The sequence below is a fragment of the Polyodon spathula genome, chromosome 6 (assembly GCF_017654505.1).
Source record: "Polyodon spathula isolate WHYD16114869_AA chromosome 6, ASM1765450v1, whole genome shotgun sequence".
In the NCBI taxonomy this organism is placed as follows: Eukaryota; Metazoa; Chordata; class Actinopteri; order Acipenseriformes; family Polyodontidae; genus Polyodon; species Polyodon spathula.
The window spans coordinates 66,741,993-66,814,081 of record NC_054539.1 but is presented as its reverse complement, the minus strand read 5'-3'; positions in this window follow the sequence as shown (position 1 = coordinate 66,814,081).

The window sequence follows — 72,089 nt, the reverse complement described above, 5'->3', positions numbered from 1 at the left end:
AAGCCTTAAGCCGTTGGCATCTTGAGACATGGCATCCAGATTGCGTTGGGAAAGGAAACAAGTTTTTCCATAAGAAAGCTGTTCGGTTAGCTAAACAGCAAGTTGTTCTTAAAAAATCAGCCTCCAGTGCTGTAGAACGGTATATTAGAACTGCTCAAGGCATATCTATTGCCCAACTAGCCGTGAGCCAATAGCTGGGGGGTTGAATATATTTTATTCATTTATTTAGTTTATTCTTGCACTGGAGTTGGTGGATCTGCTTGGTCTTGACTTTTTTTGCGGTGAAAGACGTAGCTTCATCACGGTCCACCCTGTGATCCTGACATTGTCAGATCAGTTCCTCTTTCAGGGGCCGGTGGCTTCTTCTCCCCTTAACAGATGCAACCAGTGGCCAAATTGTCCATAATCACCAATCTCACCATACCCATACAAGCAGTCATGATCCCGACATTGAATAATCAGTAACTCAATAGCCAACATGTGATTTTCATTTAATTAAAAAGACCTGGGCTGTCTAAAATGTAACTAATGGCCTAAGTATTTTTCTTTAAGAATAATTTTCAATTTCAGGTTTGTCAAAGCCAGAGATAATCCTGTCTCCCATTGGTGGCATATATAACCACCCAGAGGCTACCCTTGACATTTTGAAATTGTATTTCAATAGGGGTCAAAGCTTAATATGATCCTGCCCTTTGGATAGGAATTGTCCTCTGCTACGCTACTTTATTAGCCCTCGTAAGTTATTTCTATTGATCAACCAGCAGCTTGAAACTGGCCTCCAACTGGATTGAAAGATTGTTTTGTATGTGGTATTTCTGAAATGTGATGCTTTTTTAATGAACATGAGGCCTGAGTCAGCATGGATTTATGTAGGAATGAGTAAACAACATTGCACTATCAGAGCCCACACACATTTATTTTAAACATTGTGCTGTCTTGCCTGCTGAGCCAGCTGGAGAACAATATTCCACAGGGAAGTCAAGAGCATCAGCACTTTGGAAGTGTACTGCCTGGATCTAACAATGCATTATTTAAAACACAAAACAGGCCTGTACTGTTTAGATAATCCCTTTACACTTAAACACTTTGCAAATGATAAATTATCTTGCCAAAAGTTGGACTTCCTATAAGTTTTTGATTTATTATGTTATTAAACCACAGATCAAAAACTGTTCAGATGGAAAACAAAGCAAAGTCACTTTACATTTTTTTTTTGTATGATTCTGGTGGAATTGTTTTATAATAGTTTTATTTCCTTGGGGGCATTTCTGTTTTCATTCCCTTTGTGTAGTGCTAAGCATGTTTACGTATGCAATAAAGCTAAAAGCAAACCATACCATATATATATATATATATATATCTGTGCATATTGATATGTGAGATTGATTCTATGCACTATGCGATCATGACAAGTTTAAGTTATGGGGGTGAAGCCGCAGTCAACCTTATTCACTACCGCTTGCAGACAAGCCACACTGAAACAGTGACATTTAGAATACAAAGTTATTATGTGTTTGTTTCTGTGCACAGGTGTCCAGCACCTTATTCTTTTGTGGGCCACATTTACCTCATTTGTGGTACTATGCTTATTACATGAGAAAATAATACCAAACTTACTGTTCACTTGTTTAGGGAAATATATGTGTAAACTTTTTGTTAAACCTGGCATTTGACCAAATTAACTACTGTACATATTTTAGGCAGTGGGCCAGATCATTAAGATTGTTTTCACTAGTTTAGATTAAATGCATGCCTTAAAGGAATGACTGTAGAATATGTACATCAATGTAATGTTTTAGGACGATCTTTCGTACACAAATAATGGTGAATGTTGAAATAATAGTATTAAGTGCATGTTCTAATAAAGGAATTGCAACAAAAGCTTTTTTTTTTGTAATAGAACTAGATTATTTGATCATTCATAAAGATTAATTATTGCATTGCAAATGGATTGAAAACCAACTTAGGTTGAAATGTTTTATAAGAGCGCTTAAATATTACTTTTTCCATCATAACAAGCCATCTAGGCAAATTACATTCTTAAATGTAGTTGCTTCAAATAATTATGAGAAAGGTAACAGTTTGTTAAAAAAAAAAAAAAAACTGCCCTTTGTTTCTATCTAACCCTGCCCTATTTACTTTGCAGTATGTCCTATAACTAAGAAATAACTAGTCAGCTGCCATTAATATGAATTTCAACTGACCAGCAAATCAGTAATTACTGTAAGCCCAATTGCTTACTGTCAGTTTTTATTAAAATTACCATTACACTGAACTCAATTTTAAATTGGAATACAATGAAAGGTATTATACATTTAAAAGTACTGTGCATTTTGTTAAAAATACAGTTGTAAGTGAACTTTTAAAAAGTATACATTGCAAATGAACTGCACTTGTAATCTGCTTGTCCTACTTTTATCACAGGCATTCTTAAACCACAAAGACAAGGCGCCCTCAGCATCAGAGTATGGAGCAGATCGGAAACGCTGACGATTTGCATTCGGTTTGCTGTTGAGGGGCCTGTATTGTTACACCCCAGTTTTTCAGAATGGTGGACAAAATGTTTGTAGCAACATCCTTCTATTTCCTGGACAGTGGTGCATTGTCCACTGCTTTCAACACCTCCACTTTTGTCAGCAAGGATAATGCAAATTTTTTGCACTGCTTCATGTAATTAATGGCATTGATGCATGAGCACAATGGCAACTCAAAATGCATCATAGGATCAGTAGTCCCAAAAAATGCACGAAAATACAGAACAGAGTTGCTAATCTAGATTGCAGTTAAAATATTGCCCAATATCCTTTACACTCAGCTGTTTGAACTAGAGCGATTCATTTTATTCAAATTCTTCTTCCCTGGGGGCTCCAATATATTTCACAAACAGGAAATTTGTGTTAAGTGAATTGGTACTATAAGAAGTAATTTACAATCAGCGACTGCTAAATTTGTCCGGAACCATGTAAAAAATTCAGTATTTTCATTTAATCCAAGTTTATTTTAATGGGAATTAACTGTATATAGTTCTCAAGTACTATAGACAATGTTTTGAACAATACCTTTATCAGTGTTTACAATACTGTTTAAAATATCTCAGTGAGGAGCAAATACACTGGCTATCACTTTTTCAAAAACTGCAAAACACCTTCATTTTATACAGCATCTGGTCTGGTAGGTCCAGCAGAAAGGGTTTTACAACAAAGTACAACAATAAGTAGACTCAAAATTAAAATAAGCAGCTGAGCTCCAACCAACAATAATACAACACCCTCAGAAAAACCCTTGACTGGGTTTGGAATACCAAAAAGGTTATGCATAACCATTTTTTTCTTTCACCTAGTGGAGAATGGTACATTGAAATGTACCACAATAGTTGAAATACAACATCAAGCATATTACTGCAGATGCATAATACAGCTGCTTAAACAATAGTCTTGCCTCAGACGGCATCCTAAAATGTACTTTAAAAAAATGAAGTGCTTCAGAAGACCCTTGTAGGTCAAAAAAGAAAGTTAATAAAGTCTTCAGGGGACTCCGAGATTAGCATGTGACCATGTCCTGCTTATTTTTCAGGTCATCTATTACACTGACAGCCTTTGACAGGAGCTGCGTTCTAGTCATCTAAACTCATTAACTTTTACAGGATAACGTACAATGCTCAGAAATCGTGTATAAAATTAAATTGCTGGAAGTATCCCAAGGTACCTTACCATTACTGTTTTTATAGAGGGTGTTAAGGGTACATTTCTGCATTGTTTGTACAAAGCCAAGAGGTGGTCTTATGCATTCCACAGATTTACATTATTCTTAATTTGACCAACTGAACGGCATTCTAGCAGTGACACATTAGTATGATGACAAAAGATGAGCCACACCATTTTGTTTTTATATGTTTTTGAAAAAGCTGTAAGAAAAGCCTTGATAAATGTTTACCATCAATTAAAAAAAAAAAAAACATAACTGTTCCCCACGACTGAGCAATAATATTACCCCTTTCAGGACCAAGCATTTTTTAGTGGGATGCTCCCCCAAAACCAGCTATTTTTTTGGCTGTAGTTGACTCTCTTCCAATAAAAATTCACACACACACACACACACACACACACACACACACACACACACACATATATATATATATATATATATATATATATATATATATATATATATATAGTTTTTTTTTTTTTAAGTTAAGTATTTTTTTATTATGTATTCTGCTTAGAGATACATGTATAAAAATTATTCTATGACCCGAGGGACCTTACAATACTTCCTGAAAGTTTTGTTGAAAAATATTGATGTTTGTTTGGGCAGATTACAAAACATTGTTTCACCTGAGTGAATGCAATCTTATAATACACGTTTATTCTTAGGGTCTTTATACCCAATAATGAACACTATCCTGGAATTATTTTTTCACAACAAATATTTATAAATAAAATAATAGTTATTTATTTAATTATTGTCAGTAATAAGGAAAAAACGTATCTAATACATTTAGTTCATGAAATAGTATATGCTTATATCCACTCATTTCTTGATATTTATAAATGTTGTAAAAACATATATATTAAAACACATATATGTGTTTTATATATAAAAAACGCATTTAAACATATTTGGAGCCGATTTGCTTTCTTAATCAAACATTAATTACCAAAGGAAGTTGTTTTTTTTTACCCTCATATCTTGATTGAATTAACAAACGATGCGCATTGATCTCGCCTGATTCTATTTGAACCTGCATTTCGTTCTGGCTCTAATCACCGAATTAAGCTTATTAATTTCCAATATGTTAGTTTCAAGTAGCGCATTGCTAATTTAAACAATTTAAACAATCTGGTATTCAGTTATGACTTAACAATTATTAATATTAATTATTATTAATTATTATTTAAAGGGAGGGAGAGAGATAGAAATAAAAAACCGAAAACTGGAAGCCCTACTTATAACCTAAATACAATACATTTTCGTATGTAAATTTGAGTTTGCACAGCACGATGAACAGTGTGGAGCTAGTTACATTATCAATTATGCCCTAGGATTTTACATACCATCACCCTTTAAATTTAAAATTGAAACACATTTTTGAAAATGTGTACTGAAAGCCTCAAATGAACTTGGTTTTAATATGCATATTTATCAAATTTCACAATGCTAACGTTATGGTAACATGGAAATCTATCACAGGTTAAGCGCCAATGGTTATGATGGGACAAAGAAAACAACTAGTCGAGACAAGCATTTTAAAAGACATTCTCTTGCTACATGGATTTCGGAAGAAATAAAAAGCTCTCAGTTCAGTTGCTTCCTAAGCTGTTTATTTTTTTATTTATTATTTAAATGCTGATAAACTAATAAAACAAATCAGATTTCATTATGGTTTCAATTGCTCTGGATACCATTTTTTGTTACATAATCTCAAATTGATAAACAAAAATTGTGACGGCTTCTTTGGATCTCGTATCTCTGTTGCAATCATAGAGACACAGCTGGCTCTCGGCCCTGTTCAACTTACCAGACATGGGTTTAAAAAAATCTGGTTTGTTGGAATTTGCTTTTCTAAGAAAAAGAACTGATTTATTTGTAATTTTTTTCTGTGGAGGAAGACATTTAATACAATTAGAAATGACATGAAAATAAATAAACTCATTTAATACTTACACAACCCTGTTGTATTTAATTATTTGCACTCAGTTAAGAACAACAAGCTTACAACAAAACCATACAGTATTTAATTTTGCTCCAGCAGCTTTCTTATCTTTTCTCAATAACAAAGCCAGTTGGCAAGAATTCAGTTTATACTGCCAAACGCGGCTCAAATGTTGAACTTCAGACTGACGATCCATTAAACTAAATCAGTATGGGATTAAAACACTTTTATGAACTTGAGGAAGCAAAGTTCGCAGCAAATCTGTAGGCAGAGCGTATGTATTTGTATGTGTGAAGAGTCAGAAAACTTCTGTAGCATCAATATGGAAGTAGCCTGTTTCTTTAGTTATTACAACACAGACAATTATATACATTATATATGTATTTTTACAATAAATATACTATAAGCCATGACAGAAATATACATCTCATCTTATTAGATCTTTAGGTAGCTTAAACATTATGATCCAACCAACTACATGTTTTACTGTAGGTACAAGGTTTCGTCATTGAAGGCCCATTTTAGCTCCAAGCATACTGTTGTCCATTTTTGGGAAAAGATTTATTTTAGCATCGTTAGATCAGAGAATTTTGTTAAAGAATGCTTCAGTTTCCTGCTCTTGGCACATTCTAGATGTTTTGTTTTATGAATGTTCTTTAAAAGTGGTCACAGTGAGGCCTACATGAATACAACTCTTCTGTGTTTAGGTGCCTTTGTGCAGTTCTTTCTTGCATTATAATGTCTCATGCTTCTAAATCTTTTAAGTCCTTGGCTGTTAATTTTATTTCCTGCTGAGAGGATTCTCCCAGCTGCTGTACCCATAATTTTCTTTGGACATCCACTTTTCAAGCCTTTCAGTTTAATTTGCTCTGTGGTACCTTGATTTCATGAAGCAGCAGCCAGGCCTGCATAAGGAACTATTAGAATAAAGACAAAGTGCTTGTGACTTAGCAACAGAATAGGGGTTTCCCCTTGACTACTCGGAGAACTGCCCTTGCTGAGGTGAGGCTGAACCGATCAACCTTCATGGCTGGGAAGCAAGGACTTCCTCTAATGGGAAACTAAGGAAGGATAGGAGGACAAACCAAGGTCTCCCTGGCTTACTGAGTCATCTAATCGAGAGAGGTCAGACTCAGCTGACGCTCCAAGGCCACATGGATAGCCTCACGATCTCCGTAGAGAGAACAAGAGTGCTGGAAAAGACATTAAGAAATAAAGAGGGCCAGGGGGCCAGGGTGCCAGGGCCCCCGTCCCCCTGTACCCCAGCTATAAGAGCCACCTTCAATAAGTTGAGTCAAATGACAAGTTCAAAAGCTGGGAGCAGCTTGCTCACCACAGGAGAATGGAAAACAAAATAGAGTTAAAGTTATTTGTCCGGAGGTCTCCTTTGGCCAGTGGGAAATTTCCTTGGTCCAAGATTTTGGTCCAATGACAGAAGAGTGCAAATATAAATTTAGTTGAAAACCGGTTCGCTGAATGGAGGAATGGGTAGAGGGAAAGGTTGAGCTGAGGGAGCCAGATGTCTCTGTAAACTAGAAAGAGTGTCACCAGTGTTATTAGAGATACCTGAAAGTTGTAGGGCTTTTCAAAATAAAATTTTCAAATAAAATCTCTGTAAAAAAAAAAGTTGCACTGGAGAACCACCCTGAGGTCTAATGCATTTAGAGTAGCGAAGAGGACTGGCAGTGGGCACAGCTGTATAAGCAGAGGTTGAAGCAGCATCATTGTCAAATGGAGTAGAAATGGGACGGGCAGATTTCTTTGAAAGTTTTTCCGGTGGATTATTTGCTGACGGAAGACAGCCAGGAGAGACAAAATCTACATCTGAGTCAGATGAAAACAAAAGTTCTCGGGTGAGAGGGCATTTTTAAACAGATTGAAAACAAAGTTTGTTTTAAGATCGGCAAGTCTGCATGGTAACTGCAAATTGAAAAGCAAGGTGAAAATTAAGAAGCTGGCTATGGTTTAAATAGGGTGACTGACAAATAATTTGACAGATAGATATTTTAGCAGGATGACTCAGAGGAGGAGTCCTGGCTCCAGCCCCCGAATTACATTAAGGTTCTACTATTGCTTTGATTGTGGATTTTGATATTTTTTATTTCTTTGATACGTTTTTGTAGCCATTTCCTTTGTTGTAGTTTGCTTTTCTGAAATGTGAATCCAACCGCTTTGCCGTGACCATCATCTGCTGTGTTGCCAAAATGTTTTTCTTCAGCAGATGTTGGAAATAATGACTTCTTTTTCTGGCTATTGACTTTATAATGCAGCTTAATTGCTGTGTAATGATTTTCAATCAATTAATATATATTTTGTATTTGTTCTGTTAGATTTGTACACACTTTTAATGTAAAGGTTGCAAGGTCACAAACAAATATTTGAAATTACAAGTGCTTTTGTTTTTCTTATAAAGACTGTTTGTCAAACTACCAGAAATTGTGAATTTTGGTCTGTGTCATATTCCTTAGTGGCTAATGTTCACTAAATGCTTGTATTTAACATTTTTTCTTGAATGATATTACATTAAGTGAGCATCCCATATTTTTGTCTTTGACTGCATATTTGGAATTCTGACTCCATTTCTCATTTTATTGCATTTACTGAACAGTTTAGCTTAAACAATAAAACAAACAACATTAGAAAACGATTCTGTATCATCAGCCAATCAGCTTCCAGTTATAGCAGGCATCTAGTAAACAGCAAATGCCAGCTGGGACATCATCGCATCACCTGTGAATCAAATTTAAAATCAATCCACTCGTTTTGATTTGCTGTATTGAAATCTCAGTTCACATCTATTGGAAAGCAAATACTAAACAAAGAAAGCGAATCGTCTCAATATGTTTAAAGGGACATCACGTGATCAAAACAAAACCCTGAAAACTTATACTTATGCATATTCTCCTCTGGTTGTTGTAATGTATCTCCCTCCTAACGGATAAGTAAACAATAAGACCAGTACTTACCTCTCAACTAAAGATCTTGGCTTATTTCGTACAAACTAAAAACCATACAACAATCTGATATAAGATTATAAGTACTACTAGATGTAATTAACTATGTATTAAGATCATTTGGGATTTGGCCAATGATCGCTTTATAAATAGTTATGTACCAGTGTATCAATGTTCACAAAGACATAGAAGTCAGACCAGCCAGTCTATACAAATTACAATGATCAACAGAATAAGCCAGGTTGGTTATGAACCTGAATACAGAATTATACAAAGGATCCAGTTTATTTATGGACTCGTTAGTAGGTACTCAATGTTACCATAGTCAATCAGTTCCAAAAAAGTACTCAAAATCAATTGTCTTCTACCCAATTAAAAAAAAAATGTAGAGAGCATATTGACATGTGTTGTAAAATTAAAATTCCTAGCTAACCATACTCACAAATATTTTTAGCTATGTACTGCAATGCAGTAACCTTTCAAAGTCTTCAATTTAAAGTTTCACATCAAGAAATACATATTTTTGTAAAAACTGTTGATTTGGTTTTTTGGAGTTTAAGACAAGTTTAAAATCCAACACATTTTGCTGCAAGTTTTTATTTGTCTGATCAAGGGAAAAGCCAGTAGAATATAATACAATATGTTAAGTAACACATTAAATAAAACTAGAATTGTTCAAAAACACAATTAACAACAAGAATCTAATTTGTGTATTTGAAGGGCTCACTCTTTACGCACTGAAATTAACAGATAAATTAATTTTAGTTTGTGAGTAACATCGGTGGCACATATCTGAACACAAGACCCATGGAAATCAAAATGGCTTTGGGCTTGGTCTCTCGGGACCAATTTTTCATACAGTTTGAAAAGGAATGCCGCGGTATTGAGTATGGACTCATCTGGAGTTGATGCAATCACTAGAGAGACGGGGCGTGATTCTAAACAGGTGGTAGATGACGTCTTGGGGGATCCTGACCCATTCTTCAGTCAGTGCAAGACTAAGCTCTCTGATGTCCAGTGGAGAGTTACATTAGGTTCCAGAAAAGAGAATTACAGTCCAGACTTGCTGGCCAGTCCATAACCCTTAAAGTATTATCTTTCATCAGAACAAACTCAAGGTCAATTGCACTAGCAAATAGTTTTGCTACAGGGTCTAAGATGATGTACTGTAGAGCTGTAAATCTAACGCTTGGGCACACAATAAGATCCATAAGACCTCTAATGCATATGTTAAGTTGAGCAAATTATTCTCCTCAGGCTCTCCGTACTTTACATGTTTGTTTTGTTAAGTGTCTTTGGTGTTCTGGTGTCAACTACGTTGTAACTGGTCTTGACTTGAAACCAGACTCATGAAATCTGTTTCTCACAGATTGTGAATGTATGTATGTTTTTTTCTTTTAATGTTTGCTCATTTATTTATTTATTTGTTTGTTTTTTGGGTAGTGCATAAGGCTGCAATTCAGTCTTAGGGTTCTGATGACACTGCTAGCACTGTTAAATATAACATGAGGTCTCCCCAAGCAGAATTCCAGATGGCTTTCTTAGGCTTTATAATGGCTTCAGGCCAGAGGGTTATTCTCATCGCAAAATGCCACCTAAAATCAGTGTCCAGAACAGCATTATTACATGCAGAAGCCAAAAAACAACCCCAAGGGTTTAGTGAGCAATGACTGAAATGTCCTCTTTGCAGTGAAAGAATTTGAATGACTTAGAGCTGGTGAGATTTCAGCTTTGATAAATTATCAATGAATGAACCCCATGCAGATGGTTTGAGTCGTCAATCCTGCAGAAACTGTAGGGATCAAATCTGTAGGGATCAAAGCCTTCCACATAATGTCATGTTTGTTTGTGTGGTATTTGTTGTTTAACATTTATTTGTTGTTAGCGTCATTTCACTAAAACATTTACTATGCTATCAGTTTGCAAGCGATTTACTCCAGGAACATTCACTTTTTGAATAGCGTCTGTAGTAAAAAAAAAAAAAAGATTAATTTTTCAATTAACAATGACTTTAGGATTAAAATAAGGTAAAGGTTTGAAGTAAAATTGTCGTTAAGGATTTGGTTATGTGTCAATGCGCATTTGGCTGAGAACGAAACAACAACATGCAATAAGATTTATAATTCATCCATGACCGGCAGCCACTATTTACTGCTGCTGCTGCAGACAGACTGCCCTAATTAGATTAGTTTATGTTTTCCACTTTTACATGTGACCTAAGATGGCTGCTATTTTGGTGTCATGTGACTTTTTGGTTTCAGTCTGATAAAGACCTATCTCCTAACAGGAGATATTGACTTCAAACTTGGAACCCAGTTGTATTTTGTGATTCTCTTTTTCTTCTTCTTTTCTTCTTTTTTAACTATTTTGTTTCAGTGGGTAAAAAGGACAAAATAGACCCGTTTCACAAATCTATTTCACTGCTTGTTTGCAAACAATTTAATCTGATATGGTTGCTTTATTTGTCTTCAATCCAATGTTCTCCATTGAGTCTGTGTTCTCTAACTTGTATAATTACAGGCTCTGAAATGAACTAAAAATACTCAACCTCAATGTCCTATAGCACTTGTCAGAAGACAGAAATACCTAAGGCATTTCCACTGAAACAAGACTTAAGGTGACTCTTATGTTGTGACTTTAACACATGAGGCCCTTTGAGACAAATGTGACAAAATTGGTTTTCAAACATTTTTAGAAGTCATCGCTAACAGATATACGTGTTGCTATTTAATGCCAATGTATTCTTACTTGTGAATAGGCAAATTAGTAAAATATATGGAGATATTATTGTTATTATTAGTTGTAGTAGTAGTTGTAGTAGTGGTCGTAGTAGTATTAGTATTATTACATGCAGAGAGTGGAACTTGATTGCTGGGTTTATTGTAGATACAGGCTAATACAATGGAATCAGTGGCAATGTTTGCAGTGGTTTTCAGCACCCAGAATGCTACATTCTTTTTCTAGAATGTTGATATTACCATAACGCCATTGTACTAAACTTTTCTAGATGTTCTAGATGTTCCTAATGTGGACTGATTTATTCCCTAAATAATCTCAAAACACTTTAATCTGTTTATACTGTACATTTTATTTGTATAATAAAAATTACAAATACAGTATGAAAATATACACAGCAAGCAGTACTGTCTGTGTGGTTTAACCAATAAAGCCTTAGCTTCTGGTTTAAAATCATAGCACCGAATCCCACTGCTGGGAAATATTTCAGTATAACAGCTCTCTCTTATAATAATTATAGCCCTTATATTGAATTGTTTTGGAGTCAAGAATCATATATATATATATATATAGATATATATATATATATATATATATATATATCATTGACTAGACATTTTACAGTGAAGCTATTGCTCAGTGAAGAGGGGTAACCACATAAAAGACATATTAATAGTATGTAGTTTGAAAAATAAACTTCAGTGTAATTAGTAATAACACTACCTTTAACAGAACATTAACACAACTTGTTTGTACTTCGAGGGAATTCTAAGGGAAACATTGAACAAATAATTAATTTAAACCATCCTAGGGCATAAAAGGGCTTGTATCCTAGCGGGCTAACTCAATATCTGTTAATTAGATACACTGCATTTAAACGTAGCATTGCAAGATGGTTATAGGTTAGGCATTCGTACTTGGTGTCATGCTTGCATAACACCCGCTCAGAGCATTATACAATAACGGGGCTTTGAAACACAGGGAGTTATTTTTAATATGCAGCCCGACTACGCTGCTTCAGTGCGATAAAGCACAGAACAAAATATTAGATAATTGATCAGGTTTTTTTTTATTCGGATACAGATCTAAAATAGCGTCACCAAGGAAGACACTCAATAGATGCATATGAAATCAATGAGAATGTTTTTATTTGACAACATGTTTAAAAGGAGCAGCAACACATTGTTCAATATCCTTATATAGGACCAGGAAGTGATCAATTACAGATGTTCCATTAACAGGTCATCATAATTAAGATTTGTCGAAATAGTCATTTTAATCATTAAAGACTTTACAAAGAGCTTAGTGTGTATAATGAGGGTACGGTTCTTTAACCAAGCGTATTACAGGATATTACTATGACTACGACGACGACTACAACAACTAATAATAATAATAATAATAATAATAATAATAATAATAATAATAATAATAAACAAACAGAAACACTGACCATGGTAAAATCAAAGCAAATAACATGTTGTCTGTGTAGGGGAGGGAATATCAGAGCGAGAACAAATAATTAGTATCACAATATCTGAATTTACTTTCCATACCATAGGCTTTAATAAGCTATGACAGGCTAAAAACTCTTGATTCACCCACACTCACTGTTTAAACAGGCATAGTGTACATCAGCCGAATTCTTATCGTCAGGAGAATCCATTTACAGGCCTGTTTCACACCCCTCTGTTACTCTCCATTCCAAACACTAAAATCACATTCCCACTCTTGCACAAACAAAACCACAAACAAACAGACAGGCACAAACCACCAGGATGGCCATCAAGTTTGCAAGAGATGTGGACTATTTATATTAAGGTGCGTTAAACTATCAGTAATTCAATTAGTCAGTACCCAATAAGGCAAGTGAACTGAATACACTATACAAAGTGTATATATAAATTGTGCACTAATCAAATCAAAGTGTAATATTATAAAAAATAAAACAAACAAGTGATAAATAAATACGTGAAAGATAACAGGGGCATTGTTGACCCTGTTACATTTGGTTAATAATGAGATTCATGTGCTCTTAGCAAATACTGACAGGTGGACCAGTTCTTTTGTCTTATCTGTCACCTATGATCTGATGAATGTAATGCTGCACGTAACTCAATCCTCCCTTAAGAGCTCTATACAAAGGCTAACACTGTTCCATCCTTTCTGTAATTGATAGATGAGCTGACAATCAAGAGAAGAGCGTAAGGTGTCATCTTTTGATTTACTACCGTCCCTCTTAAATACACATATCCATAACTTACCTTGGGAGAAATCTAGAAATGCTATCAGTAAAACAGTGAAAATCCAGAGTTATTATCACAGCAAAAATGCACTAGGCCTTGAACTGCTTTTTGGTTATGACTACATTTACTCAGTTTACAGTTTATTAAATTGTAGAGCTAAGAATTCTGGAGATCATATACACATTTTTTTGGTTGCTTTTTTATTTTATTTATACTTTAACAGCAACATTACAGCCAGGGGAAAACCTGACTGCATAACTCACCCTGCATACCTCTCAGTCAAGGTTGTCAGAGCGCTGTGCTTTGCTGGACAGCCACTGTTTATTGCAGAAAGAGGTATACATTGATGACTTTGTGCAACAGTACTGTCTATCCATCAGCTAAAACACTACCTAATGCTGACAATCTTAAATTGTAAATATTTGACAGAAATGGTGATGCTTTAGATGGTATATGGAACGCATTGATGGAAATGTCCAGTGTGATTTTTAGACATGTCTCCCGATGGCTTGAAACACCCAGTTCTGTCAATTTTCTTTTCTTTTTATGATTTTTATGAAGAAACCTGGCTTGTTTTTTGCTGATGTCATGTCCAGACCTTCTATAGAAACTATTTCCGTCAGCACAGCGATTCCCCAAACGTTCGCAAAGTTCCAGCTAACGTGGGAAAACGTGGCTTCGACTTGCACAGATTATGCTCATCGTACATGCTAGGGACATTATTAATTAGAAACCAAAACTGCAAAAATAAAAACATTTTTTTACAGTTTTTATCCCTATTTTAATATAAGTAAAATAAACTCCAAAAAATTCCAGATACTCTGTGAATGCAGCCCCTTTTTTCTGTATGTTCCTGTATTAGGCCTTTTGTGCTCAATCTATGGAGAACACAGCATAAAAACAATGTGTCCTTCAAAAAATCAGCTACTTAGTTGTGATTTGTAAACTCCCAAAGTGGCTTAATGTTTTCAGGTGCATTGTCCAGTCCTCCTAAGTAAAAGTTAAATTATGGTTGCCTTCAGCATATCTTCTGGATAGAAAGGTGAAAGTGACATTGGGTCAATGTTCCCAAAGAGAGAGGTGGCAGCATGCCTGACTGCACCCTCCATGGCCTTCAATCTGTGCATGCTGAACTGGGCTGCAAACCGACAAGTCTTTATAACCAAATGAGCAGGTAAATTGATGTTATTTGAAGGATGTATAAATTAAGGTTTTAACCTCTTACGTCTCCCTGTCTCGCTGGCGGAACATGGTACTGCAATTACACATTATATATCATAAATCATCTGTAATATTATTACAAAAGCAAAATAGCAAAAAAAGCTGACTAAATATCAAAAACGTTGTTTTCCTTTTTGTCAAACAGCGAAGGAATTTTCCGAATTCGCCATTTCATCGCTGAGATATCCCCTTTGCAATGTGTCTAGTACCTCATGGTTCAAAATCAATTCTGATTGACTAGCTGTGCGTTTCGTTGCTCTGGTCTTACAACTATCTGTTGATGGTGAAATCTCTCTGATCACTTTGTAAGGGAGGTCACAAGCTGTCCAATCATACCTTGACTTTGTTTGTAGCCTTGAAGAGTAATCTATGTACTCAACTTATACATTTACATTTGAAATTTAAACCTGCGTCAGTTGACAAATGATTTACTTAACTAACTCCAAACTTCACAAGCATCTTCCCTGAAATCAATACAACTGATTTTAAAAAATTGTGTTGACCGGAAACAAAAATGGCCGTTTGACGCATTGTCAACCATTGAAACCTTTCGAAATCATCTTCCTGGGAACCGGTGGAGCCATTGATCTGGCACTTGGTATATATCATCAGCATCCAAACCCGCATCAAGTTTGCAAAGCAGAAGTTTCTGCAATAAATTTTAATGTCGAAATGGCTGCCACAAACTTTAACAAATCTCGCCCTTAACAGCAAACTGCTCTATTTGAACACAGTTTGACCAACAAGCTCCAAACTTGGTAGTTGTTGTCCCAGTAACAACAGAATACAAAAATGTTGACATGGTTATGTTTTATAAAACAAGATGGCCACCAGGTGTACGTTTACATCTGAAATTTAAAACTGCCTCAGTTGACAAATGATTTACTTGACTAACTCGAAACTTCACAAGCATCATCCTTGACACTGTAACTGTGACTTTTAAGAAACTTGCTTTAAACAAGATGGCTGCCTGATGCATTTTTGAAACAAAAAAAACTTTCAAATTCTTCTTCTGTGGAACAGTTGAAGTTGCTGATTTTAAACTTGGCACATTGAGAACTAAACATGCTTAGACAGGTACTGATACTGGGGCTTGGGAGCTGTAAAACTGCCTGGCAGTTCTAGTTATTATTATTATTATTATTATTATTATTATTATTATTATTATTATTATTATTATTATTATTATTATTATAACATTGAGCACATTAGGGATGTAAATCGTTCATTTGTTCATTTTGTACAGTTCATGTTGGTATTAGGTTTTTGTTCAGTTTTATTCATTGTTTGAAAAGGAAAATATTTGATTTGATTTGAAGTAAACACTTAATTTTGAAAAAAAAAAATCTCATTATTTTGCTTCTTGACATTTACATACTTTCAAGCAAGTGAGTAACAAAAATACAGTCAGGAACTGAAAATTCAGAGCTACAAAAAAATCTCAGTGGCAACATTCTCCTGCACAAAAACACAGTTATGTGAGATTAATATGCCTGACACTTGTGGCATATGAATTGAGAGTATTTGTATATATATATATATATATATATATATATATATATATATATATATATATATATATATATATATATATATATATACACACACAATATTTGAGTCAGTGCAATAAGAACCATTTAGAATGAATAAGGGAAGGGGACTGAAAAAAACTAACAACAAATGTGAAGCTGCTTATCCTTAAGGGAACCAGAGCTGCCAGCTTTCAATAATTCTGATTCCATATAGTATGAAGAACACAACCGTATTGACTCACTATCTGACTGACTGACTTAACTAAGATAAACAAGAGGGGCATTCGAGTTGACACCTTTAATGCCTAATAGCTGCCCTTTTCATTATATCACGTACAAAGCACTTCAACCTCAATTAGTTTCTCAGAGCCGCAGAGTGAATATCTCGCTAGGGATTTGTACAGTGCTTCAGAACGCATTATCTAAGCCCTTAAGACCAGGAAACTTTCAGACAACTTTTTCTTCTGGCAACTGATAAAGCATCTAGTTGAATGTGACTTACTGTATTTTTTGTAGTGCCCCTTTACATTTCAGTGGGCATGCATAAGTCAACGAGAGCACTTTTAACAGGCATTGTGCTAAATATTTTGTTCAGTTGAACGATTTGCTTTTTAACCACTTTAGAAGATTATTTCTACTCAGCAGTAATGACTGCAGAGGCCATTTGTTAAAAGCATAATGAATTGTATTGTAATCTATACAACTAGGGCAGGCAGATGCATTTTTGTAATAGAATTTGCATGATTATTCCACATAGATTCATGTAAACTACTCTAAAAAATGAAAGGAGCAGCTTTTCAAACGTACTAATTTTATCCAAAACGTATAACAATAGGAGTCAGTCTTTCAAGGGAAAACTTGATACATTACAGATACATTAATTGTATTATGTGACTGACATCAATGGCACACATCTGAACACAAGACCTCAAACATGGTGCTACCAAAATTCCTGAGGTTATCCAAAATGAAAACTGCACACATCATGGTGAATGTAAATGAGACTATTTTAATGGTAATTTATTACTGATTCATAAAATATGATTTATCTTACCTTCTACAATAACTGTTTGATGAGCATTCTTTTCAAAATGTAAATTATACACTTCAGAGTGTCTTACATGGCAGGTTTTCATTATGAATAATTTAAACATCTGCATTATGTTGTCAACAAAACATAATCACAGGCTCATCCCTAGGGCAAAGTGGGAGTTAATGATGTTATATTTAATTTTATTTTTACCTTCTTTAATTAGGTTGATGTTATGAAGCAGCTTCATCTTTATTTTAGTTATAGAACTACGCAGAACAACTTTGTATATTTGTACAACTTTGTATATATATATATCCTGTTACAGTGAGCATGTAGTTTAAATGTAATGCAAACAACCATGTGTGTAATTATTATGCAATTACATTGTAATTAAGTGTAATACAATTATTATATTTCATTATCCTGCTATATAAATAAATGTACTATATTGCTTTTAACAAAATGCACGAAATCCTTCCACTACTCCAAGCCAGCCTAATGAAGGCTTTACCACTGCAAGGTTAGCATGATGTATAGCTTCACACTTCCTTAAGTAGCCCACAAATGAAATACGTATAAAGTAATACGCTGTGTACCGATGATTCGTTTCCTCTTAAGTTCACAACATAGCATTTTTATATTAACACAGGTGGAGGCCACTTAACTTGGTGTGTGATTTTGAAGGTGATTGGTTACACCTGAGATAATTTAGGATTGCTATTACAAGGGGGTGGACACTTACCCAACCAAGCTATTTCAGTTTTTATTTTTATTTTCTACAAATTTCTAAAATATTTTTTTCACTTGGAAGTTGTGGGGTAGGATGTGTAGATAAATGAAAAAATAAACTATTTTAATGCATTTTAATTCCAGGCAACAAAAGGTGACAATTTTGAAAGGTGGTGTAGACTTTCTATAGGCACTGTATGTATAGGCTAGGCAAAAAGTATCTGAAGTGGCAGATCACTAGATCTTACTGGCTCTTGCATGTAAAAGACACATGTTTCATCGAACTATGGCAGGCAATTAGAATGAATGCCCCTCAGAATACTTTCAAACACCATACAAATTAAGGTAAACACACATGCTCATGGTTTTGGAAAATATGTATTTTTGTAATGGATAAGCAAGTCATCATCAGATGAGATAAATAGAGGATACACTATAAATGTTCACAAAGTACTATAGTTGCCCCATGAATGTGGGTAGCCTCCCATAGTCAACTGATTGTTTTCAATAGTTTTCAATACATTGCTTGTCATGTGACGGCCAGTCTACTGACATTGCATATCCATTTGTGTCCAATCTGTGTGGCCATGTGCTGGATGTAAGGATCATAGAGAACCTGTTATGATTATGGCTTTTTTTTTTCAGTGAAAATAATACAAGTGCAAAGACTTTACTTAAATCATCTCACAGTGATAGTTGGGCAGTGCTAAATGTCAATCTAAAAATTTTGGGACAGAGAGCCAATCCATATGAGAAGGAGATGTGATGAGTACTTCACTGGAGTATTTCATAACACTCAAGTACATCTTTGTGTATATAGAGGAAGTTATAACAGTGGGCAGTACAAAGGGGGGTATCTTGATATGCTGCTAGGTGACAACATGCACCTTCTTTCTTTATTACTAATGCTGTTGAGAAAACATTGAGAAAACATTTGCTACAGAATCTTATATATTTTTTGGTATTACTATACTGACGCAGTTTAACTGGTATGTGTCCAATCTATAGTGGCAATCTGTAGCACTCAGAGGAAATTACACAAATGGGAATTCTTAGGTTGGATTCCCACAACTCCACTTCATCTAAGTGCATTGACAATGCAGGTCACCTTCCAGATCATATGCTTATTTGAGAGTTCAGCATGGATGAATTAATCAAATTTGTAAATTATCGAACCAGGAAATAACAAATGAGCACTCTACTGCTATTATCTATTTGTGGTTTATCATTAAACATATGTATAGATAGATGCACTTTACTGATTAGATTGAGTTTGGTTTAGGTAAGTGATCGGATAAGCAAAATACATAGCTGGACCAATTAGAATAATTGGGGCAACTAAATGACCAGCTGGAATTGTGAACAAAGTGTTTTGGATCATCTCTTTTTAAGGAAAGCAATCTTACTGGGTGTAAGTTACATATAGAATTATCTGTCAAGTTCAGGTTCAGTTCTGTATGCACAACAGAAAAAGCAGTTTTTTAGTTTTTTTTTACAGGATGTTGATTTTTTATTTTACACTACCATTGCAGCTTACATTACAATATGGAAAATGTTTTATTTTCATGTACATGATTATTTTGGTTGAATAATGTGTCATGTAGCAGTAAATGTCTTTAAAAGCTGCATTGGCGCACTCTGTAATATCCAGCCACAATTTTTATCTGCCCTGCCACAGACACCATTTTTGTTCTGAACAATTGAGCTGCATTGACAAATTACTTCACCTTCCTGGGGAGTTTAAATTTAGGCTTTTATCATCTCTAATGAGCATCTCCAACTTTGTTAAAACCCATAACGTCTAGCTGTAAACAAACAAGCATCTCTCGGATACCTTAAGTAGGGGGCACAGCTCATTTGCATATGGCTATCACATCTAAAACCATTACTGGTCAGTACAATAACCTGCCAGTAGTTTTATGAACCCCACGTAAAATACTGACAAGTCCTTTTTTTTTTTTTTTTTTTTTTTTATTTGCTGTCTGGAAAATACTGTTTTCTTTTATTCATACGGCCCAAACTGTGTTAATTTAAGCACATGTATGGAATAATGCATTTTCCTGGAGCATGGTTATCTGAACAAGATTCAGATTACATGTACTGAAGTGGAGAAAATTCAGATGGCCCGTAACTTATAGTATGAAATCTATTGAGTTCGTAATGTACAAGATTATTCCCCTAGCTAAATCCACAATATGATGCTAAGGTGTATTCAGGGAATATTGAAAATGGCACAGGAATAACTTTATCTCCTGACAGATTCAGTTGTTTAAATCTCCTTAACTACTGTATAAATCTGATGTTTTATATTAATACTTTTTGGGGAAAAGCATAATTTTTTTTGGTCAATTGGAACTATTTAGAATGAACACAGTAAATGCTTTTTAAAATTGTTTCCTTGATCCTTGAACAGTTTTACTGAAGCACAGGTAGTAATCTTCTTCTGTGTTTTGTAGTAATCGTCCACGCTGCTCTGTGTTTTGTTTTTGTAGCTTGTGTCTGCGCTCAGCTGTGAAAATAATAAAAGAAAGAAAGGGCTGGAACTCGTAGCTGTGTTAAAGTGCAATTGTGTCCCGACCAGAACCTTCAGACCACGTCTCCCCCAAAGAATGTAAAAATATAAGAGCATACAACAGCTTGACCTTTTTCTGCTTTACTTCTGTTTTAACATTGTTTTTTTTGTTTTTTTATTCTGTGCCATTATTGATATTTTTTTTTGTAAAACCAAAAGTTTTTTACAGCATAAATGCAGATTCTAAAAGACTCTTTTTCAGTCTCTGGAGCATTTCGAGTCAATATGTAATCATTAGAGGTAACCAAAGCCCAGTCCCCTGTGTGTGCGTGTGCGTGTGTGTGTGTGTGTGTGTGTATATATATATATATATATATATATATATATATATATATATATATATATAACTCAAAACCTGTTAAAGCAGTTCCCATGACTAAGAGAGGAACATTAGAGACCTTTTTTTATACCATTAAGTACCATTTTCTTAGCCAATACAGCCATATAGCCAGAATAGTTTGTTTGTTTTTTCTTTTACTTTGTATTCAATTGCCAATAAAACACTCAAAGGATATTGAAGAAATATTCTAAAAAGTTGTCTAAAACTGAAAAACAAACACTTCTTGTTTGTCTGAGATTTTACAAAGTTTTTTTTCTTTTCATTTTTTCCATACTATATACAGGCATTTTTGTTTGGTTGTGTTTTGCTAAAGACATTAATTGATGTGATTACTTATTGCTAAGGTTGCATTTATTTCCATGTAATATGTAATTCCTGTGAAAATTTCCATTTCTGAAAGAACAGTGTAAATACCATCTTTTTTTAGCACTTAAAAAAATAAACAACAAACATTAAGAACCTGGCAGCTGGTTTAGTTTGTTCATGTTAAACATTGCAGCTGCGCAATTTTTTAAAAATGTCTTCAATGAAAAAGACAGTAGTTGCATCCAACATCAGAAATATTTATGCTAAACATCACTAGTCCAGTAGAAGAAGGGGCCATTTCATTTGTCAATTTGTTATTATTTTTATTCTTTTTTTGTATTTATTATTTTCTTTGTTAATTCACTGATGATGAAAATGCAATGTCTTTAATGGTGGACATTAAAACCTAAATATTCTGCAGTTTAGCATTTACTGTTGTTCAGGTAATTATTTAAATATTTAGAAACACTTGTATAATTTTTAATGTGAAACACAATTGTTTCTGCTTTAATAAATATTATGTTTAATCATGAAATATCTATTTTAGACTGTTTTGTAGCGAGAAATAAGCATTTGTTTTACTGGGAAAAAAATATAGCCCAGCTTGTTGTTATCCAGGTTAAAGATCCACTGACCAAATTGACACATTGAGGGGGATTGTGGAAGGGGTGTGGTTAATTCACTGACCAGGAGACAGACAGGTGTACTTGAAAACACCACACAGGTGCCTAGTTTTATTTTGCAGGGTGCCTTATTTCTTTTTAGCCCGCAGATGGCGCTGTGGGTCCGTGGTCTGATTTACCAACGATGGTAAACAGAACCACGGGCATACCAAGCGAGGGTACACAATACCGGCGCCCTTGCAGGTGCTTCGAAACAATAATTCAAAACAGAAGGCACAAAGAAACAGGGAAAATAAAACAGTAACAAAACTATAAAGAAAAGGTGCTGCACTCTGCAGCAATATCCCGGTCGCCGCTGTCCGTGCGACCCGGATCACCGTCCTACACTGCCGGCTAACTAGCCTGCTCAGTTAAACTTTTAAGGGGTCTGCCCAAGGGTTCCCCGCCCTCACTGTCTCGCTCTCAACCTCCGTTCCGTTCTCTCCGACTGGTTCTTGGTTGTGGACCAGCGCTTTCACACTCTTGGCGCGTTTTAACAGGGCAGACCTGAGGAAACAGCAGAGCATTTTTATATAGGGCTAGCAATCTCCCAAGACTCGCCTCTCAGCCATACAGAGAGGGGGAAAAGTCCACACACAAAGTCCACACACCTACGTTCCCACCTCCCCGTGTCACAGGCGGTTTTTGGATGACTGCTGCCCTCTTCCTGCAGTACTGTGAACACGCCAGCAGAGTTAGCACAGATCTCCCCCTGCTACATATCCTTTCCCTCAGAATGACACCACCGGTTCATTCGAAAAACCTACACCCCCATGCCTTCCCGAGAGAAAAATTCTGCATTTTGATGCAGCTTTCCTGCTTGGTGGACTACCCTGAAGGCATAGGGCTGCAAGGCCAAGTATCACTGTGTGATTCTGGCATTGCTACCTTTCATCCGGTGAAGCCATGCTAAGGGGGCATGATCTGTAACCAGGGTGAAGTGTCACCCCAGGAGGTAGTACCGGAGTGACTCGACTGCCCATTTTACTGCGAGACACTCCTTCTCAATGGTGCTATAATTTTTCTTGCGGGGAAGGAGCTTCCTGCTGATGTACAGGACCGGGTGCTCGCTTCCCCGAACCTCCTGAAACAACACGGCCCCGAGACTCTGACGCATCCGTCTGCAGGGTGAACCTCTTACCAAAATCCGGGCTGCATAGCACTGGCTTACTACACAGCCTCCGCTTCAAGGTGAGAAAAGCCCTCTGGCACGACTCCGTCCACTGAACCGTATTTGGGGCAGCCTTCCGGGTGAGGTCTGTCAAGGAAGCAGCGAGCGTAGCGAAGCTCGGGATGAACTTTCTATAATAACCCGCTAGCCCAAGAAAGAGCGCACCTGGGTTTTGGTTGTAGGAACCGGCCAGTCAGCCAAAGCTTTCACCTTAGCAACCAGCGGTCTGATCTGGCCACCCCCTATTCGATACCCCCCAAATACTCTGACTCACTCTTCCCAATGGCACACTTCTTTGGGTTAGCAGTGAGCCCCGCCTCCCGCAAGGATTGCAGCACCGCCGCTACCTTACACAGATGACTCAGCCAATCCTCACTGTGGATGACCACGTCATCTATGTAAGCAGCGGCGTACTGCTGATGGGGCCGCAAGATGCGATCCATCATCCGCTGGAAAGTGGCGGGTGCTCCGTGCAACCCAAAGGGCATGGTCCTAAATTGGTACAACCCGAAGGGAGTCAAAAACGCCGTCCTCTCTCTAGATTCCGGAGTCAGGGGTATCTGCCAGTACCACTTCGTTAAATCCAGTGTCGTCATAAAATGAGCCGTGCCTAGACGCTCCAGCAACTCATCTACCCGGGGCATCGGATAAGCGTCAAATTTCAATTTCTCATTGATTCGTCTAAAATCAATGCAAAATCGAGTTGACCCGTCTGGCTTATCGACTAAAACGATCGGACTGTTCCAGTCACTTTGGGACTCTTCTATTACCCCCAGTCTCAGCATTTCGTCAATTTCTGCTTTTATTACCTGTCTTTTACGCTCAGGTATACGGTACGGCCTCTGGCAAACTAGCGCCCCCGGCTCAATATCAATGTGATGATGGGCTACTGGAGTCTGCCCCGGGACTGAAGAGAACATGTCAGGAAACTCCGCCACCAGACCGTGAGCCTGACATTTCTGCGTTGGTGTCAGATTCTCAGCAATCTGTACCGATCATTTTCTTGCCAACACAGAAAGATCAGGTCCCAGGTCCGTGACGTCATCTGCATGCGCCACTAACAACGTCTCTGGTTGCAACCAAGGCTTTAAGAGGTTGATATGATAAATGTGTTTCTCTCTCTGTCGCTCCAGCTGGCAGATCTCATAGTCCACCTTCCCAACCTGGCAGGTAACCTCAAAGGGTCCTTGCCACTTAGCCAAGAGTTTCGACTCAGAACTGGGTAATAATAGAAGTACCTTATCCCCTGGCTGAAATGTGCGCAACTGGGCTCCTCGGTTATACTGGGTCTCCTGTCTGTGCTGTGCCTGCTGCAAATTGTCATGCGCCCATTTCCCAACAGACTCAAGACGTTTGCGCAGGTCCAACACATACCGGACGGTATTGGTCGAATTGTCCTGCTGCTCCTCCCACATCTCTCTGACCAGATCGAGCACGCCCCGGGGTCTCCGCCCATACAACAGCTTGAATGGTGAAAACCCCGTGGAAGCCTGGGGAACCTCTCTGATCGCAAAGAGAAGGGGAGGGAATCAGCTGGTCCCAGTAACGCACATCACTACTTGGGAATAAACCTTTACTGCGCAACATGTTCTTAGGGGTCTTATTAAAGCGTTCCACCAAAACCGTCGGTCTGGCCCAACTAGGATGAAACAGCTTCCACTAGGGGAGGTCCTAATGGTCTTAATTCCCAAAAGCTTACATGTTCCTTGCTTTAGTTTTGTCCCTTCCCAAATGACCAGACAGGGGAATAGCGTGAGCCAGCTGCAACAAATCCTCCTTAAAGGGCTGAGGAATGAGCAACTGATGACGCACTTCACCGGTCTGTGGTAATTTATCAACACGGTACAGTAGGTCTCGATCAATTTCAAAGTGGGGGTACGTGGCGGCGCGTCTGGGTTCGACCACCCGACCATTAACCACCGCTGCTTGGTCAAAGAGCCTGCCCAGCACGTTGTGCTGGAGTCGGAAGTCACGGGAGCGAGCTAAGAAATCAGCTCCCATGGCTTCCAATTCGGGGTCAGGTCGATCCCAAGCAGAGGCAGCCGAGCCAGACCCCTGCGCTGGCTCCGCGACCTCCCCCCCCGACTCGCCAACCGCCCCCACTTCTCCGACTCCCTCCATTGCCAGCCCTCATTCTTACCGATCCAGCGCTCCCGTTTAGTTTGACAGGGTCTAAATTTATGGCAAAACCATTCTGGATCGCGAAAGGGGGCCACACCGGAGGGGTATCGAAAGAAATTCCGGGAGGAGCAGTTTGCGGCAGGGGAGCACCCACGAGCCATTGGGGGAAACACTGGAGCCATAAAAGGGGCTCGCCGATAAGGTGTCCGCGCGAGACCCCGGTCCGACACTGCAGCAGCCCGTGGGTATCCCCACCCTGCCCCAGTTCCTGGGCCGGGAGATCCCGCCGATGCCCCCCTACGAAATCCTGGACTACCTGTTCCCCCCAGTCCCTTCGCCCTCTCCGGGGCCAGTTGAGGAGACGATCCAGTAGCCGCACTCCTCCCGGGCAGTTTCCCAGGCGTTGGCTCCTCTGCCTGGTACTGCCTGTCGCTGGACCCAGGTAGCTAACCCATTGTGCTGGATCCCACCCGGCCGAGGTCGCCATGGCCTCAAACACCTCTAAATAGGCGTCGGGTCGACCCTCGGCCGTCATTTTTGTGGGGTGTTGTAACCGGGGTTCTGGAGCTGCTGGTCTAGCCGCCCCCTGCACTGCTACGGTGAGCGTCTGGCGCAGGAGGTCCATCATCGCAGCAAACTGTGTAGCATCCATTGCCCGTCTGCTCCTTCTGTGAATGCACTGCTTGGGGCAATGCCAGTGAATCCCACTGCTGACACCACGTGTGGAAGGGGTGTGGGTAATTCACTGACCAGGAGACAGACAGGTGTACTTGAAAACACCACACAGGTGCCCAGTTTTATTTTGCAGGGTGCCTTATTTCTTTTTAGACTGCAGTTGGCACTGTGGGTCCGTGCTCTGATTTACCAACGATGGTAAACAGAACCATGGGCATGCCAAGCGAGGGTACACAATACCGACGCCCTTGCAGGTGCTTCAAAACAATAATTCAAAACAGAAGGCACAAAGAAACAGGGAAAATAAAACAGTAACAAAACTATAAAGAAAAGGTGCTGCACTCTGCAGCAATATCCCAGTCGCCGCTGCCCCTGCAACCCGGATCACCGTCCTACGCTGCGGGCTAACTAGCCTGCTCAGCTATACTTTTAAGGGGTCTGCCCAAGGGTTCCCCGCCCTCACTGTCTCGCTCTGAACCTCCGTTCCGTTCTCTCCAACTGGTTCTCGGTCGTGGACCAGCGCTTCTGCACTCTCGGCGTGTTTAAAAGGGCAGACCTGAGGAAACAGCAGAGCATTTTTTTATAGGGCTAGCAATCTCCCAAGACTCACCTCTCAGCCATTCAGAGAGGGGGAAAGTCCACACATCCACTTTCCCACCTCCCCGTGTCACTGTCATGACTCACAGGCGGTTGTTGGATGACTGCCGCCCTCTTCCTGCAGTACTATGAACACGCCAGCAGAGTCAGCACAGATCTCCCCCTGCTACAGGGATGTTTAACACAAATCAATATTCTATGTGCAGCTCCATCTTACAGAGGATAACTGTATGAATAAAGACAGCAAAGATTTGTTTGTTTAGAACAAACCAAAGTTAAACTAGACACATCTTTAAAGTAGACCATTGTGTTTACTTGTTCACGAAATACAGTAGACATGATAAAAAATGTTTTTAACCCTCTGTATCTTGGACATAATGTCAACTGTTTAAACTACATCTGGAGGAAAAGGTGAAGATTGTGACTGTAGTATAGAGTTGTCAGTCACCTTATGAACTGAGAGATACACCTTATGAAAATAAAAAAAATCGTAAACTTGGTTGCTTTTCTGCAAGGAGAATCCGCCCTTAACCAACACATCATCAGCAAGCGCATAAAAGCTCTCTGTGTTATTCTTTCGTATTGCGTTTGTTTCGGCCGCGTCGTCAAGGGCTGGGAAGCTGAAATGGGAGTGATCGCTTAGCGCCTGGAGGAAGGGCTGCCCTCAGCCGTGGATTCCCTGAGGTTTCCCCCTAAAAAAAATAAAAAAATATGTGAGTAGGGGTTTCCTTACCTGAGTGCTGAGTGGTTCCTATTCAGTTCTGCGGGGTGCGTGGTCGGGTTGGAGAGGCTGGGCTCTCTCCCCTGGCGCAGTCATGCTCTGGGGGACGGGCCATGTCTCAGCTGCTCATTTTCATTATTTTTTTTTAATATTTGGGGGGTAGGTGGCAGTGCGCCACTGTGGGGTGCTTTAATCATTTTTTATTATTTTCCATTTATGGTTTGGCAGCCTCGTCTTTTTGGGGGGAGGTGGCCCACAGCCACTTCCTATCTGCGGCACTCGTATGCGTGTAACCGTTCATGTTTTTCCAGCCGGCCTCGTGCAGGTAGTCGTCGGGCACCCGCGGACGAGGCCTTCGGCCAAATTTATCTTTCACTCGGGCCCTGAGCTCCCATTACAGTCATTAAATCATTTGCAGTTGCAATCATTCATTCATTGCTGATTCTCCGAGCTGAAAAAAACAAAAAAACATTGATGTTAGAAAGTTGCAAATAAATAATACTGTGGTTCATTTCTATCTCTTTGTTTATTTGTAACTACTTCTGTACCATTAATGCAGTACACATACCCATAACTAAAATAACACATTAGATGTTTCAGTCAGTAAATGTTTAAAAATGTATACTGGGGAATTTCAAACAGATGAATTGGTATTTAGTGTACTTCCTAAATGGACAACCATCACAAAGCATTTGGTGTGTGAACTATGCATCAGTTGCAGAGTCACTTACAACAACATCTCACCTGAAAGACAGAGCACAAGGAGGTTAAGTGACTTGCTCAGAACGACACAATTCAGTGGCTGAGCTGGTTACAAGCTCATTTCTTTAGCCACTGGACCACTCAAGATTATGATGTTAAACTCTACATTAATGTTTGTTACTGTAAATTAATGCTGGGGTGCTATGTTTGCATTGGACACCTACCAAAATTGAAAATGAGACGAATCATAAAATTGAAACCCTATGAAGCTAGAATCGAACAAATATTATAGCTTCTTCAAATAACTAATATGAGCTGCATAGTGCTTGAATAAAAATGGCACTTTCATTAAAATAATAAAAAAAAGAATTGCAAAGTCATGCCAAATGCAAAATTAAATCGAGGAACATGATGATGAGCCACCATCTGTTGTTTTCTCATTAAGTTTGAACATATGTTAATGTATCTCAGTGCCATGAAGTGCTGTTAAGGCAAGGACAAAATTAGATTGCTTCTGTGATTGTTCTCCCTTTGCTTGTGATTTCACTTTTTTGCTGATTAAACCCTTCTTTCTGTAGTGCTTGTAGATCATTCTTAACAAGAAAACCGCAACAAGCTGTGGGAATCCTGAAATCCTTTTGCATTTGTAATACTTTGAGCTTAGTAGATTTGTCTGCCTTAACATTATGAAAATGAATGCATCTTTTCACACAGGATATTGATATGCACATGGGCCATTTCTTGATTATGACCATTTTAAGATTAAGTTTTAACCTGGCTGTTTTTCTATTTTTGATACAAAGTTTTGTTTGTTTGTTTACATGTTTGTTTTTTACTTTAGTTCTTTTGCAAGGTGGGGATCACTTTTTTCATTTTAGGAGTTTTCCACAGATTTGTATTTTCACTAGAAGTAGTGTTGACTAGCAGATTAATAGTTTGTTAGTGTGGTGATGCAGTTTCATTATTCTGCTCACAGACAACAGATACGCAATATATTATAAATACTTCATTAAATATGTTACCACTTGTTATGGTTAGGGTTAGCTATACACTAGGGCTGTGCAGATACCTGGACTTCCCTTTAAGGAGTTGTAATTGGAAGAAAATTAGTTAATTACTTTACAGAAAACAAAGGCTCCCTCAGTTGCCCTTGTTTACACAATTCTCGTGTACCAATCAATAACTATCTGACAGTGTGATTTAATATAGACCCTGTCTTGATCAAACAACCTAACCTGTTTTTACCTTTCTATGATATTTTGAAATAAAAATGCGTCCTTTCTGCAAGGAATTGTGGGATTGCAGTCCCGGGCAAGATTTAAAACTCGACAAAGAGATATATATTAAACTCAAAAGAGAAACACATGTCCCAATATGTACAGTGATAGTGTCACAGGTGACAAACTACGGTGTTAGTGTTTTATTCATTTTTTGCTGGTGCATTGGCCGAGGTCTTATTCAGAAGAGAGATGGCTCAAAAAAGCCTTTCTAGAGCACCTGACAGAATTCAAGGTGAGAATGTATTATTGCTGAAGAAAAAGCATTTTGTAGTGGAAGAATATATTTAAGTCAATTCACCTTCGGGACGAATGGTGTTGCTTATTTTCTTGACCTTTTTTATTTTGCATTGCTGTGAACAGGATATATATATAGACCTGCATTTATTCGAGTATTACAATGACATGAATACCAGAGGACTGAAGTAATTCAAAAAGAAAATTACTAGTCAATGCAATGCTAACAAAATAACGACAGAGGAATTGTAGCAAAATAACAGAAACAAACAGAATGGGGAAAAACTGCAAGGCTGTGAGACTACATTCAATACTCTACGGCTGTAATGGTGTTGCAGTAAATACTCTACGGCTGTAATGGTGTTGCAGTAAATACTCTACGGCTGTAATGGTGTTGCAGTAAATACTCTACGGCTGTAATGGTGTTGCAGTAAATACTCTACGGCTGTAATGGTGTTGCAGTAAATACTCTACGGCTGTAATGGTGTTGCAGTAAATACTCTACGGCTGTAATGGTGTTGCAGTAAATACTCTACGGCTGTAATGGTGTTGCAGTAAATACTCTACGGCTGTAATGGTGTTGCAGTAAATACTCTACGGCTGTAATGGTGTTGCAGTAAATACTCTACGGCTGTAATGGTGTTGCAGTAAATATGCGCCAACAAGTCCATGCCAATTTACATTGATCCAGATTATCCTTATCTGTACCAACCAGAGACAAAGTAAACAAATCAAGTTCAGGTCATTTCTGAAAGACAAACTTAATAGGTCAGTCTATGTTAAACTATTACAGAGCTCCCATTGATTAAAATCCTAAAGCCCAGTTTGTTATTACTTTTGTTATGCAAATTAAAATTAACCCTTTGCATTCTTATGTTGGACCAGGTCCGACATTACAATTTTCCCTTTCCAGTTTGATGTCGGACCCTGTCCAACATCATCAAAAAGACGAAAAGCACAGGTCTAGTCAATTTATCTCCTGTAAAAGCCGAGAAAACTTTCAATGGCCCATTGAGACCGATAGGAGCCGAATGAAGCTGAAAATAAAGGGCGTGTCTGATAGCCCCATGCACTACAGAGATAACACGGACATAAACAAAGGAGATAGCTGCTTCTGCATCCAGCGCTTAAAGAATATCACAGACATTTGCAGAGCTTTTTGAGATGTTATAGTAATAAAATAATGACTTGGATCTCATTATTGAGGAGTTTGGTGATAAAAACTTGTGATCAGGAGAGGATTTATCAGTATGCATGTCTATAAAGAGGTATGTGAAAAATACATCGAACAAGGGGTGGGGCTTGGCTGGAGATACAGTACTGAGTGTCTGTGGCAAAGTGGCTAGTGGAGGGGAACAGGTATAGCGGTGATGCGATGCAGGAGTGACAGGCAGACAACAGTTTCCAGTGAAAAGGTGCTTTTATTTATAATCCAGGTCTGGTGACCGTTAAATAATAAATCCCCGGCTATACACAACAATGTGTAAAGCACGGGGATAGCAATAAGTAGGGCACAGTCCCGAACAAAACGAACACACGGTCACCAGTCCTGGGTGAGTGCAGACGTGCTTGTGGTGGGTGAAGACACTGTATTTCGTGACGGTTCCGTGCAGTGGTGATCCGGATTGTGCTGACCCTGGTCGACAGCTCCGGACAGGTGAGTTAACTGTCTGGTGGTGCAAAACGCAGACAATTACAAAACAAACACAACACGCAATTCCTCTTTACAACGAGAGCTCCTCTCTCGATCCTTCTCTCTCCAAGCGTTTAACCCAAACGAAGGAGAAGACCAGTGTTACCCTGGCCCCTATATGTAATCCTGCATGATATCGAGATAAACGGTTGCAGCTGCCTTATTACTTGCAGCTGCCTCTCGTTTACCTCTCAAATCAATACGGTCTTACAACAGAGTCGCGCTTCCCTCCAGGCTGACCCACTTCCCTGACCCGGAAACGAACTGTCAGGCCAGCCCTTCCAGATGCTTCTCCTCCCGTTCTTTAGCGCCCTCACAGGTTGGGAGGAAGATTCATCACCAGAATTCATCTTTCCGTCACAGTGTCCTTTTGCGATTCAGTGCCTTTTAAACCTGTTTTACTCTGAAAAAAAAATTCAAGCAGCACTGCTAAAAGCTTATTGTAGTCTCCTTCATAAGCATTTCATGGGCAGGAGCTAGGGCTGAGTGAAGATATGGGTTAGTATTTAGAGGCTTACCCTCGAGGGAGTGATGATGGCCTGTGGGCCAGGAGTGCTTGTTTTGAGATGTTACTGGCCTGCGGGCCAGGGCAAAGGATGGCGTCCAGACTTTATACAACAAGAACCTCGTACTGCAGAGGTCGGCCCCATGAGCCCCCGGGACCCTCTGACTACAGAGAATCCTTGGAGGTACTGCTTCATGGACCGGGCCATGCTCCCAGAGGACAGAAAGGTTCATAACCTGGAAAGAAGGAAGGAAAGAGAATCCCTGTCTCCAGGAGCCACCTTCAGAGAGGTGAGGCAAGTCCTCCAAGGACAGGCACTGGGTTACCACAGGGGTAGCTGAAAGATTGAGTTTGTTAGTATTTGGTTTGTTAGTATTTAAAGATTGTAGATAACTACAGCTCTTACTGGTCCAGTGAGAGAGAAACAATAGAGTCTCTGGGTGAGACAAGAAAAAGCGCCTGTGTGGCCGGTGGTCCCCTCCGACTCGTTGCAGTAAGGACCCCCCTTTTAATGAAGGCATGAGTAGCTGCGGCTGATTCAAGGCCAGGGAAGTGAGACTCAGTAACATCTCAAAAGGATGGACCATCGGCTTCCCACAAGGACAGCACCTGTGAAGACAAACAAAAGACAGCATACCAATGCGCAACAAAAAACAGGGAAGAAGGACAAACAAGGACAAAGAGGGAGCTGGTTAGTAAGACAGGCTATGTGCAACCCTCCACTATGTGGAGAGGAATCCTCTGCTGGTCCTGGCGGGAAGGGTGTCCCCATACAGGCATACTAGCAATTGATTGGGGAGCTGCTGAGATGTCTAGAGGAAGAGAACAAATGTAGTGGATTGTTGCTGATGACCAGCGATCCATAGTTTTAATAAGGTGATTACTAACGTTGGCTTTTTCTGCTGATGAGGCTGCGCGATCCTGAATGAGTGTGGGGTATAGAAATGGGGAGATAGACCTGCTCTGGAGATATGAGAAGAAAGGGGAGTTGCGAACCAGTGTCTTGGCTGACATTATGGGAACAATCAATAAACAGGGGATTTAGCTGGATAGTGATGCTACTGTGAATTCTGCACTTCTTAGAAATCTGAAGAAAGCTGACAGGCATGTAGCATCCCTCACCAGGTCATTAAATTGGTTCAAACATCCTGAGTACAATATTGACATTAATTGGGAAAGGACGTCTGTAGATATGGATAGTCTGGATGAAGATGACGGGGGAAGATTCTTGGAAATTCCTCTGAGTGTGAGGTGCACTGCGGGGCTGGAAAGAAGTGTTGGTGATGGGATGGACAAACTACAATAATGAAATTGGATACCTGATATGTAGGATTTTATGGATGCTGGCAAAAGATGAAGAATGTCTCATGCATGGACGATGAATGCTGCAATCCAATTTTCATTAATGGGGTAGGGGATATTCGGTTCTGGGCACAGAATGAAGAGATTGACGACCAATCTGTAATTTAGGAGGACCTGGTAGATGGAGAGAGGGCTGATGACATGTATTATCTTGCAGCGATGGGTTTAGTTGAATATGAGATGGTGGAACTGGGGAACCTAGAGAGATGAGATGCCGATCATCCTGTGTGTTAGTTAATACAGGATCGATCAACGGTTTGCTATGTTCATGTCTGCTTGGAATGGAAAAGGTGAACTCACATTCAGAGATTATGGTTTCACAGCTCCAGTCATTCTCCTAAAAATGGAACTCACTAACTCATAATCAAGACAGATTTCTCATACCACATCTCTCACCATGTATTAATGTTGCAGTATTTGAGAGGTTGAGCGGACATATTAGGTGGGGATTAGCGTTAGCCTTGACTGTGGAAATGGCTGCCATGATCCGAGTATTGGAGGAAAGCTGGAGCATTGGAAGCTCTGGAGGAGGGTTTCTTGCTTCTGAAAGATATTTTACGTGAGAATCCAGTTTGGCAAGAGCGAGAAGGCGTGATATGAATGTTCTGCCTTGGGAATTGAAGTTGCAGAGGAAAGATAACAGGTTGCGTTTAGAGATTGATTTTAATATTTGGAAGTTGATAATGAGCTGACGAATGCATTCCAGGATTGTCAAGTGGGAGGCTGGCTTTGGATTTGACAGTGTCCCGGGTGATTCTGAGGATTTCTAGTCGGGCCAATCTCTTATCTTGAGAGTAGGATGCCTAATGAAGAAAACACGGATCACAGATTGAAGATTGCTTGAGCGGGAGGATTGCTTGAGTGAGGGGGTCCAAAGGTGGTGATATAAGGTGAAAGTTGTCTTCCCAGCTGATCCTGAACAGGTGGTGAAGGGAGGGCTAAGGAATTGGTGTGATTTAAAAGTGTCTAAAATATCTGCTTTTGTCAACCAGGCGGCGTGGCCTGCTGCTTTGATGGATTTAATAGCGTCGGAAGCTGTAATGTAATGAAGGGAGAATTGATCGTGGGGAATTAGGGCATTGGGACTAGAGTGGTACTGCCTCTCGGGGCAGAATGATCGATGACTAGGCGCTTTCCCCGATATTTTGTGGGTCGCTATTCCGATGGGGTTAATTCTGAGAACGGAGCTGGGAAGGAGCCAGCCATGAATTCTTTATCTAGCTTGACTTGGATTAGAGACTCAGTGATTCTGGGTTCGGAGGAAGCAGAGTGAAGATTTTTGCATACGAACGGGACAGAGGGAGATTACGAAGGGGGCCAACCAAGGCTTTAAAAGTAGGACTAGTCTGTGACCGTGGGGCAGTGTAGAGCGTATGTGTTTCTATGACCACGCGGCGGTGCAGAGCTTGTATGGGTCTATGAACGCGGGGTGGAGCAGAGTGTATATGTGTATCTTTGGGGCGGAGCAGAGCTTGTGTGGGTATATGACCACGGGGGTTGCAGAGCCTATGTGTGTCTGTGACTGCGGGGCGGTGCAGAGAGTATGCATGTCTGTGACCTCGCTTATGTGTGTGTCTGTCACTGCAGGGTGGTGCAGAGCAGTGGTCCACAGCAAGCGCCTGTAGTCAGAAAGTCCAGCCATTACTATAGGTGCAAAGTTCCTGCTTCCTGGTACCTAATGTGTTTCAATCAAACTCACTCCAAAAGGTCTAGCTGCAATCATGCCATGTGACCTACTGCAGACCTGTCAGGATGTGACAGAAGAACAGTACAAAGGGGAGCAGGAGCAAAATCAATAAAACATAACTGTAAAACATAACAAGTTACATCCTTGTCTATAACAGCAAGCACCCTTTACCGTGTCTCCTTTATAAGCTTGCACATGATCATACTTCTGTGCTGTACTGAAAATCCTAATCAATATTCCATTAGTTTCAGAGATTGTTTCCAATGTTTTTTATCCTCCAAAGAATATTAAAAAGTAAAAATTACTATTAATGGATGTAAGTTTCATATTCCTGTTCAGAGTTTCCATTCCTTGGATCAGATTTAAATTAAATAGACTTTCTGTACCCCGCTATGGAGTCATGCCAATACAGAGCCTTTACACAGCTTAGCACTTTTTCATGATTCCTACAGTAAATGTTTTATTAAAGAGAATGGGTAATCTAATGTTGTAAATGCTTCATTGGTACACCCTTCCCCTATGTTTGTGTATTATTTTGTATTTGTTGTATTATTATTTAAAACTTATTGTTTAATTTGTATAAAACACAATGTTTTGTTATTGTTGTTTTTGCAGCATGGATGGGGTTAACTTCCCCATCCACGCTAAACCCTTGCAGAATGTGACCGTCTCCAGATTGATTGATTGATTGATTAATTTGTTACTAATTTGGAGACGGTCACATGTATATAAACATGCAGCTGATCGCGGAGTGTGTTCAGAGGTGGAACGAGACATGAGAGAAAGAAAAACTAAAATAAATCATTATAATTGCTATTCGTGCTGGGATTATACCAGTGCACGATACTTGTGTGTTCCATGTCTGTCTGTTTGTCTGTCTGTTTTGGTCAACGTGCATTTTTGTTTTGTATAAGTGTTTTGTTTAAACGTTTGATTTATTAATAAAACACGCAGGAGCTCCTTCATACCCCAGTGCTGTTTATGTGTGTGCTACTCCTTCCTGCCTTGACGTCACCACACAAGCCAGCCTGTTCACAGCACCATTGAGCAATAAATAACTGCCTGACTCTGCTGGCTCATCATTTTTGTTTTATCTCCAGGATGTGCCAGTCAAGGTCAAGGTCCCTCCAATTCGGGTAGTTCAGTTAACCTGGTGTTTTTACACATAGACAGTTTCTCTTAGCTCAAACTAGGATGTTTATTTATATCCCATAATGTATATACAGTTTAATCACACACCATACTGTGATTACACATACAGTACAAACATACTTTTCTGGACAGACAGAAGCTGAGGTGAACTATCCTCAGTCGAGTTTCCACCCTAACTATGGCTCACTCCATCTTCTAATAGATGGTGCTTTTACTGGATAACCCACTGGGGACCTTTTTTATACAGCAAGATTGTATTTGCTTAGTACAATTGTAAAACCAGCCTTCTAGGAAAGGCCTGGTATTTTAAAAAGGATCTTAACGCTAAAGCTAAAACCGGAATAGATGTGTAAGAAACACTGTTCAGGAGGAGTGTGTGAGGAATCGGGGTCTGTTAGATGTATAAAGATGTTAATAGGAAGAACAAAAAAAAACTTGTAAGGTACTGTGAATTTTACAATAAAAAATAACGTTGAGACAGGAGTACTTTGAAAATGAAATAATTCAATCTAGATTACACATTAATACATAATGCAGTCTTCTGCACATTGTCTTTAAAACATCACTATTAGACAAGTGGATGGAGTACAGACTATATTGATTACTTTTTCAGAGAAAAGATTTAACATTTAATATAATAGTTAATTAACAAACTGTCGTACCTTGGAAAATAAAACTACGAAGATGCTTCAGAATGTGTGTGTGTGTGTGTGTGTGTGTGTGTGTGTGTGTGTGTGTGTGTGTGTGTATATATTATATATAATATATATATATATATATATATATATATATATATCTAATATATATATATAAATTTCAAAGCATCCAGTAGCACTTAGAAAAGAGCCCACAAAGAAAGCAGGTGTTGGTTCACTTGTAAGGGAAGGCTGCGCTTATTGTTTGTTAATCAGCATTTCTGATATAGAAAGTGGTACAATGCACTACTGACCCTCAGATGCACTGCGGTGATGTTTTTGATGTTTATGTGCAAAAAAGACACCTTCCCACCTATGTGACCTTAGGGAAAAATGATTTTGCTTGGCTGAAAAAATAAATTAAACTCATCTGAACTTTTTTCTTGATTTTTGTAAGCCTGAAATAAGCCATAAATAGCCTTATCAAATGTTTTTCATTTATCTTAGAGATATTAAAACTAATAATTTTCATTACAAGTGTAGGTCACATATTGCAGGTGTTACTAATTATTTACAAGTTACAGAGGTTTTCGCCCTAAGAGTTTTAAAATCTGCAACTGCAGTGCACATATCAGCAGAATTGAAAAAAAAAACAAAACAGTGCTGAACTGGTTAGTGCAGTTCATTTGAAAAGATCACAGGCACTGCAGATAATGTTCTACCTTCAGCCAGCTCTGTTTTTGAATGTAATGAAATTAATGACTATATCAATGAGGGTGTTATCATAGCCTAGGTTGGGTAAATCATTAGTAACACCTGCAATATGTGACATATGCATAAATGCTGCTTTTCCCTGTTGCAAGTCACAAACTGCAAAACAGCATTCACAGAGGGGTGATTGTGGGGAACAATCTCAAAAGGGCGACTCTTTGAGTGATTCACAGTGCATTCCCCCCTCTTATTTCCCTGAGGTAGTACGCATCGAGGGATTGTGACATATGGTGGCCATCCGCTCTACTGACTGTGTTATTGCACATGTTTAAAAGTGTTTTGTAAGCACAAGATGATGTAACAGGATTAAATACTGCGTGTTATTCTGCTTCTAATGTGATCGATATTAATGTAGCTTTTCGTCACAGTAGTGGAATATATGACCCAAAAATAATATATTCAATACAATTAAGACTGTTAGAGGTCAAATAAATAAAAGTTATTATTATCTAGGGGTGTGATGATACTCATATTTTGCTGATACTCATAATCGCTTTTCAGAAGTATTTGTTGGCACCTTTATGAATGTGTTGTATTTCAAGATAAGAAAAGCTGCACTTCCCTCACCTTTGCAATTGATCATCAAACAATTACTATTAACTTTGGTATTGGGTGTTTTAAAAGCTGCCATACTGCTTTACCTAGGCTGTAAACTGGCAATTTGGCAAGTTTAATAAGAGATAACACCTTGCCCATGGCTATAATCTCACAATTCATTGCAGAGAGGATGCATTTCTAAGGAAACTAAGGCCATTGAGAGGTTCTATATTAAATAACACTGTCATATTGTTTTTGATTAATGCTCAATAATAGTGTAACCAAGGGAAACCGAGGGATTGCATTGTTTTGTGCCGAGTAATTAACACAGTTTATTTGATCAAATGAATACTTAACAACTTCAAATTTCTTAAAGGTAATTACTCTGAAAATACAAGTTTGGACATACCCCTAGTATTACCTAAAAAGAACTCGCTCTGTGGTAAAATTCTAGGTAGACATCCGATGTTTTAATTTATAATATGATAAGGATGTTGTAAGTTAATTTCCAGGTTGATAAATGTACTGGTTGTAATATCTGACCTAAGTGCTCAAAAAGGCATATCACCAAAACACTTGTCATCTATTAGTTAATAACTAGAGGGTGCAACAAGTGTGAATTCACATCCTGTTCCATTCATTTAAACTAATTAACATCATTATTTTATACATGTTCAAATATTAATTAATTGTAGGCCAGGCAGGCCCATCTCTTTTTTCTGTCTGTTTAAGGAGAGGGTCTGTGACAGAGAAAAAGTGGTCCTTAGTGATACATCTCCCTCCCAACCTGTGAGGGCGCTGTGTAAAGAGAACAGAGTACCCTGGACTGGATGGCCAGACAATTAATTCCTAGGGTTAGGTGGAAAATGGTCATCTAGAAAGGGGGCAAAGCTCCGGTACATTAAATCATCGACACAGAAGGGAAACGATGTGGCAGCCGCAGATTGGAGGAGATGTTGCACTCGTTAACCAAGGGTTCCTGATAGATGGTACAAAAGGGGATGGAGTGATGTGATCTGTTCCTTTGTAAATGGTTAAAGCAAAACCAAAAGGAGATCATGAATGTGAACCGTGAGTGTTTTGTTTGTTGTGTCTAAAGTGTACTTGTTTGTTATTTAGACAGCTAACACAATCCGGAGCTGCCGCCAAAGGCCAGCACTAAACCCAGACAACACTTCACCTTGTTTGCACAATAAACTGTATTTGCACTACAAGCATCAGAACACACACTGTGGACTTGTGATTGTGTTACGTGTGGGTGTAAAAGATCGGGATTGTTTTTTGATTTTGGAACCAACAGTGGATTACAGTAAAGCAATACACGCTGTTGTATTCCTTATCATTGTTATTATTTACTGCTGTTTCACCATCAGGCCATTGGAATATAAAATAATACACCATTGCACCTGGATTATCATTGTCTGTCTGTTTATTGATCACCTGCACTTTGCCACAGGGTCCTTTCAATTATTTTGTTCCGCCACATTGCACATGTTAGCAGGATGCAGTGCAGCCAGTTGTCTTGTTAAGAAGTGCATATTTATTCTCTACTCTTTCAGCTAACAGGCAGTGTGTTTCAGGCCACCGTGCCTTTCACTTGAGCACTCTTCCACCCGGATGTCCAGTAAATGGTGCTGAAACCCTACAGGAAACTGTTTTTCCTGGCAACTCTCCAGGGTGCTGAACCAGCTAAGTACCCCTACAGGAGCCCAATTCCATATCCTGGGAACAAAGTTTATTGAATTCCAGTAGTAAATCAGATGCATTATGTTTTCATATCCAGTTGGGGATCTCTTCTAGAAACAGAACAGTATTGCACTTGTTTTCAATAAATACTGTAAAAGATTTTCAATGGAACATCTTTGACAAATTGTTTAATGACTTTTTTAAACATGCCAAATAATAATAATAATAATAATAATAATAATAATAATAATAATAATAATAAAGATACTGTACACGATTAAAGGTTATGCAAATTCAGAGGGGATCAAATATTCTGAGAAAAGTTTTTTTTTAAATATCTAAGTCAAACTGGTTGTAATCTTATTTTAAAATGATGAAGCTATATTTAAGTTTGGAAGATGTGATTGAATTGCTGCACTATTTTAAATGATAAAGCAGCTTTATTTCACATAATACTGCCTAGTTTTATTAAGAATCAAAAAAGTCAACAAAGTAAAGCTATCTCTTCTATTACAGTTACAGATACATACAGCAATAAAATATGTAAGCCATTAGTGAACAAGTTCTCAGGCAGGATTTTTTTTTCCCTAGCCCAAAGACCTTACATTGGCTTAAGTAGCTTAAAATGTTATATTCCCCTACCATTTAGCTGTTTACTATCATTTTGATTTGCTCCACAAATGAAATACAATATTTGTTTTTCTCATTATCATAATCCACTTGGCATTATCTACGTGAGTCTATAGAATTCAAGTTGCCTGCTCTTCTAATTCCAAAGAAATCACATCATGCAGTGACCTTTCAACTCAGACTGGCTCCACCTGCTTAAAAAACAGGATTCTACTGGCTCAGGTGAAAAGGATTACAATTCAATATCGTAGCACTGACTCAAAATACTTGGAAATAACATAAAAATAAAAGGTGAACAAATTAATAAAGTTGCATTTTAAACGTATAGCTATTTACCTTTTAATGAAACTTTTTTTGGTTTTTCACCGAAATACAATTTCCTTCATTAAATGAATACACGTTCTCATGGTCTAATGTGTTCTGACATGTTATGCTGCTGGAGGAAAAAATGACCAGACTTCAGTCACCTAATGAACACTTGAATTAATGTGCATGACAAAGACCTTGACTTTTGAGCATGATTCTGTTTTCAACTTAGAGCTGTTATATTTCTGATACAGTTCATTGCTTTTTGCCTTTTCAAGACCAGGATGAGAGAGATTGGTCTTCACTAAGTCAATACTGCAAACTGCTGAACATGAGGAAACTTGCATTCAACTGATTGTGGTTTAAGCTTTTCCATAGTCAATCAATGTAACTCAGACATTCGGTTGGTTTGTTACCTTCCGTGTGTTTAGTTGACATGCCGTATGTACACACAACTTACCTTTATGGACTGACTGTAGTACCTTCAGACTTTCAATTGGCTTTAATCATAAATATTGGGGGGGGAGGGGGGGGGGAGTAATGTGATCAGAAACTTCCAGGTTTAAATCTCATTCATGATGCATATCTTGGTTGGTGACCCATTGGTCTGCTATGTATTACACTCTCACAGATTAGAGAGAAGTATCAGGGTTTTTTTTTCTTTTCCACTGGAATGTCCACTGCTTAGGTTGGCTAGGTGAAAAGAGGTGATTGGCTAACTGACGAAATAATAAATCCATCAAACCTCTTACCTCTAATTTATCATTTTCTGTTAAGAATTTATCATTTTAAATCGCCATTAGAAAAATAAACTTGAAATAATAATTGATTATTTTGTAAAAGTCATTGCAGTCTGCATTTATTTTGCACCAGTCTGAGTCTGTTTTTGTAAACCAAGTGCATGCATTGCTACTCTTTCAATACAGAGATAATGTGAAGTCATTGTAATGTGTAATCGCTCTGCTCATTCAATAGAAACATGTTTCCATTTGAGATAAACTATTTTTATATTATCGGTACAACTAGATTGTACATTAACACTAAATAAAAACCGATAAGAACTGAATGTACTGGCAACTGTTTCTCTCTCACTATTGCACTTCTAAGCCAAGATTAAATTTAAATTAGAAACCAAGTGTTTGGTTTTTGTTTGTTTTTTTGCTTTTTTTTAAAGGGCAGTGTTATTTTGAAGTGGATTAACCTCTCATTAGGAAAGCTTTCCTTTTTGATTCACTACAAATACATTGGTTGACAGGATATAGGAGAATATAAATGGGATGGTGATCATCTATGACCAACTTCAAGAATACAGAACAATATACAGTACAATGCAAAGTCATGCCTTTGCAGGTCATATTACAGGTACACCATCTAGACTTCAGTTTCTAGCAGGAATAAGCATGCTTCCATATTGTTTTCAGAAATAGTAACAGGCTTTGCTGGGGCAGTTCTCACAGTAGCAACGACAAACAAAGCTAATCCTATTTCTGTGGTATTGCGGATTTTCTTTATGTGCTGGAGGCAATAGAATGCTGTGCCATTGCCATCTGAACATGCAATGATTTTTTTTTTTCTATCAAAACCAGTAAATTCAAACCAAGGTAAGATTGTTCTTATTTTTGTTCATGAATACCTAAGTGTGCCTCACACATTCATTGATTTAAATATTTGATTTTATTGTATGGCAAAATCTGAAGCTGGCAACCTGGATTTGTTGATGTTGGGGTAATCATGCAAATATGTCAGTTGTCAGTTGTAACTCTGTCTGCTACTGTATGCCATTCAAAACAACACTGTATCTTAACTGCTTAACTAAGGAGTGATGATAAAGTGATGGAATTGTTTGCGCTGGATATATCCTGTCACCAATATAATTTAACATTGTCTTACATCACATGCTGCAGGCACTGGTGGAGAGGCAAACCCACAGATGAGGAGACCTTGTGTTGATGGATATAGAGGATGTGGATGATTTACTACTGAATAAAACATATTAAGGGAGGTAAAAAAAAAAAAGACCAATGAGATGAGAGACACAGAATGAGTTGAAAAGTGCCACAAATGCAGTTGTTGGTAATGTAGCAGTACCTGACAATGACAGAGATTGATGACAAGCTCACTGAATCACTGGGACATTTTTCATGTGTGGGAGATGATATTCAGGATACGTGCAGAGAATGCTCACGGCAGGCATTGTTTTTGCATCCCAGCATCAGAAGTTGGAGATGTTATTTGTTGTTCCGCTATTAGAGACATGAGCTTCCATTGAGTCATTGAATACGCTTATGTTTATTCTCATGTACTTCAACCCCCATGCATATAAATCCAAATATAATAGCGTCTGCCCGCCATTTTAAGCCATAAAGACTTTAGTCCACTTAGTTTGTGACAATCAGTGGGCAGTAAAATAACATCATAAAAACCTGCACTGAAATAAGTGCTGAAACCTACATAGAAGTAGCATTAAAATATCATTGTGGGAAGTACACTCCACTCTAAGCTCAGGGCATCACTATGTATTGTAACAGAATAATAAAATAGTGTCTATCAACCTCATTTCCAATCCAGAATATACAGTATATATATATATATATATATATATATATATATATATATATATATATATATATATATATATATATATATATATTTGGCGTATATGTTATACATATATATTCATTTCATAAGTACACGATGGAATATGAATATATATGTATCTATTATTAGAATGTATACAGAGTTGCAGAGTGTTCATATGAGCCATTTCCTTTTTAAAAGTGCCCCGGGTTCCAGGTAGTGCAAGATAAGTTACTTTTATATTTACAATGATAAAAAAAATTGTCTTATGTCTCCTGCAGTTTTTATTTTTTTATTTTGGTTATATGTTTTGGGAATCATGGACTGTAATTAAATTTTGACAACTGCAAACTATTTCATCATATTCTTCTAATTGTAATGAGTAAAGTCATCTGAAGTACCTGAGCTAAATTGTTAAATAATTGTAGCATGGCTTATGGAAGATTAATGACAAAACATAATGTTGAGTTTCTGGTCTAGTGATGCTGATATTCCTGCAGAATCAACAACTGCAACAATCCATATAGACCATTAGGTGATTGCCAAGGATGTAGGGGTATTGATTAGCATACAAATCATGAAAAGGGACCTATAGCTCAAGCTAGCCTTTCAAGAGTCAGTCAGCTCTTTTTACACAGTATTTAAAATACATTTTGTTTTTTGTTTTTTTTATTGCTGGCATAATTAATTTCCACTGTTTGTCTACCCATGTCCTAGAGCACAATCTCGCCACTAAATTTAAACTTTTTTTTTTTAATCATTTTTGGAAGTTAGACTTTTACAATGACTATAATGTAGCTCATTAGTTATTGTTTTCATTTACAGGTATTGTCTACATTGTTATGCTGTTTAAGGTGGCAGTATTGTGATAGTTCTAAAATGGTAATATACATAGTGTAACATTGTAGAAATCAGTTTATTACTGTATAGAGCAACAATTACTGTTAATTTTAGCACTCCACGTGACATATTTGAGTTATAATAGTTATACTATTATTATTATTCATGCTATCAATGTTTGCCACCAAACTGAAAGTACAGGGCTGGAAAAAAAATGAACCTGAATGTGTATTGTTTTGTTTAGAAATGTCATGACTGTCTTAAAAATAGGTCTTGAATAAATTCAGTTCTCTAGTTGAGTACTTTGAGAAATCTTGTAATGCTTGGAATCAGATGACAGCTGCATCTAGTCAAGCTTATTTGTTAATTGAAATCTTGCATGTGACAGTCATAAGATGAAAAACAGGTTATCTGTCTGCTAAAACACTCATAAGCAACATTACTTTCCTCCTGGATCGTACATTCATTTCTACAGTGGCAGCATGCAGCAAGTATATTGAGAAGACTACAAAAACAGCAAGTTAGAGGTTAAGTCATCCAAATGCATAGCATGTTTTTGTCGTTATATATATATAGGTATAATAATATATATATATATATATATATATATATATATATATATATATATATATATATATATATATATAGATAGATAGATAGATAGATTTATAGATAGATAGATAGATAGATAGATGCTCCCTAGTGGCCCAGAACTAATGATATCAATCCCTATTTTTATTACAGTTATTAGTGAAATACAAAAACACTGACACAGAACTAATACATAATCTGTATATACTGTATATATGAATCAGAGAATTCTACTGACTGTGTTATTGGTGGCACTCGAATGGTCTGGCCAAGGAATCACGTTGGTGCCTAGGCAGGTTTGCTTTATACCCAGTTAGAGTCCTTGTTTATCGAAGCCTGGTGGTACCCTAGCTTTGCACTTTTTCTAAAGCTTGGTATACAGCCCAAGTGGTTTTCCAGCATCTCTTGCAGCCACATCCACTAACCTGCTGTGCCCAGGAAGGCAGTAACTCTGTTCTTTTACATATTTATTCATGTATATAGTCTTACTAATGAGGCCATACACTATTTGGTGATGTAGATTTAGAATCCACGTAGGGATAACATTTTTAATTGAACTCTAATATGCAATGTTTGCAATGCCATCATTTCTATGGCCATTCATACCAATGAGTGTCCATATAGTCATCCCTATGTCATCCATTCATCTTTCTGTCCCTCTGGCAGATGACATTACCATATTAAATTGAGAATAGTTATTTTTACAAAACAACTTTTACAAAACTAAGTTCCAAATCCCAATTGAAAATCAATGGGATCGCTAGTTTCTAAGTAGGTCAATTTTATGATCACAAAAATCACTTGGTGTGTTTTATTTTTTCAATGAATCCGTTTTTATTAATCAGTTTTATTCCGATTGTTTCTACCAAATTTCAAACGGCCAATTCAAAATCATCTAAGATATGGCATGCTACCATGGTGCTTTATTAGAATGCATTCCCCTGCCATAGCTTTAGTTGTAAGGACACACGGCCTCCCACTGTTTACACCCGCTTGCCACTACATCACTCTGTGAGGCCTATTTTAATCTAAATAGTGTCATTATTTTAATATTCCCCAGAAGTGGATTTGCTAAGATCAGGTTTATATACGACTGCATTTCTTGCAGCTTTTTTGTGTTCTTTATCCTGTTCTGCATACCAGTCTGCCAGAGGACCACTACGAGTTCTGTATGCAACCCTCTGATTCGTGGAAGTATTATTGACAATCCAATCAAAATAGCCAATAAAGCCCGAATAAAATCTCTGCCCATTATACGATATATAGCCTAGGTTAAGATGCACTGTAATTAAAAAAAAATAAAAAAATAAAAAAGTTTTAATTAAAAAATAAAAAGCCTTCTAACGCCCCACCACCCACGATACAGTCTGCGCCCTCCAGATTGAGAACCACTGTCTTGCAGGAACTGACAGAGCTACTACATGCTCTCTTGATCCTATTCCAACAAAACTTTTAAAAGATGTTCTTGGTGTCATTAATACCCACATTTTAAATTATAAATTGTTTACTTTCCTCTGGTATAGTTCCCTCAGCACTTAAGGTAGATGTGGTAAAGAAACACAATTCGGACCCTAAAGTTCTCAATAACGATAGGCCAATTTCAGATAAAGTCCTAGAGAGAGTTGCTAACTCTTAATGGTATATTCGAGAAGTTTCAGTCTGGTTTTCGTGCTGCACACAGCACCGAGACGGCCCTTGTCAGAGTTGTGAATGATCTGCTGATAAGCTCTGACTCAGGCTTCCCATCAGTTTTAAGTCTTCTAGATCTAAGTGCTGCCTTTGATACTGTAAACCATTCCATCCTACTGAATCAACTTGAAAGCACAGTGGGACTGTCTGGCCTGGTCATATCCTGGTTCAAATCTTATCTTTCTGATAGGTTTCAGTTTGTCTCTATTGGGGAGGTAAAATCAACATTATCGGAGGTTGTCCGTGGTGTTCCACAGGGCTCCATTCTAGGTCCCTTGTTGTTTTCATTATATATGCTACCATTAGCTGACATTTAGGGTTGCCACCTGGCCCTATAATTCCGGAACACTTTGGGACGGGACATGGTTTTTAAGTTGCCCTTAAACTGAAAGCAATAAACACATGAATTGAGCACTAAGCACTTGCTTAATTTATACTGCTTCTTAATTATCCAAATCATTGTGATAATATAAATCTTACAAAATAAAAAAGCATCTTGAATAAACATGTGTGTAGGTTTATTCAAGATATTTATTTTTATTTTGTACAAAATTATATTTCAGTTCTCAATATTTAAAAGATGCTATTTATATCCTATTAATTAGTAATATATAGCCCTAATTTACATTGACTCTCTCAATTAAATAACAACACTGATCCAGTGTTCACACTGTCTGGTGTCAGAAATAGTGAACAGCTGCTCAGTATTAATGATTTCAGTGGGAGAAGGTGATACACTATTAGAAACTATAAAGAAACTTTAAAATATATATTTTTAAAACTATTAAGAAAATAAATAAATATTGATGATGTACTAATTTATTTATTTCATTTGTTAAAAACTATTATTGTATTGTCATGCTGCCTCAAGATAATTAATCATCAGAATCAATTTAGCAAAGGTTTAGGACTCAATTTACATGTTGATTTCCTTCAGTTTAAAGGCAACTTCAAAATCCTGTTCTGTCTCACAGTGTTCCGGAATTATGGGGCCAGGTGGCAACCCTAGTGACATTATCCGCAGACACAGAGTGAACTTCCATTGCAATGCTGATGATACCCAGCTATATTTGTCCCTAAAGCCAGGAATTTCTTCTGCCTGGGTGTTATCAGCTACTTGCCTTACAGACATCAAGCATTGGATGTCACTGAATTTTCTAAAGTTGAATACAAATAAAACTGAGGTTATGCTAGTGCGCACCAACTGAAAGGAAATGTGGGAATACATGAGTCGACCCTTGCAGTCTCTCATAAAAACTTAAACTAGAAATTAAGAGTTTTGGGGTCATCTTTGATCCTGGTCTATCATTTGAGACTGATATTAGAGAAGTTACTAAAGTATCTTTTTACCATTTGAGAAATATAGTCAGTCTTACATCAATTATTTCTGTATCTGATGCCGATAAACTGACACATGCTTTTGTTTCATCTAGAATTGATTATTGTAATACACTTTTTACTGGTCCCAAAACGTGTGGTATCCCACTTATAGCTTGTTCAGAATACCATCAATAGAATTCTGACTAAAACCAGGAAAAGTGAACTTATTATCCCTGTTTTGGCCCTTTAAGGTTTTCCAAGTTTCTTACTTTTCACTTTTCTACATGTCAAGTTTTAAATAAAAAGATGAAGGAAGAAAAGAAAAAGATGTTGTGGGCATTATGTCACACTGAACAGAAAATTTTTGTTTTTGTCTATAAATGCAATACACAAAACCCCTTAAAGTGTTAGAGCTTCAAAAAAAAAAAAAAACCAATGTTTGATCAGTGTGACAGATGCTACTGGCAGCTTGATCTAATCAATGGCCAGTTTCAATTCTACATCTTCATTGGCATCATAATACTTCTCATCTGTGACATAATAATGCATCACGATGATCTACATACTCATGTTTCATGAGCTGAATTAGGCCTTCAGTGCTAATGCCACATGCACTTATCAGGAGAGATTTGGTTTTGGCAAATAGTTGCTGGAGTTATTGCAGAACCTATTACTTATATTTATAATTTTTCAATTGAGTCAAATGAACTGCCTAATGTCTGGAAGTCGGCCTATGTTATTCCTGTCTTAAAAGCTGGAAATCCCTCCGACATGAACAATTCAGACCAATTGTCAGTTTTGGCAAAACTTTTGGAATCTATGGCCAGTAATTAATGATTACTTGGATGCAAACAACATTTTAAACAATATGCAATTTGGTTTTAGGTCAGGTCATAGTACTATGACTACAGCACTGAAAGTTATGTTTATTGATCTTTCCAAGGTCTTTGATACGATTGATCATGCATTACTCAATAAAAGGTTATTGTCTGCTGGTATTGGATTGCAAGCAGCTGGATGGTTTCAAAATTAACTTGCTAATAGATCACATGGTGTCAAATCCTGTTAAATAAGGGTGTTCCTCAGGGATCTATTCTTGGCCCGTTATTGCTTATCCTAAAAATTAATAACATTGGTGATAACATTAAACACTATAAGTACCATCTTTATTCAGATGATACTATTTTATACTCATGTAATCCCTCCCCTTTCTTGGCAATCATTAATTTGCAGGCTGATTTTGATTCCATTCAATGAGCCTTAATTAATCTAAAGCTTATTTTAAATTATAGTAAGACAAAAGCTATGGTATTTCCTTCTTCAAGGACAAATGCTACTAAAAAAAATTATCTTCCGTCACTTTAGATAGCAAAGTTATTGAGATAGTTGATAACTATTAGTATATGGGTATTTGGTTGGATAGTAATCTGGATTTTAAGGTCCATGTTAATAATCTTGCAAAAAAAATTAAATTCATGATAGGCTTTTTTTATAGAATCAGATCTTGTTTTTATGTAGTTACAAAAAAAGGCTAATTGCTTGTATACTATTACCAAAAATTGATTCACAGCCTATAGGTTTGCATCACCCTTATCACTAAACAAACTGGATCCTATATATCATGCAGCCTTGAGATATATTACAAATTTAAGTACTCATCATTGTGTGTTATACAGTTTGGTTGGCTGGACCGCCTTGGCTTTGCAAAGGATGAAGCACTGACATATTCTGTTATATAAGGCTATTCTTTGTAAATTACCTCCATATATAGATAAATACTTTATAGTTGCTTTTTGTAACTCCAGTATTTGATTGCATACATGTTTTAATTTCACGGTTACTGAAGTGCATCCAGAGGCTGCTAAAAGATAATTAGCCTGTTTTGCTCCTTGGTCTTGGAATGATTTCCAGTCTAGATTTCCAGACTTAACCTGCAATCTCAGTGCAAGTACAATTAAGAGTAAGCTGCACGATTATCTACTTGAGAGTTGTGCATGTTTGTTACTATTTGATTGTTGAGTGTATTATTATGATTTGTATTTTATTTTTGTATCTGTGTTTTGTGTACCGTGTTTTATTGTGTTGCTGCTGTCTTTCTTGGCTAGGTCGCACTTGTAAAAGAGGTTTTAATCTCAATGTGCTTACCTAGTAAAATAAAGGTTTTTTAAAAAAAATTAAATGTGCTCAACATCACACTAAGTACGAGTTCAAGCAACACCCAAGGGGAATACTTGCTATTAGTGGCAACCTATTAGGGGACCCATTGCTTCCAACAGTAGTCTTCACTTCCCTACTTATTTAGTCACTGAAGGACACCTCCTGCTAGGAGAGCTGGTAAAGAACCGATCTCTCAGCTTGATGTATTGCATACTGTCAGCTTAGGGACTGCAGCATTCCCCATTGACCTTCTGTACGATTATACATCTGCACAAGCCTCTTTGTCAACAGGAGATAGGAGTAGGCAGCTATTGTACAGTAAGTCTAGCCCCCCTACATTTGATTTTTAATCCAAGTCTTTTAATAAAACTATGGTCAACCTTTGTATCACACCTGAAACAGCATGGTAGAAAACACGATAAATTTGCAAAATCAGATCTTTGATTGGATTACATTTTTAGAGCCACTAGTAAATAAATCCATTCTTTCGAGATTGGAAACTGTGACAGAGAGCGAATGAATCCTAATCAACAATCTTTGGACTGTGCCCCAGTTCATTCCAGGGTCAGTCAGAATTCGGCCATCCAGAAAGTGGGGGAGTCACCATACCAGAAGTCGTTGCCTTAATGCAATAGGCAATGTGTCAGTCATAGATTGGAGGATACGTGTTTGCACTCGCTACTGAAGGGGGCGTGACTGAAGGTATATCAGGGGATGCAGCCAAGCAATCTGTTCCTTTGTTATGGTTATGGAAAGACCTGTAAAGGATGTACTAACGAAAAAGAAACCATGAGTTTTTGTGTGTTTCTTTGCCTGTATATTTAACTGTGATATTTGTCATTATAGAAGGCTAAACTCCAGGAGCTGTAGTTAAACAGGCAGAAACCTGTGCACTGCAAACCACTTTGCCACAAAAACACTTTTCGGTTTGTTTGTAAATAATAAAATAGATGGGAAGGCAATGTAATCTCAGGTTTGTTTTGATTGCTATATGTCTAATGAGCTGTTTAAATTCCAAGGTCAATCAAACTGTAATCCGTCATTGCTGGAAATCACTCCTGTGATGTCACTGGTTGGAGAAGGAAGTGGGAGGTGTGTGAGAAGCCCATGAGTGAGTGAAGTAAATGAATATCATAAACCGACTGCAGCTTGTTCAGAATGTCGCTGCCAGGATCCTTAGCAGATGAAAAAATCATGATCACATCATCCGCCATCTTGCCCAGCTGTACTGGCTACCTGTAAAGTTCAGGATTACTTTCAAAACTCTCCTGCTTATCTACACGGCCCTTCAGCACACAGGTCCCAAGGTCCTCTGACTCTGGTCTGCTTGTTATCCCCAAGCAAAAGTGCACCACACTTGGAGAACACTTATTTAGCTTCCTCTCTCCCAGCTTTGGTGCGTGATGCTCCCACCGTTGCTCGCCTTAAATCAACTCTCAAGACCCACCTGTTCTCTTTTGCTTTCCATGCTCTTTAAGCCTGATATCTGCTATAAGCTACTGTGTTGCTGTTACTATTTCATGTACTATGCTACTATTGTGTATTAAGCACTGTTTTTTTTTTTTTTACTGTATATCATGTATTATGCATTTCTCTGTATTTAAAGTATTTTGGATTTCCTTATTGTTACTGCATCTTGTAAAGCACTTTGTGATGGTGGTCCACTATGAACGGTGCTATATAAAATAAAAATTGATTGATTGATATCAACAATGGCAAGCAAAGCGTCAGTAAAGATTAAAATGTACATTACCACCGTCTCCCAAATAACAACAATAACTGGTTAAGAAAGTGTCTGCAGGCAATAAAAAGGAAAACTTCCCCAGACTTACAACATGCTTGCATATGCAGCCTTTATTTCCTTGACCGTGATTAGATTTTTAAAGGCAAGTTCAATGCCAACGGAAGTTATATTAATGTAAAAACCAGCGAATTAAAGCACACAGCTTGCCCCAGTGTAACTTTTCAAAATACGACCGCAATCTGTGTCTGTGTGACACCATGTGAAAAGGTAAAACACCATCAAGGCAGGGTGGAGTAAACGCAGTATGTTTTATCATGAGATGGTGTTATAATTGGTTGGTTTGATTTCTGATCCTGACTTCTCCATAAAGGCGTACATGTCAGTCCATTCCGGCTGAAAAGAATGATATTCCGCAATTACATTACTACACTTCAAAACTTTAAAAACCGCAGTAAAACCTGGCTTACAGATCGTGATGCATGTGCATATTGCTTGTTGACAGTTCTCCCGACCATTTAAAACACGACGAAACAGACTCCAGGAATACAAACACCACTAAGAGCAGTTGGTAAGTGGATGTAAAATAAATAAATAAAGCAAGACATCATGTCCCTACATACAGTTGCTCTTTAAAATGGAATGTTCATCATAGCGAATTATTTATATAATGAAGGCATTTAATTGGGGTTATACAATGAAGAGAAGCAGTATGTCAGTTTTGAAGGCAACCTGCAGGTTAAGATCACTGCCAAGTGTAATGAGTCTGTAGAAACACTCACACTGGAAGAGCTGGTAGAAAATCTCCACACATCATTGGATTTAGAAGGATATTTTATTGTATGTATTTATTTAACCAGATTTACCCGTAGAGACTGAGGCCTCCTTTACAGGGGATCCTGATAAGTAGATAAGTAAGTAATTGTTAAATTTCTCTGAGTAATTTCGAAAGTAGTACTTCATCATGCTTTGTTTCCTAATACCAGTGTTTATTCTGTAGATACCATATATATTATATATATATATATATATATATATATATATATATATATATATATATATATATATATATATATATATATATACCCCAATATATATAATATATATATGAATATCTGTTAATACACTGATAATATATATATATATAATATATATATATATATATATATATATATATATATATATGTATATATGTGTGTGTGTGTGTGTGTGTGTGTGTGTGTGTGTGTGTGTGTGTGTTCATTGATCTGCTCTGGTGATGTGCTTGTACTGTTAATGCAGCAGCATAATGCAGCAACTTTGTAGCGCGGGGAGAGATGCAGCATTGTCGAAAGCTTATCTGGAACACATACTGTGGCACACACTTTTGAAAAAATCACTCTGATTTACATCTGGAAGCTGTTTGTATAATTTTACTTATGGACATAATCAAAGGTAGGTGCAGGTTAAGTCCAGGGGTAATGCTTGGGAGGGACCTTACATTGCTGATGTACTGGTTGGTGATGTGAGCACCAACGCATTAGTGGTCACACGAGGTAGTGGCCCAACATCACACAGGGTATTCAGTCCATTGACTCAAAACGAAACGTAAGCTGTGAATTCTGTCACATGATGAAGGATATAACTTCGGGCAATCGTATTTCCTGCTAGGAGTACCACATACACACATTGAATACGTCATTGGAAAGCCCCTAGTCTGTACTTTTAAACAAGCCAGTTGTATTTGGCTATGACCCTGTAAACTCTTGATTTGATATAAAAATGAAACACCTGAGAAACGTATTCTCAGAAAACATAGTAGACTTGGTTACAACAACAACATACTGGGTATGATGTAAATGAGAGTTTTTACGGATTGAAGCCTAAAGTACCATCTATTAATTGCCTGCCGCAGCATCATTTAAAAATGTTGTCAGCAATTGCTGTATGTACAGCTATTGCCAAACGTTTTGCATCACCTAAAATTTTAGGACTGAGACATACTTTAAAAAATCTAAACTATAAAAACATACTTTAGACCTTTTATTTAACATCATGTAATCAAAGAAGCTAAAAAAAATTGATATCGCAAAAGTCTACCAGAAGCCATAATAGTAGTTCAGTATTTCATGTTAGATTTCAAAACATCAGTTGTTTTTTGTTTTTGTTTTTTTGTCAGTTGTTAGTGATGTCTATGGAAATGTAATTCAATATGTTAACATAACATTATTCAACAGGTTTCATTCGACTTTATGAAGTAAAATCTGTTAATTACAGGGTGATGCAAAACTTATGCGTGAAATTATACAAAATTGTAGCTGTTGTACGTATTCAATGTGATTTTTTTTTTTTCTATAGATTTTGTTTCGGGACAAATTATATTCTCTAAATGTCATTTCTAGTACTGTGAGGCTGGGCTATTTAATAAATGTGAATCTTTCGGAAAACAGAATTGACTGTATTACTCTGCCATCTATGATACTGGAATTATCCTGCAGTAGGAAATAAAAAGGAGATGAGAGTTCTAAAGCCATTCTTGAAACCACAGCTCCATATACTCACAAAGGTGTTGAAGATGAGTCTAATAGTCTAATTAGTCTCACATTTTAGATGCAAAAAGTCATTGTGGACAGTTAACTAGAACCACCTATTACTGGTGCTTGGTAGAGAAAATACTGCTACAAACCATGCTGAGCTCACACAAAAAAAATGTTTCACAGAGGTAATGAAAAACAGAAACTAAAAAATAATTGGAAGATCCTGTATGACACATAATTAAGAGAATTATTGCATTTTGAATTTTTTTTTTTTTTTTTTTTAATTATTTTACCTTTAATAACTAAATGTGTGATCCGATGGACCAGCTGTACCAAATTATTTAAATGTGCTGTATTTCTCACAGGATTCAATTTAAAAAAACAACTCAAGCCCACATAACCTTTTGTTTATATCTCATGTCCTTAAAAAAAATGAATTATTCGAGATACAATGCATTTTTTATTAATTAGCTTATTTTCACCCATTATCAATTATGAATACAGTAATATGGGAATAGGGCAAGTCACTATCCATGTGTATTTACACTATAACAAAAGGAAGGTATTAGCACGCAACAAGGTTATTTCGCTGTGTCTACGTGTGTCAGATGACTTAAAGCAAAGCCACATCATAGCTAGTACAAAACAACAGTGTCCTCTCAACCTAAATAAAAGGCTACAGTGTAGTCCATTGAATCTTTTCTACAGGCAGATGGAAGGCTTATTGAAGCTTGTGAATTCCTTTATGTATTTTGGACTGTTGGACATTTTCAATCTAAAATTTGTCAGCATTTTTTTTTTTTTTTTTTTTTTTTAAATTGAACCCAGTTTTATTACATTATGCTATTTAACACAGTGAGAATATATGCCTTTTTGTAAGGCGGAGGCATTGCTTTCTCTTGATTTGATTGTTTTACCATAGGGATCTATTTTTCCTATTTTAAGTTGTTTAAATATTCAGACCTTTGTTTCACTTACCATTAATCTTATTTGTTTCATCACAAATTAGTCATTTTTTAAAAGAGAAATGACAGCCCTGAAGATTGAAATTGATGTATGTATGCAATCGAGGCTGTGCAATAAAAAAAAAAAAAAAAAAAAAAAACACATTTAATCTGATGTGGTGCTTCATCAAAATGTAGATATTGTTCCCTCAGTCTTAGAACCACCTTTTCACACAGGGGCGTGTGGCATTTTCTTGATTAGCAGAGAAATGTTGTCTGAAACTGGCAGAAACAAGTAGATTCTTTGATGAAAGGGAATCTGTAGAAACTGAAATATTGTTTTGGTGGAGGATGTGGGTGCTCTGCAAGAACATAACTTATGACAGTGCAGCTTGTATATAAAAAAAAAAAAGATAAACTAAAGCAAATCTAGTCAAAATTATGAAAGTGGGACACGTGAGTCACAGATAGATACAAAAAAACATAAACAAACGAGGCAGTCTTCCCAGCGACAGCGAGTGGAAGCAACACCAAGTGGGAGAAGTACAGGTGTGGAAAGGTGCAGTGCAGTTTAGAAGCAGTATAAGAAATTGCATCTTTAATTGCTTTAATCAGAAAACAGAGGACATTGGGGAAACACAGCAGCTCAAAGTCAAACAGCCGCATGTGTTTTTCTGATAACAAGCTGAAACTCGGAGCAGCTGATTCAAATTCAGCGCCGTTCTAAGACACGGGTGAGGGGAGGAGCCTACAGCACAGCAGAACAATGCAGTTAAACGAGGCAGTCTTCCCAGCGACAGCGAGTGGGAGAATTACAGGCGTGGAAAAGTACAGAGCAGTTTAGAAGCAGTTTGAAAGCAGGCTGACAGCTGCAGAACAAGCTAAACTTAAAAAAAAAAAACCCTCAACATGGTCTTCAAGCCAGTAATCTGTGACACCTGCTTGATGTGGGAAATCCGAGAAAACCCAGCTGAGCTAAACCAAGTCTGCGTAAAGTGCCGCGCGATCCAGGATAAATAAACTGAAATGCTAGAAATGGAGCTGGAAGAAGTGCGGCAGCAACAGGATCTTGAGGAACTGGCACACCCACAATTCATGGAAGTCTGCATCACCCCTGACAGACTGAAAGCCACCAGGGAGATAGAAGGTCAGAACAGCTGGGTTCAGGTAGGCTGAAGCAGGATAAAAAAGAAACTTCGTCGAACACAACTACCAGAAATCAAAACAACCAACAAATTTGAGTCACTTCAGAATTTTGATGAGCAGAACCAACAACAAGAGAACGAAAGGAACAACATCCAGGACCCTATTGACAGTGGTGACCAGATAGCAAAAAGAAGGGAGGTCATGATTGTTGGGGACTCCATATTGAGAAACACAGCAAGTTCAATTCGCAGTTTGGACCCCCTTACTACAACAGTGTGCTGCCTTCCGGGAGCCTCGGTCAAGCACATCACTGAGAACGTGGACAGGCTCCTAGAACGAACAGGAGACGACCCGGTAGTAGTCGTCCACATCGGCACAACCAACATTGGAAGAGACAGACTAAAATCCCTGCAAAACAAATTCAGAGAGCTAGGAAGGAAATTAAAAGAGAAAACCAAAACTGTGGTATTTTCTGGTATACTACCGGCACCTTGCAAAGGACCATATGGACAGCTGGAAATAATTAATCAAAACGTATGGCTGAAGACGTGATGCACACGGGAAGGCTTCACTTATCTTGATCATTGGACCACATTCTACAACGAGGACTATCTGTATAGACGGGACGGACTGCATTTAAATAACAAGGGAACCAGTCTACTTGGAGAAAAGATCCTCGAGCAGGTTCAGAAGCATTTAAACTAGAAAGGAAGGGGGGATAAATCACCAAAAAAACAGAAGGGAGACCGCATCAAAACAAGGACAACAACTCAGGTAAGACAAGATCTAAATGCTAGAAGTATCAGAAACAAAATTCTAGAACTTGAAGCTACTGCACTAACAAGTAACTATGATGTGATAGGTGTTACTGAAACTTGGTTGTCTGAGAGTGATGGGGACGAATATAATATTTGTGGGTATACACTGTATAGGAAAGACAGGGAGGACAGAAGAGGAGGAGGGGTAGCGCTATACATAAGAAACAGTCTTGAAGCCCAGGGGTTAAACCTGGACAAAGAAAATAAAGCTGAATCAATATGGGTCAGAATAACGGACAAAAATTCAAAGGGCATAATAATAGGAGCATGCTATAGACCGCCAGATTCAGACGGTGAGCAAAATAATCTGTTATACAATGACATTAGAAATGCGTGTAGCAAAGGAGAAGCTATACTAATGGAGGATTTCAACTTCCCTCATATAAAATGGGAAAACCCGGTGGGTAGCATGAAGGATTAAATAGAAATGGTGGAAATGACAAATGACTGCTTCCTAACACAATTTGTCAAGGCACCGACTAGAGGGGAGGCATGCCTTGATTTAGTCTTTTCAAATAAGGAAGGCAGAATAACTAAAACAGAGGTCAGAGAACCATTGGCAAACTCAGACCACAGCATGGTCTCATTTGAAGTGTTTTTTAAAACCCCAAAAGTAATGATTAAAGCTAAGGTTTACAATTTTAGAAAAGCAAACTATGAAGGTATGAAACAGAGGCTAACAGAAGTAGATTGGAGTAAAATAGAGAAAACACCCACAGAAAAAGGATGGTTGTTCTTCAAAAATTTAGTACTAGAGGCGCAAAACAATTACATCCCTAAAGTAGACAAATCTAAATGTAAAACTAAATGGCCAAAATGGTTTAATAGATCAATTAAAAAAAAATATTCAGCGAAAAAAGGCACTTTATAGAGCATTAAAAAAGGACCAAAAAGAAAGTACACAGAAAGAGTACACGGAACTGCAAACGCAAGTCAAAAAGGAAGTTAGAAAGGCCAAGAGAGAAATAGAAATGAACATTGCTAAGGGGGCTAAAACCAATTCCAAAATGTTTTTCCAACATTACAACAGCAAGAGAACATTCAAAGAGGAGGTTAAATGTCTAAGAGATACAAATGGCAAAATTGTAGGTGAAGAAAAAAATAGCAAATATATTAAATTATTACTTTTCACAAGTTTTTACAAAGGAAGATACGGACAACATGCCCCACATGTCATCCAGTTCCTATCCACTTTTAAATAACTTTAGCATAACCAGGCATAAGTGTTAAAGGGACTAGGAGCTCTTAAAATAAACAAATCCCCTGGGCCGGATGAGATCCCCCCAATAGTACTCAAAGAAATGAAAGAAGTTATTTACAAACCGCTAACTAAGATCATGCAGCAGTCTCTTGACACAGGGGTGGTACCGACAGACTGGAAAATTGCAAACGTAATACCGAGCCACAAAAATGGAAACAAAACTGAACCAGGTAACTACAGACCAGTAAGCCTGACTTCTATTATATGCATACTTATGGAAACTAAATAATAAGATCCAAAATGGAAAATTACCTATATGGTAACAGGGTCCTGGGAGACAGTCAACATGGTTTTAGGAAAGGGAGAATGTGTCTAACTAACTTGCTTGATTTTTTTGAGGATGCAACATCGATCTGATAAAATATATAAATAATTACCCATACCTACCTTCTTACCTTTTGATAACTAAGTATATTACAAAGAATTTTCAATGAGTTTTCTTTCCCACTCTTTCTGATTGTTCTATTTGTGAACTAGAACAATGAACGGCATAAGAAGACATAAAGATGAAGAAAGTAAATCATGTGAAATTCTTGAAGTTGAATCACCAGCTTCAACACTTACATAGGATATTGACCACCCTTTGTAAGTTAAGAGAGCAGATATTCTCATCGGTGTTTGCTAAAACTGCAGGCTCAGCATAAACAGTATTAGCAAAAAGTCTGTCTTCGAGGACAGAGATTTAAAGAGCAGGATAGCACAGTGCTGGTGTAGCAGGGAGTGTTCTTTAGAGATGTGATGCAAAATACTAATGCTGTCCTGCAATTTTGATCCAATATAACTAAACTTAATGACCTTTCAGCATTCTCAGCTACCCAGAACTGTGTATTTACATCTTAGCTGGACATACATCTACTTGAATGTTATAGTTATAGTGAAATCCCTAAGTACATAATTAGCCCATTATTACATTAAAGCACACATTGTAAATATCATTAGAAATTATATTGAGGTCTATTTTAATGATCTAAACAGACAGATTTTAAACCTGCTCTGTAGAAGACATCTTTACAGCATATTCATTGCATTCACCATAGTGGTTTTAATAATATCATCAATAAATTACACCCCTCTCCCCTAGTAAAATGTTAACAGCAGAACTAGATCTTCACCTGCTTTTTTATTGACATGCATAGTGTGGTGCCAGTTCGTCAGCTACCATAGTAGGCCTGCATTATTAATGGTTTAATTTACCTGATTCTCTTAAATGCCTTTTGTAACACGTCATAAGGTTGAATGTCTGTTATTGACATTCGTGTATTGACAACTTCAAGTTGTATTGTTTGTTAATAATTATGGATGTGCAAATAAATAGAATTTAGTGTCTAAATTTGACTGTATATTATTGTTTACCTTAAATTCTGATTGGATTTGTGTCACATTCTAGATATTGATATCTGTACTTTGACTGAATCCTTCATAATACTTAAATAAATAAAATACCCACTGAATTTGCATAATGTCAATTTTTATACAGTACCTATCTATGACATGATGCGTGTTCTTAATATGTTTCTACAGATTTACCTTTTGTCTTGGGGAAAGCTTGAGCAAGATGGGATTAGTGTAACGAGGCCAGTATGAGAACTAGGGGAGTGTGCCAGTCGTTTTCTCCCCACTGAAATACTTGAGCTTCAAATGTTTGCAAAGGGAAACCTCTAACAAATGTTTCAGGGGGAAGAAATGACCAGTTCACATCCTTGTTCATGCTGCCCCAGAGGTAATATGACATAAGTGTAGCTAATATTTTTCTATGCCTTCCTGGTATGGATTAAATCTAAATAAGTACATTGCCATTACAAAGTCTGAACTTCATTCAGTGTTGATTCACTTGACTGAACAGATTCAACTTTCACTCTTTGTGATTGACAGGAACAGCAATGAAGCCAAGAATACTCATTATAATGATACAGGTGCATTCAAATGATAGATACTAAGGCAACTGCTCATGAATCTAAACATATAGGATACTGTCCCACCAAACCATCCTTCAGCAAAATAACAGGCCATGAAAATTAATACTGAAAATACTGTTCAGCTGGAACAAGAGAAAGCATTTGCAAAACAAATGAGTGCAGAATATATTTTTGGTTTAGGGTGCAGAATCTGTGAGTCTCTGCCTTCATTCATGTTGCTTCTTTTGTTTGGCCGCTCAGTCCCGTGCAGTGAGGCCAAACAGGGAGACGGCTGTCTTTAGAGCCTGGAGGAAGGGCTACCCTCAGCCATGAATTTTTTGCCTTACCTGAGTGCAGAGCTGTTCGTATTTAGTTTCTTCAGGGTGCGTGGCAGGCTGGAGAGGCTGGGTTCTCCCTCAGTGCATTTCATGATCAAAGGGCAGGCCTGTGTTTAGCTGTTTACTTTTCATTCATCTTTTTCTATTTTTAGGGCTAGGTGGCATTGCGCCACTGCAGATGTTGCAATAAACATTCATCATTTTCTTTTTTCCAGTCATGGTTTGGTGGCAGTCTTGTCTTTTGGGGGGAGGTGGTACCAATTCAAAGTTATTGTATTGAATCATATTGAGTGCTTTATTTCCCTCACCCTTTTAGTTTAAAACATCTGAACAGAACACAGGATACAGTTATTGTTTTTATCTAGCAGAAGTAAAAAAAAAAAAAAAAAAAAAAAAATCGGTGCCACCACCACTAATGTAATTACAATTACATATGATTTGGTACGGTGTAGACTCTTTCTGACTAAGTGGTTTTTGGTGTTATACAGACATGTCTAGTACCGAGTTATTAGTCTTGTTCGGATTTGTACTCCGATTCTTAGCGGATCATAAGAACATAAGAACATAAGAAGTTTACAAACGAGAGGAGGCCATTCGGCCCATCTTGCTCGTTTGGTTGTTAGTAGCTTATTGATCCCAAAATCTCATCAAGCAGCTTCTTGAAGGATCCCAGGGTGTCAGCTTCAACAACATTACTGGGGAGTTGGTTCCAGACCCTCACAATTCTCTGTGTAAAAAAAAGTGCCTCCTATTTTCTGTTCTGAATGCCCCTTTTTCTAAACTCCATTTGTGACCCCTGGTCCTTGTTTCTTTTTTCAGGCTGAAAAAGTCCCTTGGGTCGACACTGTCAATACCTTTTAGAATTTTGAATGCTTGAATTAGGTCGCCACGTAGTCTTCTTTGTTCAAGACTGAACAGATTCAATTATTTTAGCCTGTCTGCATATGACATGCCTTTTAAGCCCGGAATAATTCTGGTCGCTCTTCTTTGCACTCTTTCTAGAGCAGCAATATCTTTTTTATAGCGAGGTGACCAGAACTGCACACAATATTCAAGATGAGGTCTTACAAGTGCATTGTACAGTTTTAACATTACTTCCCTTGATTTAAATTCAACACTTTTCACAATGTATCCGAGCATCTTGTTAGCCTTTTTTATAGCTTCCCCACATTGCCTAGATGAAGACATTTCTGAGTCAACAAAAACTCCTAGGTCTTTTTCATAGATTCCTTCTTCAATTTCAATATCTCCCATATGATATTTATAATGCACATTTTTATTTCCTGCGTGCAGTACCTTACTTTTCTCTATTAAATGTTATTTGCCATGTGTCTGCCCAGTTCTGAATCTTGTCTAGATCATTTTGAATGACCTTTGCTGCTGCAACAGTGTTTGCCACTCCTCCTACTTTTGTGTCGTCTGCAAATTTAACAAGTTTGCTTACTATACCAGAATCTAAATCATTAATGTAGATTAGGAATAGCAGAGGACCTAATACTGATCCCTGTGGTACACCACTGGTTACCACACTCCATTCTGAGGTTTTTCCTCTAATCAGTACTTTCTGTTTTCTACATGTTAACCACTCCCTAATCCATGTACATGTGTTTCCTTGAATCCCAACTGCGTTCAGTTTGAGAATTAATCTTTTGTGCGGGACTTTGTCAAAAGCTTTCTGGAAATCTAAATAAACCATGTCATATGCTTTGCAATTATCCATTATCGATGTTGCATCCTCAAAAAAATCAAGCAAGTTAGTTAGGCACGATCTCCCTTTCCTAAAACCATGTTGACTGTCTCCCAGTACTCTGTTACCATATAGGTAATTTTCCATTTTGGCTCTTATTATAGTTTCCATAAGTTTGCATATAATAGAAGTCAGGCTTACTGGTCTGTAGTTACCTGGTTCAGTTTTTTGTTCCCCTTTTTGTGGATCGGTGTTACGTTTGCAATTTTCCAGTCTGTCGGTACCACCCCTGTGTCAAGAGACTGCTGCATGATCTTGGTTAGCGGTTTGTAAATTACTTCTTTCATTTCTTTGAGTACTACTGGGAGGATCTCATCCGGCCCAGGGGATTTGTTTATTTTAAGAGCTCCTAGTCCCTTTAACACTTCTGCCTCAGTTATGCTAAAGTTATTTAAAACACTGGGTGACATGTGGGGCATGTTGTCAGTATACTTGTGAAAAGTAATCATTTAATATATTTGCTATTTTTTTTTCTTCCTCTACGATTTTGCCATTTGTATCTCTTAAACATTTAATCTCCTCTTTGAATGTTCTCTTGCTGTTGTAATATTGGAAAAACATTTTGGAATTGGTTTTAGCTCCCTTAGCAATATTCTTTTTTGACTTGCGTTTGCAGTTCTGTGTACTCTTTCTGTGTACTTTCTTTTTGGTCCTTTTTTAATGCTCTGTAAAGTGCCTTTTTTCGCTGAATATTTTTTTTAATTGATCTATTAAACCATTTTGGCAATTTAGTTTTACATTTAGATTTGTCTAATTGTTTTCGCCTCTAGTACTACATTTTTGAAGAACAACCATCCTTCTTCTGTGGGTGTTTTCTCTATTTTACTCCAATCTACTTCTGTTAGTCTCTGTTTCATACCTTCATAGTTTGCTTTTTCTAAAATTGTAAACCTTAGCTTTAGTCTTTACTTTTGAGGATTTAAAAAACACTTCAAATGAGACCATGTTGTGGTCTGAGTTTGCCAATGGTTCTCTGACCTCTGTTTTAGTTATTCTCATCTTATTGAACGATAATGGACTGTTACTGTTGGTCAGATTGAGAGAATTCAAGTCAGCACATCAGCAGAGCATCAGATACTGGAGCGCTGAAGTAAGCAGTTTTATTCGAGGGATGAGGGAACCACCAATCAAAAATACTGCAATAATAGAAGCTATGAAACAGCAGTCATTTATCACACATAGATGCCTTTAATTTGGTTAAATTCATTATATGGGTTTTCATTTTCCATGCATATTAAATGTTAACTGTACCATTCCAGGTTTAACAAAGATGGCAGCTGTGGCAATACAAACTTTAAGTGCAATGGGTTTTTTTTTTCCTTGTTTGATTGCTGCTTTGAGACAGGCTGCATAGTTACACCACTGTCTGCAGACTCCAAGGAGTATTATTAGTTGTGGCCTCTTATTTAAAAAAAATGTGTCTCTCTATAAAGAAACAAACTGGCTACACATTGAATAAATAAGGATCTTCATTTACAGCAGATAAATAAATACATAAATATGATAGTCACAAAGACTTGCATTGTTCCTCAAGTGATGTTTTATTTTAGACTCACATGGCACAGTAATTGTTTTCTCATTCAAATTCAAATCTGGTTTTGTTGGAAACATGCTAATTCCTAGCAAGAGACTGTGGAAAGAAAGCAAACACAGAGCTCCAAGGATGCATGCTCTTCTCTATAAGGAGATCCCTGATAGACTGCTGTATGAAGTATAAGTTGGGGAAATAGCATGCAGAGACTCAGAACAGTGTGTGCATTGGTTGACTTAATTTTTAGGAATTTGTGTGGCCTGGAGGTGATTGCTGATAATCAGACAAGACTTAGAGTAAACATTTTTTAACAGTTCTTACTCTTCCTCTATATTGCAAAGACTGGACTCAAACCATCTAGGACTCTAAATACTGTTAGTTATGCTCCTGTACCCGGAGCTGTAACTAGAGATTTTAGAGCCTGGGGCAGGCAATCATATTTGTGCTCCCCTGTTTTTTCCACTCCCATCCATACTGCATTGACTTAATGGCATGAAGCCTATTCAGAAAGATATAAAACTGCATTTTTAATGAATCTATACAGTTAGCAAAAATATAATGTGTTATTTTCATTTTTCAGTAATGAGTCGATCTGTAACTAAATCATTATAGGAAAAAATTACCTGATCAAAACACAGCTTGAAATGCTGACAGGGTGACCCATTTACAGAGGAACACTCCTAGCCTTGCACTCGCAAGCTCATCTATTACACCGTTGAAATTTATTGAGCTGGTTAAAGTGTGCTTGTTGGAGAGAATTGTCAAGTTAGAGAGATGTTCTTGGCAAGCTTCCACCCGAGTCAGCGACCTCTGTCAGCCAATTCTGGCACTGTTGAGAAAGCTTACATGCTTCCTCTTTTCTCCCTCAATTTTGTTTTCTGAATTTGGATCCAGATGGCTTTTTTGGAGGCATCTTGGTAATTAATTTATTTATTTAGTTTGTTTTCGCTCAATATTAAAAGTTTCTCACATCTCACGGTTTGTGTAGAACCAGGTTCGTGGTCATTAAAGCCGTTGCTAAGGAAGTGACGTATTCCCTTTTCTAGTGCAGAGGCGTAAGTGATATTCACAGTATGCTAGGATGCTCTGACAGCTGACAAGAGAAAGCATTGAGAATTATTTCTCGCAATGCATTCCAGTAATTTTTCTGCCCCTCACGGCTTTACCCTGGGGGCGGCTGGCCCGCTCACTCCGCTCTAGTTACAGCTCTGCCTGTGTCCTGTGCTAAGGATTACATCACAATATGACCAAATAAGTTAATAGCTTATAGATTTCTACATGTTTCTGTAACCTTCCAATACTAACAACATATATTACATTACAGCAGAGCCGTAACAAGAGTGGGGCAGCCACCCCGGGCGCAAAGCCGCGAGGGGCAGGAAAATGACTGAAATGCATTGCCACTCAACTAATAATTTTGTTTTGCAGTTCACAATGTTTTCACTTGTCAGCGCCCCCCTAGCATAGTCTGAAGATTGCATGTGCCTCTGCACTAGAAAATGAATGGGTCACTTCCTTAGCAACGGTCTTAATGATCACGAACATGGCTCTATGCAATCCAACAACACGGCTTCGCCAGTTCGTTATTATGGCATATCTTTGTCGTTTACTTCCCTGCGGTGTGCAGGATAGCTTATTTATTTACTTGCCTCTGCAGCCTTCAGGACCAGCACTACTATCAATAGGGGTCTATTTAAATCGTGGTAAATTTATGTATTTTTCGCGGTTAGGCTATGGAATAAAATGTGGATTTCGCTGACATTTCGCGGACCTGTTTAAACCTAAGTAGACTATATTTCAGAGCACTATAAAATCCTAAAATAGTGGTATTTGTTTACATACTAAAACAGAGTGCTCTCATTTGTTAAAGGCAAGCATTTCTGCAAAATAAGATAGACAACAAACAAGAAATTAATAAGAAAATGCAAATAAACAGTCCTTAAAATTCACCATCCTGAACTACAAGAATGTGGTATCTCTATTTATTAGAATAAAATTGAAAACAAATTCTTGCCAAATTCTACATCGTTTTGGATCTTTAGGGAAAACGGAAGATTTTTGTTTTTGCTAACTGTATCAATGGAAAAGCGATTTTGTGTCTTTCCAAATATGCTTCATGCTATTAAGTCATTGCAGTATCCATGTTTGTGTTAAGATTATTTTCAATCCATGCTTTTTTACAGTACCAATCAATGAGTATGAGAAAACACCACATATGAAGTTACTTAAAAGTTATATATACAAGGATGCTATAGAGATATTAAAAGATTTTGTAAGGGTTAATGTGGCTGCTGAAAGAATTGTACTGTAGTTTTTATTGTTTTAGGCAGTGACACTGCTAACAATTCCACAAATGCATGCACTTACTAATCAAGTTACTAATCACATAGCTTAATCTCTGCCTTAGCTTTTATTGTGTAGTCAAAAACTAAACTCCAGCCCTGACTAACAAAAATTTACCATACGTAAAATAAACCCACTATTACTGATTGGACTGAATATAATCGTAGAGGCAGGAAATCTAACCTTTAAGTTCATTTCTGTTTAAGTAATATCTTGTTCCCTTCAAACATGTTAAAGGAGAGGTTTGGAAATAATAGTAAGTTAATCAAATATACCCAAAAAGAAAATGGGACGGGACACAGACATGATTGTCTACCATGGGCCATAAAATGCCTACGGCACTGCATTACAGGACACTTTTAATTCTGAATAATTCTGGCTATACAATTTTTGCCATGCATTATAAATCTGTAATTTAAGACATTGATAAATGAAAAAAAAAACACTCACTACAGTATTATATTGTCATATATATATATATATATATATATATATATATATATATATATATATATATATATATAGAGAGAGAGAGAGAGAGAGAGAGAGAGAGAGAGAGAGAGAGAGAGAGAGAGAGAGAGAGAGATATCCCATAAACATCTTCATTTCACAGAATGTTAATGCTTTGACAAAATATTAGCTACCATTTTCAGATCAACATTTAGTCATTAGTCGATATTACTTGAAGACGAATCAATTGTGGATACACCCTACAGATTTTCATACTTACAATGGAGATTCTCAGTATACAAAGACATATTTTCACACATATATAACATTACAAAACAAAGCAATATTGAATTAGATTGCTAAGCATGCTTCAGCGATAGATTTAAAAAAAAAATACAGTAATATAAGAAAAAAAAAATGCTACACCCTGGCTTTCATATAGCAGCCCAGAGCTGCATGGTCCTCCGACATGGCAGGCCTGCATAATGAAAAGAAGCAGGTGGCTGACGACACACATTTCAAAGTGTACCTTGATGTTTTAGGGAAATGTTTTAAATGCAAATTACAACAAATTGAATCTTAACCATACTAAAATACATTACATTTTGTAATCCTATTTTTAAAAACCTTTATTTGAAAAAAAATGTGTTTCTTAAAAGTGGCCTTTATGATCATACCTTTTTCCTCCTTTTTACAATCTGGCGTTAAATATAATATTTATTACACTGTAAACAGCTTTATTGAGTAAAGTCAGAATAAAGGTATATCTTTGTTGGCAGCTTCTAAATATTTAAGGACCACTCTCACTGGCAAACTTACAATATTGTAAAACTACTTTGCACTATAATAAATACTTTACTTTGTCCAAAATACTAGTGTATTTGATCCTAAAACATATAGTCATATATTAATAAAAAGGTGTTGAGGAATGATATATGGCCTAGATCCTTTCATTTTCCCTTTGTTTAATACATATTTAACCTGGACTTGTTTCATGTACCAATAACAGGAATCATAGTTTATCTTATGTCTGCAACAGTTTGGCATTGCACATCATTCAGGAATCAAGAAGACTTTATGTTATATGGACTTATTTTTCAGAATTCCTTATCGCACAGTGGCACCTGGATCCCCTTGTAAATTGTAGATATTACTGGCTCATTACCATAAGAAAATGTGTTCCTGTATACAGCATTATCGGACTTCCTCTTTCAAGGCAATGGAAGAATTAATTTTGGTTACTACAAGACAGTGGGGACTTGCTGGCCAATGTTGATATTTTGTTCAGATTTGTAATGAATTCTCAGAGGGCAAAGTATTGCACTTGGTTCAGAAAAGACACACAAATTTGCTCTGACTCTAAGACACATTTAGTTTAACTAGTCACAACGGCAAATGCAATGAAAAGCAGCATATAGGAAAACAACAGTAACACTTAGCAGGAGCCTGTTCATGCAAGATAAGGTAATGTCTGCAGTGCTGCTGGAATGCCACAAGCATTCACAATTCCCCTCTTTAAATGATAGCTGCTTCTGAAGCAGTTCAAATAAACTCTAGTTTACTTTGAATGGAACAGAACATATTTTATATTAGGGTCGATATTCGGTAATCCTTGGCGCGTCAACAAATACATCTTTTCCTTTAGGCTAATAACCCACAACACTTCTGAGAATTTATCTTCTGACACTGCTTTGAGCTTCTGTTTAAATTTAAAGTAACTTTAACCACATTGCATTTTTTTCTGTTTCATATTACATTGCTGCGTGAAGCAATGTGACATTCCACAGGAAAATGGTGGTGCTTTCAGAAAACAGATTCAGTGGAAGGCTGTTAAGCTTCATATAGTAAGTTCAATAAGAAAAAAAAAACAAAAAAACAAGCACGATTGCAGGAGGTAGTGTAGGTGTGGATTAAAACATAGATGCAAATGCAGCGATGTCCTATAAAACGTGGTTGTATTTGTGGAAGGAGAATCCGCTCACTAATCAGCACGACATAACGAAGCACAATAAAGCTTCTTTTGTTTGGCCTCTCAGTCACGCACGGCGAGATCAAATAGGGAGACGGCCGTCTTTAGAGCCTGGAGAAAGGCTATGGATTCCCTAAGGTTTCCTCCTACCAACGAGTAGGGTTATTTTCTTTACCTAATTGCCGAGCGGTTCGTATTTAGTTTTGCAGGGTGCATGGCAGGCTGGAGAGGTCAAGACTACATGATGTCATCGTGTATTCGCTAGTCAGCCAGCATTGTGGATAGCTGTCAGAATCCATTTTTATCATCCATCAATAATTTGTCTGTTCAATTGCAATTTAAATCCTCCACATTGCGCATTCTCCATCCTGAATGAGAAATCCTTCAAAGAAAAAAGTGACCAGTTTTATATTTTAGCTTATTTATGCCCCGGATATGTGATTAGAAAGATTTTTTTTTAATGTGATTGTTAGAAATTATATCACCACATGACATACTGGGTTTCTGGAACCCTTCCTTGTGTAAACTGAATTCAAAGTGAAAGTCATTATGACAATATGATTTGTTTTCATCAATCAATAGTATAAATTTGAAACAAAAGTAGATTTTACCCTGATTAAAATACCTTGATTAAAAACCATCTTGTATTATTTTGTGGTAAGTTACAAAGAACATCATTATCATTGGGAGAAACATAAAGGAGTGATGGACTTTTTTCTAGTCCCCAAGACACATTCACTGGACATGAGCGAGGGCTGTGAGGAGGAAGAAACCTCTGGAATTGATAATAGGAGAGATGTTTTTTGTGGCTTAGAGATTCCCCTTGGCTTGCGGAGGTGAGACCAAACCGATCGGTCTCAAAGGCTAGAAAGCAACCAATACTTCCCCCAAGGGGAACCTACAGGTGAAAAAATGGGAAGATGACAAAGTTAGATAGATTTGTGGCATGAATAATGGCATGTGTTTGGATTATTCATGTGTGAGATGCTAAAAGGCTTTCTAGTCTTACATTATCTGTTGCAGCAGATACCAGATCGAGACAGATCAAATGTTAAACCTTTTAAAGATTGGGTTGGGATTTTAAAATAAAATCCATATAGTGCTGTACAAAAAACCCAAAGAGTGGTTATAACGAGATCTCTCCTATTAACAATGAATTCCAGACTTCCACTGTTCTATTCCAGTTATCAAATATTGTAATAATCAAAATAAAGCACAGCCATAATGGTAATAAAAAAAACACATTTTACGTGTCTGAATAAGTGAATGTATATTATAAAATACTGTATAACTAACTGAATACAGTAAATGGATAAGGGCTACCCTCAGTTACAGGCAATTCATGAAAAATCTAAAATACATGGCAGGGATATAAACCTGACAATCCCGGACTACTGTATGAATTAAGTGCAGAATTTGTTTACAGAAGTAATTCCTATTTTCTCTTAAGGATATCCTGATCTTGTACGTGCCTGGTGTGTATTGGAAGTATTCATGTAGTTTTCCATGGCTAAGATTTCTAATTCCTTTTTGTTTTTAGACGTGTGAGCCCCCTATTAACCTCCTGCTGAATTAAAGAAAATCCGTTTGATGTACATTCTCGGCTGATAAGGCAAATGAAAGGTCAACTTATTAACTTTATTAGCAGATGACATTTGCAACTCAGCAAAATCTAACTACAGACTGTGTTAATGAAAGCCCCCAACCGCATCAATCTTGTAAGATAGCTAATAATTTCTAATCTAAAAGCTAATGGAGTAATTTATTTAATCACGAAATTCATTTGACTCACTCACATTCTTGGTTAAGTCACACACAGGCTGAAATCAGAGCTTTGGTTTGTATATGATCAATTAGAAACTTAATTGATCATCCCAGCCAGTAACAGCTGATAACAGGTAACTTGAACATACAGACTTACTCCCAGCAACTGGAGAGAGTGCTGCACCAACTGGTAGTTACTTAGATGACATCTTGAAATAAAATAACCTTTACAAGTGGGCAGAAATATGATTCATTACCAGAACAGCACGGGAGAGTCCAATCATGGTTACTGTTACAGCTTCTTCAATGCTCTGTGATAATATAATCATATATCATTCTTAACTAACTGTAAAATTGTCTAGTGTGAGCAAAATTCAAGAAAAAAGGAAGGTAAAAAAAAAAAAGAAGTGAAGACTATCCAGAAAGGTATCATAAACCCAATTCGCATGGGACTAAAAATCACCACATAAACAGGTGGTCTTAGAATTTTTATGGACATCAGTGAAATTTGCTGTAAATTGTCCATTTCTTTTTATCCCAGATCATTTTTCTCCGAGGCCCTCTGAATCTTTTACAGGACATCGGGATCTCATATAAAATATGTTTTCCTTCAATGGTGTCAATCAAAGGGCAGTGGGTGTAAATTTATTGTATTCTGAAATGTTAATAAGTGAAAAACATCTGCAGGATTAAAATACAGATTTGTCTTTTTGGAGAATGTGTCTTTTTGGATAGCCATCTAGTAAGGGTTGTGCACATCTGTCTCATATTTAGAGTGTTGTTTGCGTGATAACTACTACATTTTGCTCTGGAAATAAGTCACATCCCAGAAAAAAAGACTAACCATCAAAACTCCAATAGTAATACAGCCATCCACAGATTACTATTTACCTTGGACAAACAATCATTAACGTTCTGAAATTATGTTTTATAATTAAAGGACCCAAGAAATGAAATATATTCATGAGAAAATACAATTTCATGGTTCTGTATCATAATAAAATTCACTTTTAGGGGCATGCCTACCTTTTTCAGTGTCATTAGAACAAGAATGGGAGCTATGGAAGCATCAGACTGCATTTTTGTCATAATTTGACAGAGGTATAATGCATTACATGAATTCCTGTAACTGAGGTTTGTGACAGAGATAGCACATGGGCAGAAGCTATTAACATGTGATGAATTAGCATAGGGAGGAATATGACATAAATGGTTTCTTTACAACTTGTAATTTTAATCAAATTTGGTTAAGGTAGATTCTATTTATTGAACGACTCATTGAGTTCATTCAAAGAGCCACAGGTATTATTTGAATTGCCACATTTTCCAATCTATTTCCACCAATTGTTTTTTTTTTTTTTTTAATGAAAATTTCTAAAGCAGGAACATGAGTTGCATGACACCACTCAATTCCTGATTTTTGACATGTGAATTGGAGACAGAGGTCTTACAAATAAAGGACATGAGGGCCGAGAAATGAGCATTGAGTTGATGTTTTAAAAAATCTAAGCTTTTATATTAGCAACACATGCTAATATAGTTAAATGTAAAAACAAAAATTAAGCAGGTGCTCAGTGATAAAGGTGATTAATGATCTACCACGTTAAAAACGTGAAATTAAATGAAATCAATCTATTAAAATGGCTACAATTAAATGTTCCTGCATAATGCAAATACATTATTCAGTACATACCAACACAGTTCGCAATCAGAACTATTGTAGCTGCTAAAAAGTAAAACATTCACTTATTTTATAAACGTAGACGTTACTATTTTCACTTTATCAAGGGGCAGAAATAGTACTGCAGTAAATAGGCATTTTCTCTGTAGTTTTCCATTTGGAACGGAATTGCGCTATGGTGACTTTTTGCTTTCTCCTTAATGGTTAGCACATTATTTATTTTAAAATAAATTATTTTGTGCTCTTTGAAGCGTCATCTTAAATTGTACATTTTTCAGTTACAGAAAAAAATGTATCTGTTTGAAATGTTGGTGTTAGCATT